This window comes from Gossypium arboreum, chromosome 12, assembly GCF_025698485.1.
Source record: "Gossypium arboreum isolate Shixiya-1 chromosome 12, ASM2569848v2, whole genome shotgun sequence".
NCBI classification, from domain to species: domain Eukaryota; kingdom Viridiplantae; phylum Streptophyta; class Magnoliopsida; order Malvales; family Malvaceae; genus Gossypium; species Gossypium arboreum.
In genome coordinates, this window is record NC_069081.1 from 32983536 (window position 1) to 33055624 (window position 72089).

The 72089-nt window shown below is 35.6% G+C and overlaps 1 long non-coding RNA gene and 1 pseudogene across 1 annotated transcript; one reads left to right on the plus strand and one right to left on the minus strand.

Moving 5' to 3' along the window:
• Nucleotides 1-25069: 25069 nt before the first annotated feature.
• On the plus strand, nt 25070-26258 carry LOC108479106 (uncharacterized). The gene is made up of 2 exons (XR_001870416.2): nt 25070-25173; nt 26095-26258. It is a non-coding gene; the product is annotated as an uncharacterized LOC108479106 (long non-coding RNA).
• A 498-nt stretch (nt 26259-26756) lies between these two features.
• LOC108477734 (isoflavone 3'-hydroxylase-like) lies at nt 26757-49795 on the minus strand (annotated as a pseudogene).
• Between the last annotated feature and the right edge of the window lie 22294 nt (nt 49796-72089).

A 72089-nucleotide genomic window follows, 5' to 3' on the forward strand; every position in this document is an offset into this window, starting at 1 on the left:
AATTTGTTGAAGAAATAACGATCTAGCTCTCAACTTAGCTAGAATTGACCATTATCGGACAAATTCAATCATGTGTTCATCGCTGTCAAAGTAAAAAAAGTTTTTCTACTCAACGCATCAACGACTACATTTGCCTTACCCAGGTGGTAATCAATTACTAGCTCATAATCTTTCAATAACTCGAGCCATCTCTGTTGTCGCAAGTTCAAATCTTTCTGAGTCATAAAATATTTTAAACTCTTATGATCAGAAAAGACATGACATTTCTCATCGTACAAATGATGTCCCTAAATTTTTAAAGCAAACACAATGGCGGCTAATTCCAAATCATGCGACGAATAATTCTTCTTGTGTGATTTTAACTGTCTCAAGGCATAAGCTATCACCTTGCCCTCTTGTATCAACACACATCCCAATCCATTCAGTGACGCATCACTATAAATCAAAAACTCTTTTCCCGGCTTAGGTTGCATTAAAATCAGTGCCTCAGTCAATAATGCTTTCAACTTCTCAAAACTTTGTTGACGTTTTTCAGACCATTCAAACTTAACATCTTTTTGCAACAGCTAGGACATAGGAGTAACAATCATCGAAAATCCTTTGACGAAACATCAATAATATCCTACTAAACCTAAAAATCTTCTAACTTCAGATACATTCCTCGGCGGTTTCCAATCAACAATAGCAGAAGTCTTACTTGGATCAACCCGAATACCATCACCTGAAACAATATGTCCCAAAAATCTGACTTCTCAGAGCCAAAACTCACTTTTACTAAATTTTGCAAACAACTGCTTATCTCTCAAAGTCTGCAATACTATCCTCAAGTGCTCGACATACTCGGGATCATCTCGAGAATAAATCAAGATACCATCGATGAACACAACCACAAACTTAGCTAAACATGGTCGAAAAATTCTATTCATCAAGTCCAATGAAACAACAGGTGCATTAGTTAGTCTAAAAGGCATAACAAGAAATTCATAGTGCCCATACCTTGTCCTGAAAGCGATTTTTGGCACATCCGACTCTTTAACTCTTAACCGATAATAACTAGATCTTAAATTAATCTTCGAGAATACCGTTGCTCCTCTCAACTGATCAAACAAGTCATCAATCTTCGATAAAGGATACTTGTTCTTTATAGTCACATTGTTGAGTTGACGGTAGTCAATACAAAGCCTCATGGATCCTTCTTTCTTCTTTACAAATAATACGGGAGCACCCCAGGGAGAAAAACTCGGTCTTGCAAAACCCTTATTGTCAACTCTTGCAAATGAGCTTTTAATTCTTTCAATTCAGTCAGGGCCATCCTATACGGAGCAATAGATATCGGCGAGGTCCCTGGTACTAAATCAATACTAAACTTGACTTCTCTAACTGGTGGTAACCTGACCAACTCTTCCAGGAACACATCCGGATATTCATAAACTATTGGCACTAACTCAATTTTCAATTTAGACATCTTTGTATTCAACACATAACAAAGGTAAGCTTCACAAGCTTTCCTTACGTACCTTTGGGCAGACATCGAAGAAATCACAACAAGTAACTCACCCGACTCATCTGAATCAATCCGAAGAGTTTCACCATTTTCACATTTCAGTTCAATACTCTTCCTTTTACAGTTCACTACAACATCATGCAGTGTCAACCAATCCATAAGCAAAATAACATCGAATTCATCAAACGGAAACAACATTAAATCAGCCTAAAAACAATGACCTCAAGTCATCAAGGGACAATTCTTACAAACTCTATCACCTAGAACATGTTTGCCTAAAGAGTTTGACACTCTAATAACAAAATCAGTAAACTCAACAAGTAAGCTCTGACTAGTTACCAATTTCACACAAATATAAGAATGGGTCGATCCAGGATCAATCAATGCAACTACATTAGTATTATAGAGAAAAAAAGTACCAGTGATAACACCGGGAGATGTCGCTTCTTCGCAAGCATGGATGGCATAGGCTCTAGCAGGTGCCGAGCTTCAGATCTCACAGCGGTATCTTTTGTCACACCTGTAATATCCCGAATTAGGGCCTAATCGGAATAGTGGTTTTGTGACCATAAATCTGAGATAGAAATAATTATTTTATAATTATTTTGATGTTTATGATATGATTGCATGATTGTGTGAAAATTTCGTGATGAAAGCCTATGCCTAAAGTGCTTAAATTGAAATTAGGGACTAAATCGAATAATTTGCAAAACTTGCATTCTAGGAGTTTTTAGTATGAAATTGCTTTGGAATATTAATGAGGAGGTCTTAAATAGCAATTTGACCAATTTCTAAGTCTATGGACAAAAAATTGGACATGGATGGAATTTTTGGAAAGTTTAGTAGTAAGGGCATTTTGGTCATTTGTATATTAAATGAAATAAAATGGGAAAAATAACACAAAATGATCATCTTCTCCATATTGTTGCTGCCGAATTTTACCTCTCCCCATAGCTAGGGTTTCTTCAACTTTCAAGCTTCATAATCAAGAGAAACGAGATTCAAGCCACGATCGAGGGAAAAAAAAGTTTACGAAGAATAGGCTCGATTGCTAATAATTTTGTATCGAGGTAAGTTCATGTGTAAATGTAGTAACATAATTGTCATGTTGAGCAATTTAATGTTGTTTATATGATATGATGCTTATTATTATCATGAAATGTTATGTTTTGTGGTTATTGTTGAATAATATGTAATTATGTGAATTACTTGGTGAGTATGAACTATCACCGAGTATCAGTTCCGATATTTCGTGGAAGACGGAAAAGATGTGAGATCGAGGAAAAAGCCCGTTTGAACCTTAGGAATAGATTAGAATACAAATGACTTGTCACTAGGATATTTGAGTTCCGAAATCGTTGAGTTGAGTCCGAGTTCGTGAGATGTAACTAGGCATCCGAACTTGTTGAGTTGAGTCCGAGTTCACTTATAGATGCGAACGCCTGAGCTCGTTGAGTTGAGTATGAGTTCACTTATGGACGGGTTACATGGTAGCTTAGCTACATAAGTTTCGAGGTTATTGAGTTTGTCTAGCTGCGGGTATGGCACTTACGTTCATGAAATCCGCTTATTCGAATTATATTCCAATGTGTTCAACGGGTGAATCTTAAGTGAATGAGAAGAATGCCTAAAACGAAGGTGACATATTGGTAAGTGTGGTGAATGAGAAAATTTGACACGTATGTGCTTAAATCTTCGGGTTGAGAACTTGGTACGATGAAATCGTAGAAAGATATTAAATGCAAATGAAACATGAATGTCTTGGTGTTGTTTATACAAATGATGTTTTATGTGGAATTACATGATTATGTTACTTGCTATTTGCATGTGAACTTACTAAGCATTTATGCTTACCCCCTTCTTTTCATTCATTGTAGTTGTTGACAAGCCGGCTTGAGAATCAGGATAGGTCGAAGACTCGTTCACATTATCCAAAGGCCTAAATTGGTAAAATGGCTTGTGTGTTTTGAATGTGGCATGTATGGCAAAATACTCACTTTGTGTAAATGATCTTATGATATGGCTATGGTTTGGCAAGAAAAGGGTTGGTAAATGATTAGCCATTGGAATGGCCAATCTAAGTCATATTTGATGTTATGTATGTTTAAAATGATATTTATTCTATGAAAATCTATAGTAAAGTAAAATTTGCCATAAAATAGAATCTGACAGCAGCAGTGATGTAAATTTGAAGAATCACTAAAAATAGTATAAATGGAATTAAATAATAAGTAAGTTATAAAATTGAACCTTGATGAGTCTATTTTCATATGGATGGAACAAAACAGGTATATGAGTTATATTTTGTGAGATATTTAAGTTTTAGTGGAACAGGGTCTGAGTGATCTCTGTATCCCCTGTTCTAACTTTAAAAATTCACTATATATTGTAAAAAAATAATTAGGAGTTTTATCTTACATTTATGAAATCCTTATTGAGTTTAGTTTTATAAAAAACAAATAGAATAGTCATTGAAACTCTGTACAGGGAGATATTTGATTCGTAATACACAGGTGGCAGAGTTGTCAAAACCTGAAATAGGGGAGACTTCAACTAATAAACTGTACTAATTGGCTTGACAAAAAATTCTATAAAAATATTAGTAAATAGATATATGAGTCTATTTTCAGGAAAAAATTACAGAATTGGATTTCAAGTTTTGGAACTTGAGATATAAATTTTTAAGTGACTGTGATGCAGTTTGCCAGCTTGTCTGGAAATTTTTAAAAATAAATTGTTTGAGCTGTTAAATTGATGAATTAAGTTTTGTAACACCTCAAGCTCGACTCTGGCCACGATCTTGGGCGTGAGGGCGTTACATTTGGTGGTATTAGAGAAGGTTTAGTCAGTTCTCGGACTAATGTGTTGTATGTACGGGTTTGCTATACATGCCATATATATATTGTGATAGTGTGACGACTTCTGACATTTTAAATGATTTTTTTGTAGTAAATGGATCCCGATCCAATTACAGCTGATGATGTATAGAGTAATGCACCAGCTCCGGCTGAAGGGGCGATGCCAACTGAAAATCCACCTCCTACTGTTGGTCAAGGAAGAGGAGAAGGGGCTCGGGAAGCCTTTCTCCAGATGATGAGTGCCTGGTATACTGAGTTCGTTCGTACGAACTCGAATGCACAACCTCCCCCACCTCCCCTGATTCCTCAACCTGTACCCCTGATGCCTCAAGGCGTAGATTTGATGAAATTTCACAGAACTCCGTTGATAGAATTAAGTAAGCAAGGTAGAAAAATTCGAGGCAAATCGATGATGATGATCTTTGAAAGCGAGTTTTGGCTTGAGAATTCTATTCTAGTATTTGATGAATTGTCTTGTACACCTGAGGAATGCTTAAAATGTGCTATATCATTATTAAGGGATTTAGCTTATCATTGGTAGAAGACATTGACTTCAGTAGTACCTAAAGAGAAAATAACTTGGGAGTTCTTTCAAGAAGAATTTTGGAAGAAATATATCAGTGAAAGATTTATTGATCAGAAGCATAAAGAGTTTCTTGAATTAAAGCAGGGGAATATGACAGTTACTGAATACGAAAGGGAGTTCGTCAGGTTGAGTAAGTATGCTAGAGAATATATTCCTACAGAGGCTAAAATGTGCAGACGATTTGAAGACGGACTCAATGAAGACATCAAAGTATTTGTTGGGATTCTTGAATTAAAAGAAATGATAGTACTAGTTGATCGAGCTTGTAAGGCTGAAGAACTACTTAAAGAGAAGAAAAAAGTAGAGGCCGAGACTAGAAATTGGAAGAAAAGACCGACGAGCAGTTCATTCTCACAGCAATCCAGAAAATCTAGAAATATGAATCCTCATTCACAGATTTCGGCTAGACAATCATATGGAAATTTTAAGAAGCAAAATGTGGGTCTTAAATCTCAGACTACTTCTGCGGCTAGTGTGGGAAATACGAGATTTGTTAAGCCCGAGTGCCAGCGGTGTGGCAGAAATCATTTTGGCCCATGTAGAGCAAACAAATGTTTTTATTAGAGATTGCCCAGAGAAAGCTGAGAAAGAAAAATTTCAGAGTGTAAAAGCTAGTGGTGCAGACTCGAGGGGAAGATATTCGAGAAAAGCTGGAAATGAAGCAAGCAGCAAGAATGTAGCCAGAGATTCAGTAGCTAAATCTGAAGCAAGGGCTCCAGCTAAAACATATGCTATAAAGGCACGTGAAGATGCTTCATCACCCGACGTGATTACAGGTATATTTTCTCTTTATGATGTTAATGTTATTGCTTTGATTGATCCCAATTCTACTCATTCATATGTGTGCATGAAATTGGTGTCTAGTATGAATATACCTGTTGAGAACATAGAATTTATGATTAGAGTGTCGAATCTGTTAGACAAATATGTGATAGTTGATAAAGTATGCAAGAAATGCCCTTTAATGATTCAGGGTCATTACTTTTCGGCTGACTTGATGTTGTTGCTGTTTGATGAATTTGATGTTATTTTTGGTATGGATTGGTTGACATTGCATAATGCTATAGTAAATTGCAAAGAAAAGGTTATAGAATTAAAGTGTGAAAGTGGTGAAATTCTGTGGGTTGAACTAGACAAATTAGAGGCATTATATAGTATGATTTCTTCAATGTCGGCTCAGAGATATTTGAGAAAGGGTTATAAAGCTTATTTGGCATATGTAATTAATACAAAAGAAGTTGAAAAGAAAGTTGAATCAGTGCCGGTTTTGTGTAAATTTGAGGACGTATTTTCAGAAGAATTGTCGGGTTTGTCTCTAGTCAGGAAAGTTGAATTTGGTATTGATTTGATATCGGGAACAGCTCTGATCTTGATTGCTCTGTATAGAATGGCACCAGTAGAGTTGAAAGAATTAAAGTCGCAGTTGCAAGAGTTGACTGATAAAGGCTTTGTGAGACCGAGTTTTTCACCTTGGGGTGCTTCGGTGTTATTTGTGAAAAAGAAGGATGGTTCTATGAGATTGTGTGTTGACTATCGACAATTAAATAAGGTGACAATCAAAAATAAGTTTCGTTGCCAAGAATTGATGATTTGTTTGATCAGCTAAAAGGAGCGACATGGTTTTCAAAGATTGACTTGAGATCTGTGTACTATCAGCTGCGAGCAAAAGAGTCGGATGTGCCTAAAACTGCTTTTTAGAACAAGGTACGGTCATTATGAATTTTTAGTTATGCCATTCGGTTGACAAATGCTCCTGCTGTGTTTATGGATTTAATGAATTGCATATTTCGGCCATACTTGGACAAGTTTGTTGTGGTGTTTATAGATGACATCTTAATTTATTCAAAAGATGAGACAGAACATGCTGAGCACTTGAGGATAGTTTTGCAAACTTTGAGAGATAAGCAGTTGTATGCTAAGTTTAGTAAAAGTGAATTTTAGCTTCGGGAAGTTGGATTTTTAGGTCACATTGTTTCAGGTGATGGTATACGGGTTGATCCTAGTAAAATTTCAGCCATTGTTGATTGGAAACCACCGAAAAATGTAACTGAGGTTAGAAGTTTCTTGGGGCTAGCTGGGTATTATCAGCGGTTTGTAAATGGATTTTCTATAATTGCTGCTCCTATGGCTAGACTACTCCGAAAGGATGTTAAATTTGAATGGACGGAAGAATGTCAACAGAGTTTTGAAGAATTGAAAAAGTTATTAACTAAAGCACCAGTGTTGGTACAACCCGAATCAGGTAAAGAATTTGTGGTGTATAGTGATGCTTCTCGAAATGGCTTAGGATGTGTACTTATGCAAGAAGGAAAAGTGGTGACTTATGCTTCGAGGCAGTTAAAATCTCACGAAAGGAATTATCTGACTCATGATTTGGAATTGGCTGCTATAGTGTTTGCTTTGAAGATTTGGCGACATTATTTGTATGGCGAAAAGTGCCGAGTATATACCGACCATAAAAGTCTTAAGTACTTGATGTCACAAAAAGACTTGAATTTGAGACAGCGAAGATGGTTGGAGTTATTGAAAGATTACGAGCTTGTTATTGACTATCATCCGGGAAAAGCGAATGTAGTTGCCGATGCTTTGAGCAGAAAGTTGCTATTTGCTTTAAGAGCTATGAATACTCAGTTAAAGGTATCAGATGATGGTTCGATTCTAGCAGAGTTAAGAGCAAGACCGATGTTTTTACAAGAGATTTGTGAAACTCAGAAAAATGATCAAGATTTGCAAGCCAAGAGAAAACAGTGTGAAGCTGATACGGGATCAGATTTCAGAATCGGTTCTGATGGTTGCTTGATGTTTAAAAATTAGATTTGTGTACCGAAAAATGATGAGTTGATTCAAAAGATTTTGCATGAAGCACATAATGGTTGTTTGGCGATTCATTCGGGCAGTACGAAAATGTATAATGACTTGAAGAAAATGTACTGGTGGAGTGGAATGAAATGAGATATTTCCAAGTTTGTATCAAAGTGCTTAGTTTGTCAACAAGTGAAAGCTGAACACCAAGTACCTTCGGGATTACTCCAGCCTATCATGGTTCCTGAATGGAAATGGGGTCGGATTACTATGGATTTTGTATTAGGGTTGCCATTAACTCCGGGGAAGAAAAATGCCATCTGGGTAATAGTTGACAGACTGACTAAATCGGCTCATTTTATTCCGGTACGTACGGATTATTCTCTTAATAAGTTGGTTGAGTTGTATATCCGTGAGATTGTTAGACTTCATGGAATACCTTTGTCAATCATTTTGGATAGAGATCCTAGATTTACTTCACGGTTTTGGAAAAAGTTACAAGAGGCATTAGGTACGAAGTTAAATTTCAGCACTGCCTTTTATCCACAAACTATGGAGAATCAGAGAGAGTAATTTAGATTCTTGAAGACATGCTCAGATGTTGTGTATTGGAATTTCAAGGTAGTTGGGAAAGGTACTTACCATTGGTAGAATTTGCTTATAATAATAGTTATCAGAAGAGTTTGAAGATGGCACCTTATGAAGCATTGTATGGTCGTAAATGTCAGACGCCATTGTATTGGACTGAACTCAAGGAAAATCAGATTCATGGAGTTGATCTAATAAAAGAAACCAAAGAAAAGGTGAAAGTGATTCGAGATTGTTTGAAAGCTGCTTCAGATAGACAAAAATCTTATGCGGATTTGAAACGAAAGGAAATCGAGTTTGATAAGGTGTTTTTGAAAGTGTCTCCATGGAAGAAAGTCCTTAGATTTGGATGGAAGGGCAAGTTAAGTCCGCGTTTTATTGGACCGTATGAAGTAATTGAAAGAATTGGACCAGTAGCTTATTGGTTAGCATTGCCATCTGGATTACAGAGGATGCATGATGTTTTCCACGTATCTATGCTACGTCGGTATCGTTCGAAACCTTCACATATAATTTCACCGACAGAAGTTGAGCTACAACCAGTTATGACTTACGAAGAAGAACCGATTAACATTTTAACTCGAGAACTAAGAAATAAAAGTGTCGCTCTCGTGAAAGTATTGTGGCAAAAGCACGGGGTAGAAGAGACCACATGGGAACCTGAGGAAACTATGAGAAACCAATACCCACACCTGTTTATCGGTAAGATTTTCGAGGACGAAAATCCTTAAAGGGGGGAGAGTTGTAATATCCCGAAATAGGGCCTAATCGAAATAGTGGTTTGTGACCACAAATCTGAGATAGAAATAATTATTTTATAATTATTTTGATGTTTATGATATGATTGCATGATTGTGTGAAAATTTCGTGATGAAATCCTATGCTTAAAGTGCTTAAATTGAAATTAGGGACTAAATCGAATAATTTGCAAAACTTACGTTCTAGGAGTTTTTAGAATGAAATTTCTTTGAAATATTAGTAAGGAGTTCTTAAATAGCAATTTGACCAATTTCTAAGTCTATGGACAAAAAATTAGACATGGATGGAATTTTTGGAAAGTTTAGTAGTAAGGGCATTTTGGTCATTTGTATATTAAATGAAATAAAATGGGAAAAAAACAAAAAATGATCATCTTCTCCATATTGTTTCTGCCGAATTTTACCTCTCCCCATAGCTAGGGTTTTTTCAACTTTCAAGCTTCATAATCAAGAGAAATGAGATTCAAGTCGCAATCTAGGGAAAAACAAAGTTTACGAGGAATAGGCTCGATTGCTAATAATTTTGTATCGAGGTAAGTTCATGTGTAAATGTAGTAACATAATTGTCATGTTGAGTAATTTAATGTTGTTTATATGATATGATGCTTATTATTATCATGAAATGTTATGTTTTGTGGTTATTGTTGAATAATATGTAATTATGTGAATTACTTGATGAGTATGAACTATCACCGAGTATCGGTTCCGATATTTCGTGGAAGACGGAAAAGATGTGAGATCGAGGAAAAAGCGCGTTTGAACCTTAGGAATAGATTAGAATACAAGTGACATGTCACTAGGATATTTGAGTTTCGAACCCGTTGAGTTGAGTCCGAGTTCGTGAGATGTAACTAGGCATCCGAACTCGTTGAGTTGAGTTCGAGTTCACTTGTGGATGCGAATGCCTGAGCTCGTTGAGTTGAGTCCGAGTTCACTTATGGACGGGTTACATGGTAGCTTGGCTACATAAGTTTCGCAGGCTATTGAGTTTGTCTAGCTGCAGGTATGGCACTTACGTTCATGAAATCCGCGTATTCGAATTATATTCCGATGTGTTCAACGGGTGAATCTTAAGTGAATGAGAAGAATGCCTAAAACGAAGGTGACATATTGGTAAGTGTGGTGAATGATAAAATTTGACAGGCATGTGCTTAAATCCTCGGGTTGAGAACTTGGTATGATGAAATTGTAGAAAGATATTAAATGCAAATGAAACATGAATGTCTTGGTGTTGTTTATACAAATGATGTTTTATGTGGAATTGCATGATTATGTTACTTGCTATTTGCATGTGAACTTACTAAGAATTTATGCTTACCCCTTTCTTTTCATTCATTGTAGTTGTTGACAAGCCGGCTTGAGAATCGGGATAGGTCGAAGACTCGTTCACACTATCCGAAGGCCTAAATTGGTAAAATGGCTTGTGTGTTTTGAATGTGGCATGTATGGCAAAATACTCACTTTGTGTAAATGATCTTATGATATGGCTATGGTTTGGAAAGAAAAGGGTTTGTAAATGATTAGCCATTGGAATGACCAATCTAAGTCATATTTGATGTTATGTATGTTTAAAATGCTATTTAGTCCATGAAAATCTATAGTAAAGTAAAATTTGCCATAAAACAGAATCTGACAGCAGCAGTGATGTAAATTTAAAAAATCACTAAAAATAGTAGAAATGGAACTAAATGATGAGTAAGTTATAAAATTGAAGCATGATGAGTCTATTTTCATATGGATGGAACAAAACAGGTATATGAGTTATATTTTATGAGATATTTAAGTTTTGGTGGAACAGGGTCAGAGTGATCTCTGTATCCCCTGTTCTGACTTTAAAAAAATTCACTATATATTGTACAAAAAGAATTAGGAGTTTTATCTTACATTTATGAAATCCTTATTGAGTCTAGTTTTATAAGAAAGAAACGACATAGTCATTGAAACTCTGTACAGGGAGATATCTGATTCGTAATACACAAGGGTCAGAGTAGTGGAACCCTAAAATAGGGGAGACTTTAACTAATAAACTGTACTAATTGGCTTGAACAAAAATTCTAGAAAAAAATTTTAAATAGATATATGAGTCTAGTTTCAGGAAAAATTTATAGAATTGGATTTTGAGTTTCGAAACGCGAGATATAAATTTTTAAGCGACTGTGATGTAGTTGGTCAGCTTGTCTGGATATTTTTAAAAATAAATTGTTTGAGTTGTTAAATTGATCAATTAAGTTTAGTAACACCTCAAGCTCGACTCTAGCGACGGTCTCAGGCGTGAGGGCATTACATTTAATGGTAGTAATATCCCAAATTAGGGCCTAATCGGAATAGTGGTTTCGTGACCACAAATCCAAGATAGAAATAATTATTTTATAATTATTTTGATGTTTATGATATGATTGCATGATTGTGTGAAAATTTCGTGATGAAATCCTATGCCTAAAGTGCTTAAATTGAAATTACGGACTAAGTCGAATAATTTGCAAAACTTGCATTCTAGGAGTTTTTAGTATGAAATTGCTTTGGAATATTAATGAGGAGGTCTTAAATAGCAATTTGACCAATTTCTATGTCTATGGACAAAAAATTGGACATGGATGGAATTTTTGGAAAGTTTAGTAGTAAGGGCATTTTGGTATTTGTATATTAAATGAAATAAAATGGGAAAAATAACACAAAATGATCATCTTCTCCATATTGTTGCTGCCGAATTTTACCTCTCCCCATAGCTAGGGTTTCTTTAACTTTCAAGCTTCATGATCAAGAGAAACAAGATTCAAGTCGCGATCGAGGGAAAAACAAAGTTTACGAGGAATAGGCTCGATTACTAATAATTTTGTATTGAGGTAAGTTCATGTGTAAATGTAGTAACATAATTGTCATTTTGAGCAATTTAATGTTGTTTATATGATATGATGCTTATTATTATCATGAAATGTTATGTTTTGTGGTTATTATTGAATAATATGTAATTATGTGAATTACTTGGTGAGTATGAACTATCACCGAGTATCGGTTTGATATTTCGTGGAAGACAAAAAAGATGTGAGATTGACGAAAAAGCCCGTTTGAACCTTAGGAATAGATTAGAATACAAGTGACATGTCACTAGGATATTTGAGTTCCGAACTCGTTGAGTTGAGTCCGAGTTCGTGAGATGTAACTAGGCATCCGAACTCGTTGAGTTGAGTCCGAGTTCACTTATGGATGTGAATGCCCGAGCTCGTTGAGTTGAGTCTGAGTTCACTTATGGACAGGTTACATGGTAGCTTGCCTACATAAGTTCCGAGGTTATTGAGTTTGTCTAGTTGCGGGTATGGCACTTATGTTCATGAAATCCGCGTATTCGAATTATATTCCAATGTGTTCAACGGATGAATCTTAAGTGAATGAGAAGAATGCCTAAAATGAAGGTGACATATTGGTAAGTGTGGTGAATGAGAAAATTTGATAGGTATGTGCTTAAATCCTCGGGTTGAGAACTTGGTACGATGAAATCGTAGAAAGATATTAAATGCAAATGAAACATGAATGTCTTGGCGTTGTTTATACAAATGATGTTTTATGTGGAATTACATGATTATGTTACTTGCTATTTGCATGTGAACTTACTAAGTATTTATGCTTACCCCCTTCTTTTCATTCATTGTAGTTGTTGACAAGCCGGCTTGAGAATCGGGATAGGTCGAAGACTCGTTCACACTATCCGAAGGCCTAAATTGGTAAAATGGCTTGTGTGTTTTGAATGTGGCATGTATGGAAAAATACTCACTTTGTGTAAATGATCTTATGATATGGATATGGTTTGGCAAGAAAAGGGTTTGTAAATGATTAGCCATTGGAATGACCAATCTAAGTCATATTTGATGTTATGTATGTTTAAAATGATATTTAGTCCATGAAAATCTATAGTAAAGTAAAATTTGCCATAAAACAGAATCTGACAACAGCAGTGATGTAAATTTGAAAAATCACTAAAAATATTAGAAATGGAATTAAATTATGAGTAAGTTATGAAATTGAATCTTGATGAGTCTATTTTCATATGGATGGAACAAAACAGGTATATGATTATATTTTGTGAGATATTTAAGTTTTGGTGGAACAGGGTCAGAGTGATCTCTATATCCCCTATTCTGACTTTAAAAATTCACTATATATTGTACAAAAACAAATATGAGTTTTATCTTACATTTATGAAATCCTTATTGATTATAGTTTTATAAGAAACAAACGGCATAGTCATTGAAACTCTGTACAGGGAGATATCTGATTCGTAATACATAGGTGTCAGAGTAGTCGAACCCTAAACTCTGTACTAATTGGCTTGACAAAAAATTCTAGAAAAACATTAGTAAATAGATATGTGAGTCTAGTTTCAGGAAAAAATTATATAATTGGATTTCATGTTTCGGAACTCAAGATATAAATTTTTAAGCGACTGTGATGCAGTTGGCCGGCTTGTCTGGAAATTTTTAAAAATAAATTGTTTAAGCTGTTAAATTGATGAATTAAGTTTAGTAACACCTCAAGCTTGACTCTAGCGACGGTATCGGGCGTGAGGGCGTTACAACACCTTTACTACTAGCTCCATTTTCGATATTCCTCGGTGGCCTACCCCTATTATTAGTATTACTAGGCCTCGCACTCTGAAATTTTTCTTTCTCAGCCATTTTAGGGCAATCTCGGATAAAATGCTCTTGGGAGCCACACTTGAAACAAGCTCGGTCATTCATCCCACACTTTCCAGGAAGTCTCCTTTCACAATGCTGGCATTTGGGTTTTTTAGGCCTTACATTACCCGCCCTTGCCATTGAAGTGGCTTGAGATTTAAAACTCAAGTATTGCTTCCCGCTGCCTCTGTGAGAATACCTAGCTGATTCATTCAAACGGGAATACATTTCTTTATATTTCCTTGAATAAGATGGAAACGACTTACTCATCAGTCTTTTCCTTGAATCTCTAGCTTCACAATCAGCTTTCCTCTTCTCTTTATTCAACCCTTCGGCCTTACATGCCCGTTTCACTAACATCACAAATTCTTCCATCTCTAAGATCCCAAGTAACACATGAATATCCTCATTCAGTCTATCGTCAAATCTTTTGCACATGATAGACTCGGTGGAAACACACTCTCGAGCATATTTACTAGGTCTGACAAATTCTCGCTCATATTTTGTCATTGACATTCGACCCTGTTTTAGCTCTAGAAATTCCTTACATTTCTGATCAATGAATCGCTGACTAATATATTTCTTTCGAAACTCCTCTTGAAAGAATTCCAACGTAACCCTCTCTCTCGGTACCACCGATACCAGTGTATTCCACCAGTGATATGCAAAATCTCTCAAAAGTGAGATGTCACACTTTAAACACTCATCTGGTGTGCAAGACAACTCGTCAAATACCCCAATGGAGTTTTCGAGCCAAAACTCAGCTCTCTCGGGATCATCATCCACATTAGCTCTAAAATCTTTAACCCTATGCTTTTGGATCTTATCAACTGGGGGCTTATTCATTCTTAAAAATTTCATACCTTGTGGAGCTACGGGAATCAGTCAAGGAATATGTAACAACTCGATTTAGGGCCTAGTCAGAACAGTGGTTTCGGGACCACAAATCTGACGTAGTAAAACTTGTTTTTATTAAATTTATATGGTTTACAGTTTTATGGAATGATTTCATGAAAATTTTGTTCAAAAATTTTGACATTTGAGCACTTAATTTAACAAAAAGGACTAAATTGTAAAAACTGCAAAGAGTTCTAAATGCTAGAGGTGTCTAATTGTTATGAAATTTTAAATTGAAGGTCCTTAGCTGGTAATTAGACCATTTGTTAAGTTAGTGGACAAATATAGACATGAAGTAAGAGAAATTTTATGTTTTAAGTTAGGGGCATTTTGGTCATTTGGCTAATAAATGAATTAAAAATCAAATTAAAAGCCAATTTTTGTCCATCTTCTTCCCATGGCTGAAATTCTCAAGGGGGAACCATAGCTAGGGTTTTTTTCATCTTCCAAGCTCGATTGTAAGTCTGTTCTAGCCCCGTTTTTAATGATTTTTATGTTTTTGAGATCCTTGTAACCTAATCTAGCTATTTCAAGGACTAATTTAAAAGAAAATCAAAGTCTAAAATTTTTCCAATGAAGAATATTTGTGCATTTTGATGCTAATGGTAAAAAAATGTATGTTAGATGTAAGACAAACAACTTTTGCTACGTGATTTTTTATGAAAATGTCAAAAGGACCAATTTGTAAAAAGGTTATAAAATGTGTATAAAAGTATGATTAATGAAAATATGGGTTGTTGTAAGCATAAAAGAGGTTTGGCTAGGCTTGGGAATCGAAGAAATTGAATCTATTTCAATTTACAATCCTAGGGACCAAAGTGCAAAGATGTCAAAGTTTAGGGGCAAAAATATAATTTTTTCCATAATGTGATTTTTGAACTGAATTAAGTAATGTAAATACCAAATGAATTAAATTTGCTAAGATCAAGAGAAATGAGGTTCGGACCTAGATCGGGGAAAAAATAAAGTGTTTGATGATTAGGTCCCATTTCTACTATTTTTGTACCGAGGTAAGTTCTTATGTAAATAATGCATTGTTTTAATTATGTTTTAAACAATTTATTATTGTATGAACTATGATTGACCATTGAGCGTGTTTGACAAAGTTACGACAAGAGTGAAATCTCGGTTGAACCTTAAGAATAGCTAGGATACAAATGTCATGACATTAAGGTTATTGAGACTATGTGTAAGACCATATATGGGATATGGCATCAATATGAGACTTCGTGTAAGACCATATTTGGGATATGGCATTGGTGTGGTCTCGTGTGTACGGAACTCCCGAGTATCCTTTAGTATTCCAAGTGGTTTAATGGGTAATTTAATGAGTATGTCAAAGATGAATTGTGTGAAAATCCAATTCGAGATGACTCAGGTATGTAGAAAAAACTCATACGTGATGAGCTCGTTATGTAATGAACCCTCGGTAAGGTTATGATTGAGTAAGTTATGATTATAAGATCTCAATAACATTTATGCCAATTATCATCATGTTAATTGTATGTTAAATGTTGGTTTATGATGCCTATTATTTGCATAGGAACTTACTAAGCTATATAGCTTACTCCTATTTTCTTTTCCATTGTCTTATAGTGTCACCAAGCTAGTTCGAGGATCGGAGACTGTCGGAGATCCACTCACACTATCAACTGGTTATTTTGGGTACCAACGAATTTGACATTTTGAGTTATGGCATGTATAGGGACTTGGTTATTTTGTTATGTGTCAAAATTGAATTGGCCTAATGTATTGGCTTTTGTTGGTTGATAGCTCATTTTGTAAATGGCCATTGAAATTGGCTAATATTGGTTTAAAATATATATATACATATGGTGATGTTTTCATGGATGTGGAAAATTTGCATGGTTTAAGTTGAAAAGTATGTGATGTCATATGTGGTAAATGGTAACATGTGAATGATGTGTGGATGTCTTGATTGTAGCTGAATTGGTTGAATGTAATTGCCTAGATTGGTGTTATGTTTTGTTGTGCAGATGTGTGCATAAAAGGGTGACAAAATGGATTGGTAAATAGCCTTGTTTTTGTCCACACGGGTAGACACACTGGCGTGTGTTCTGGCAGTGTGTCCCCTTCACCTTAATTGTTGCAAAACAAAATGCTCAGAATTGAGCACACAGGTAGAGACACGAGCATGTGTCTTAGCCGTGTGGATGACACGGCCTCAGGCACAGGCATGTGCCCTGGGTGTGTGAAGTCTGCACCTATTTTATGAAAAATCAAAAATTTTAAATTGACCACACGGCCTAGCACACGGTCGTGTGACTTGGCCGTGTGACTTCAATTTGTTCTTGGGTGACAAATAGAGAATTACACAGGTTAGGAACATGGGCATGTGTGACCACACGGCCTGCCCACACGGGCGTGTCCCAAGCCACATGGGCATGTGACTCTTAAAACATGAAAAATTTTCTAAGTGTTGTGAAAATTTCTAAAGTTTTTGGTTTATTCTCGAACCACTTCCAATGTATGTTTTGGGCCTCGTAGGCTCGCTTTAGAGACGTTGTGAATGTTTGTGAAAAGTTTTAAATTTGGATGGAAATTTACATCTCGATTTTGTGTGATTGCTAGTGTATAAGTCTGGTAATGCCTCATACCCTATTTTGGCGTTGAATACGTGTAAGGGGTGTTACAAAATAGGTGGGGATGGAGGAGGTTGGGCATTCAGATTTATTCGAAAAAACTTTGTATACCGCTCATTCATTATATGGAGAAAGGCTTCCCTACCCCCTTCTCCCTGACCAACCGTTGGGGGTCTACTATCAAATGGTGCTACCCCTTGAGCAGGAGCCGGCGCATTACTTTCAACATCATCAGCCTCAGCTCGATTGGGATTCATTTACTATACAAAAACCCAATTTAAAATTGTCAAGAGTCATCACACTATCATAGTTCATTTATGGCATGTATAGCTAGACTCTTACACACGCTATGTTAGTCCGAGAACTGACTAAACCGTAGCTTTGATACCATTAAATGTAACACCCCTTACCCATATTTGACGCCGGAACAAGGTACAAGGCATTACCAGACTTATATGTGACAGCCCAAAATTGACCCTAGTCGGGATGTGGTTTCGGGACCACAAAATCGAGGCATAAAAATAATTTAAAATTTATTTTGATGCCTATGATATGTGTTAATTTGTGTGTGGCATTTTTGATGATTCGATTTAGTGTTATAAAGGTGAATTTCACTAGAAAGGACCTAGTAGTAAACTTTGAAAGTATGATGGGGAAATGTGTGATGACTAGTTAATCATGCATGCAAAAATAAAGGATTTGCATGTCAAATTTCCCAAAAGGAAGCTTAGTGGCCGGCCATGACAAGGGTTATGGGCAAAGAAAACATGTTGAAACATGTTTTGTTAATGGATGATGAGGGAAATGATTTAATAATTAAGTTGTGGGAAGAGAAGAAAAAAAATGTGTGTGAGTGTGGCATTTCCCCCATTGCCGTGTATGTGAAAGCAAAACAAGAAAAAATTTGTTCATCCTTGTTCTTTCCTTCTTGGCGAAAATACTAAGGGAGAAGATAGGAGTTTTGCTTCATGCTTGGCTTGGAAGAGAACTAGAAGGAGATTTGGTCATACTTGCATCAAGATTAAGGTATGTTTGAGGTTGTGTCATGAGATTCATGCTTGTTTTGGTTGCTAACTTGATGTGCATGTTAGCCATGGTTCAAATCCTTGTTATGCCATGAAAATGGTGTTTGGCCAAGGTTGATATTGTGTTAAAGCCATTGCATGCTAAATGTGAAGCTTGTTGATGATGCATGTAATGAAGGATTGACTACTCTTGAAATTTCTTTTTAGTATTCTTGAGTAGGACATTGAGTTCTTTGTTTAACCATGACCGAAGTTGAAAGGGTATGAATGTGATGTATTCGGCCATGATGCATTCATGAGCATGATTTATGCTTGTTACTTGATTGGTAAAATTTGTGTTTTAGATGGTTGTGAACACCTTGAGAATTGACCTTGCACCTATATGTGTGTATATGTTTGCACATAATGTTTTGGTTATGAAGAAAGTGATAAATATGTTTGTTTAAAGAAGAAAATGTTGAAGAATGGTTGTGAAATTGCAAGTACATTCGGCCTAGTACTCATATGATGTGAAAATCTTGGAATTTATTGTTGATTGGTGCAAGTATGACTAAGTATAATCGGCCATATGAGTGCTTGATGCTATATTATAAGTATTGAGCTACAATATGTAAAGCATTAGCTAGTAAAATGTGTGCCATTCATGTGTGGTGTTAAACATGTAATTGGCCTCAACATCAACATGCATAATCGGCCATGAATGAGTGCCTAAGAGGTTGTGTTGTTCGCCATGAGTAAGCATGTTGAAGGCTTTGTGTGTTGAGTCGATTCATGAATTCGTACTTATGTGACTTTAATGTCTCTGAATATATGTGGGCTAAGTGCCTTGAGTTCTTCTTTTCGATACTCAAATGATTGAATCAAATTATTTGTTAAATTAAGCTCAAGAGCAAAGGGGGACCAAATCCGATAAAGGGAAGGAAAAAGTAGTCGAATAGCCATCGGAATCGTTCGACAACATCCGAGGTAAGTTTTCGAGTATCGAAACTTAGATTTTGATTCGATTGAATGAAGTAATAAGCAATCGAAATTGTGCCCTTGTATATGGCCATTGAGCCGAAATGATATTTTTGATTATGTAAAATGTGCATAAAAGTTTGTTATGAAATTGAAACAAAGATGTGAATGAATGTGCAAATTGTGATATCCGGGCTAAGCCCGAAGGCAATTGTGCGACCAGATATCCGGCTAAGCCCGAAGGCAATTGTGCGAGCTATGATATCCGGGCTAAGCCCGAAGGCAATTGTGCGAGTTGTGATATCCGGGTTAAGTCCCGAAGGCATTTGTGCGGGTTACCATAACCGGGCTATGTCCCGAAGGTGTTTTGAACGAGTAGCTATATCCGGATAAACTCCGAAGGTATGTGATTTGAAATTTATAAGCTGCTGGAAAATTTTCAGTTAATGCACTTGTGAAATTTCCCAACAACAAGGTATGTTTTGTGTGTGCTTTGCACACTATGAGTAAGTGCGTATGAATATTCGCTCCAATGATAAACGAGCTATCGGCCTTAACTAAGCCGTTGTTTGTGTATGAAAATAAGAGTTGGGATTGTGAAGTAAGCATGTCTTTGAGAAATTGTGCATATGAATTATTGTTTAGCTACTTGAATGCTATGCTTTGGTTGTGTGTAAATTATGGCTCGAAACTTACTAAGCATAAATTGCTTACTCCGTTCCTTTGTTTCTCTGTTTTAGATTTTGCTCGTTAACGATCGGATTCGGGATCATTGAAGTGAAGTCATCCACACTATCAAAGCCCCTTTTTGGTACTCCTTTAGTTGAGTTCGGATATGGCATGTATAGGACTACCCTCGGTTGTCTTTAAGTACTTGTGTTGTATATGTGTACGGCCATGCGAAAATGGTTCGTAATAGTGGAGTATGGAATTAGACCATTTGTGGTTTGTAATTATATATGGTTTCATGATGTGATTATGGATTGGAATGGGAGTGTTGGTCACATGATCAGCCATTGGAATGGCTAAATATGATCATATGTGGACCCATGTATGGCAAGACCATAGTTGGCCCATGGAGACTACAAATTAGGTAAAGCCTACCTTAAAAACAGATGCTACCAGCTGCAGTGACGTGGATGTGGAAAATCACCAAAATTTGTAGGAACGGTGTTAAATAGTAAATAAATTATGTGATCGAACCTTGACGAGTCTATTTTCATATGAAATTAACGAAACGATCATATGAACAGTATACCGAGAGATATTAAAGTTCTCGTGAGACAGGGCCAGAACGGTTTCTGGGTCCCCTGTCTCGACTTTGAAAATTTACCATAAATTATCCAGAATTAATTAGAAGTCATTCCTTATATGTGCAGATTCCTTTTTGAGTCTAGTTTCATTAGAAACAAACAGCATCAGTATTGAAACCCTGTACAGAGAGATATTCAAGTTGTAACGCGCGAAGGTCAGTGTAGTCGACCCCTGTAACATGGGTGACTTTAACTAATAAACTGTACCAATTGGCCCGACCAAAAATTCTATAAATAAATCCATGGATGGATATATGAGTCTAAATTCAGGGAAAAATTACGGAATCAGTTTCCGAGTTGTGAAACTCGAGATATGCTTTTTAAGGCGACAGCGATGCAGTTTTCCAGCTTGCCTGGGAATGTCAAATTGGTCGGTGCCATAAGTGGTTTTGGCTTGTTAACCCCTCGTGTCCGACACCGGCAACGGTCTCGGGTTTGGGGTGTTACATATACACAAGCAATCACACAAAACTGAGATGTAAATTTCCATCCAAATTTCAATTTTTTCACAAACATTCATAACGTCCCTAATGCGAGCCTACAAGGCCCAAAACATACATTGGATGCGGTTTGGGACTAAACTGAGAACTTTAGAAAAATTCACAACACTTAGAAAAATTTTCATGTTTTAAGAGCCACATGCCTATGTGGCTTGAGACATGCCCATGTGGGCAGGCCGTGTCATCCACACGGCTTAGACACATGCCGTGTCTCTACTCGTGTGCTCAATTCTGAGCATTCTATTTTGTAACAATTAAGGTGCAGGGGACGCACAGCCAGAACACACGCCCAGGGGCAAGCCATGTGTCTATCCGTGTGGACAAAAACAAGGCTATTTACCAAGTCATGTTGTCACCCTTTTATGCACACACCTACACAACAAAACATAATACCAATCCAAGCAATTACATTCAACCAATTCAGCCACAATCAAGACATCCACACATCATCCACATGCTACCATTTACCATATACAATCATCACATACTTATCAACTTAAACCATGTAAATTTCCACATCCATGAAAACATCATCATATGCATATCTACTTAAACCAGTATTAGCCAATTTCAATGGCCATTTACAAAATGAATTATCAACCAATATAGGCCAACACATTAGGCCAATTCAATCATGACACATATTAAAATGTCAAATTCATTGGTGCCCAAAATAATCAGTTGATAGTATGAATGGCTCTCCGACAGTCTCCGATCCCCGAGCTAGCTTAGTGACACTATAAGACAAGTGAAAATAAAATAGGAGTAAGCTATATAGTTTAGTAAGTTCCTATGCAAATAATAGGCATCATAATAATACATTTGACATACAACTAACATGATGATAATTGGCATAAATATTATTAAGGTCATATAATCATAACTTACTCAATCATAACCTTACCGAGAGTTCATCACATAATGAGCTCATCAGGTATAAGTTTTTCGTACATACCTGAGTCATCTCGGATTGGATTTACACACAATTCATCTTTGACATACTCATTAAATTACCCGTTGAATCACTTGGAATACTAAAGGATACTCGGGAGTTCTGTACACACGGTACCATACCAATGCCATATCCCAGATATGGTCTTACATGGGATCTCGTATCGATGCCAATAGCCCAGCTATGGCCTTATACGAAGTCTCATATCAATGCCATATCCTAGATATGGTCTTACACGAAGTCTCATACTGATGCCATATCCTAGATATGGTCTTACACGTAGTCTTAGTAACCTTAATGTCATGACATTAAGGTTCAACCGAGATTTCATGCTTGTCGTAACTTTGTTGAATATGTCCATGAGTCAATCACATTTCATATAATAATAAAGCATTTAAAACATAATTAAAACAATGCATTATTTACATAATAACTTACCTCGGTACAAAAATAGTAGAAATGGGACCTAATCGTCAAACACCTTAGTTTTCCCTCAGTCTAGGTCCGAACCTCGTTTCTCTTGATCTATAATAGTAAATTTAACTCATTTATTATTACTCAAATAAGTTCAACAATCATATTATGAAAAAATTACATTTCTGCCCTTAAACTTTGACATTTTTTACTTTGGTCCCTAGGCTCTTAAATTGAAATAGATTCAATTTCTTTGATTCCCAAGCCTAGACGAACCTCTTTTATGCTTATAAAAACCCAAAATTTTCATTTAATCATACTTTTACACACATTTTATAACCTTTTTAGAAATTGATCCTTTTGACATTTTCATAAAAAATCACCTAGCAAAAGTTGTTTATCATACACCAAACACACATTTTCTACCATTAGACATCAAAATACAAACATATCTAACATGGTTAAAACCCTAGAATTTAATCATTTCTCAAATTAATGGTAGAAATAGATAGATCGAGTGATAACAACTTCAAAAATGTAAAGAGTAGTAAAAATGGGACAAGAACGGGTTTACAATCGAGCTTGAAAGATGAACAAACCCTAGCTATGGTTCCCCTTTGAAATTTTCGGCCAAGGGTAAAAATTGGACAATATTTTGGCTTGATTTTTGCTTTTTAATTCATTTAATTACTAAATGACCAAAATGCCCTTTTTTTAAAACACTAAAATTCTCTTACCTCATGTCTATTTTTGTCCAACTTAAAGTAAAATGGTCTAATTACCATCTAAGGACCTTCAATTTGAAATTTCATAGCAAGTTGACTCCTCTAGCATGTAGAACTCAACTTTTGCACTTTTTACAATTTAGTCCTTTTTGCTAAATTGAGTGCCCAAACATCAAAATTTTTGAACGAAAGTTTCACGGAATCATTCCATAAAATTTTAGACCATGAAACTGTAATAAAAATAAGTTTTTCTATGTCGAATTGGTGGTCCTGAAACCACTGTACCGACTAGGCCCAAAATTGGGCTGTTACATTCTTACCCTATGCTTTAAAAAGAACAAAAAATCTATATTTTATTCATATTTCTTCTAAACCTATTTTTGGGATGTGACAGTTCAAGCCTGATCCTCGTCCATAATTTTAAAGGTTCATTTTTTTATCCAAACCCGTTTTTTGGACCTAATATTCTTCTCCAAATCCTCCTAAATTTTGGACAAGCTTTCGAGTTTGAACAATAACTCGACCCAAGTTTAGTAGTAGAATAACTAAGAAATTGGATAAGGATTATAATAGTTTAAATATATATGCTCTACATTTCTATTTGCCCTCAAGTTGTAATGTAAAGATAAAATCATGAAATGCAATAAAAAATTAAGTTTCCAGTAGAAAGCCACAACCATGAAAGACATTTTTCATGAAAAATTATAAAAACAGTAAAGAAAATGTTTACTAATCCCAAACAATTTTAGAAACTAACAACATGTTTGGTTGGGGGTTTATGAATAGCTTCCAACCCAATTCGGCGGGCCCACCACCAAACATTAGATTGGTTTATTGTAATGGTATTATGAGCCTGAATTGATTCAAGGTCTATTACAGGAATTGGCTGAATAGCCATTCCCATCTGTCATCACTGAATCTTCATTCAATGCTTGGCATAAGAATTTTTTTCTCATTTTCAATTTTTGCCCTCACCTCGGCCGAAAGAAGGAAGAAACTGTAACTTTCTTTTCTTCCCATCTCTACATTTCCTTTTTTTGTCCTTTAATTACAGAGGAGACCTAAGTCAATCTATTGAAGCATCATTCCTTTTAAGCCAATAAAACCCTTTGGTTACAGAGTTGCAGCCCTTTTTTCCTTTTTTTTTGTAATTTTTCACTGCATTTTTTATTTCCCCTATTTGATTTCATTGCTTTGATTTTCACAAATGCTAGAAAGATAAGGCGAGTTGTTGTTAAGTGAAGATGGAAGACTGGGGTAAGTTTTAATTTTGGCTTGAATTTGTTGTTAATTCCTAAGGCTTTGACTGATAAGTGATTCTATTTCCTTTTTTATGTTTTATTATGTATGAACTTGAATGTGGGAAATTTTTTTAGAGTTAAATTTTATTGGGTTTATTGAAATTTAGGGCTTTTACTTGTTTTTGGTTTTGGATTTTATGAGGTTTAGTTGAGATGTTTTAAAGGTGTTTTCTTTGAGTTTCTTGGGAAATCGGCTTTGGTGCTACAAGACCAAAAAGAGAAATTTAGGGTTTTTTTTCTTTCGATTAAAAAGAAAAACTACATGTAGTGGAAGATCACTAATTGTGGCAACATCTTGGGAATCTAGTATTGGCTTCAATTGTTGGGATTCACTAGTTCTTTTCTTGAAACATTACCTGATAGTCGCCTCGTAGTTTTGTATAGAAGTTTTAAAGTGTAAAGAGACCTCAAAGCATATTCATTTCTATTATGGATTTCATATGTTTTTAAGTTGTTAATAAGTGCTAAATATTATGGTTTGTTCCCAACCTTAGTTGGAGAACCTATTGAATTATGTCATTCTTTTTATTCTTGGTTTCCTTTTCTTGAAACCTCCCCCCCTTTTTTTGGCTTAAGAAGTTGTATGTTATTGTTGCAGAGGATGAGATTCCACCTTTCCTTGCAAAGGAACAACTTAAAAGCAAATGGGATGATGAAGATATTGATGACTCTGATATCAAGGAATTATGAGAGGATGAAGATGAACTTGCTCCGCCTTCGGTATGATAGGCTTCATTGTAACTTGTATTTGTTACATTTACTAAAATTTTGTTGTTGGGGCTCTTTGGTCTTATGAATCTTTTTATTTCTTCTTAAAATTCTATACTAGAAAAAAAGTCCAAAATTGCAACCTTTTAAACCACCTAAATATAGGCAAGAAAAATCTGGTTACAAGTGTTGAGCATGGTGTATGGATTTGTTTGTGTTATTCTGAAAGTTATTAGTTCTTTCTGGATTGGTCCTGATTTATTTTTGATACATGTATCTCTTAGCATTGTCAGATGGATAAATCGTATCTAATCTTGATTTAGCAACCTAATTTATAACTTAAATTTGGTAATTCAAGCTCAATTAAGATGCGCCTCATTCTTGATGTGATAAGGATATAACTTAAATTTGGTAATTCAAACTCTATTAAGATGCCCCTCATTCCTGATGTGATAAGAATATATCCATGTGATCCATTACCATCCTACTGCATTAGTTAAGAAATTTGATTGATTATTAATAGTGATTCATGTCTTTTATTCTTACTATTTAGATCTAGAACCAAGTAGATAGAGCCTCTCCCTATATCTTTTTTTATGGTGGCATAAGATTTGTTTTGAGGCTAATTATAGTGTCAGTTATAACAATTTTGTGGATACTGATAGAATCATAGTATTTTCGTAGATCTTTTGTTATAAACTCATTGGCATGAATATCTTATTACTGCTAGAACTTAAATTTGTTGACTTCTATTTAGAACTATTTTGTTGTAGTTTGTTTCTAAATTAGTTGAAGTCTTATTGTTATCCTCCACCAAATTTTTTATTTTTGTTTGTGTATATATATGTGTATATGTCTAAAGGTGATTTTATTTTCTTCATTGCTTTTTTGTTAGTAAGGTGCCATGATCTAACATTTTGCTTTCTATTATAGGCTTGTGGAATAAGTCAATTCATGTTTCTGATGCGGGGTTTTAGCATGATGTAGAGACTAATAGGATTGAAGGCCATGGGGGGTACGGAAAGTGATTTAGATTGAAGATACATCAATGGTAGCAATAGGACCCTTTTTCTTTTTTGATATTTTTGGGGGGAATATTTTTGGAATTGATGTTAACAGGTTGGGGAAAAATATAGAGAAGTTAAAATAAGGGTCTGCTTGCTCGGGTTTGTTTAGTGTATAGATGTTTGATATTTTTCATATATATAAAAAAGGGAATAATTATTGTTTTTGGATCAATATTTGTAACATTGGCAACTATGATCCCATGAGATTATGTTAAGATTTTTATTAATTCATATTTTAATAATAATTATATTAAGAATGTTATTAAATTATATATTTTCATTTTTATTAAATTATATTTGGTAATAATTATTTTAAAATATGATTAAATTATTTATTATTATTAAATTTAATAATAATTCTAGTAAAATTTAATAACAAAATTATCTTACTTAAAAAATTCTACTAAGGGTATTTTGATCATTTTAGTTTTTTTCTTATGCTATTACAACATCATTCCATTCAACCAAACACAAGAATACTATTATAGTTCTATTCCATTCCATTCAACCAAACAATTGAATTACTGATTATAGCTCTATTCCATTACAGCGAACAAAACGTGGTGTAAGCAACTTCTTCCCGAGCTGGCTTACTTTGCACATGACTTCTAATGGTTGAACTTTAGGCATAGTAAAGCCCTTGGCCTTTAGTCATGTCAATTTCCTTTTCACTCACCCTTTCTTACTCAAAACATTGAATCAATGCTCCTAATGTCAACCCCAAAACATGTTGAGTTAATACCATTCCAGGGCAAGCTCTTCTTCCTAATCCAAACGACATCGACTTATAAATCTGGTCACTCATCTGTTTGCGTTCCTCAAACCTCTCTAGCTTAAAGCTTAATGCATCATCCCATAACTTAGGGTCTCTTTGAATAGCCCGAGCATTTACCATCACAATTGCATCTTTGGGTATTTCATAGCGTCCAATATTGCAAACTTCAGATGCTGAATGTGGAACTAACAGTGAAGCTGCTGGATATAGCCGAAGTGTTTCTGAAATTATGCTTTGTAAGTAAGGTCATTTTGCGATATTAGCTTCTTCCACCAGTTTTTCTTGACCGACAAGTTTGTCTAATTCAGCTTTAGCTTTTTCTAGCATATGAGGATTGTTCAACAGATTAGACATTGCCCATTCCAATGTTATTGCTATTGTATCAGTTCCTGCATTTAAAATCACCTGCAAAAATGAAATTCAAACCAATAATAAATGTGTGATGTAAGTTTAGTATATCCTCTTAATTTAAAATGAAATCATTTCAATTTAAAGAAAGCAGTATTTATATATAAAATAAGATTTAATGTACCATTATTAAATAATAACATGACATGTCATCATTAAATTAAAAAATATATAAAAAATTTATAAATACATACTAATAATTTTATTCAAACATAATTAAATATCATTGTAACTATTATTAATAAATATAAATAGCTCTCAATATAACATGGATATATATTTAATAATTTTAAATTTAATTATCATTTTATTCTCATATTTAAATATATAATAAATACAAATATCAAACACCAAATACTTAAAAAAATTGCTATGGTAGCTATTAACCTAACTATATAATAAATTTACGGGATAAGTTATAAGAGAATAAATTATATTATGATCATCCTAAAAAATATAGTTTTTAGGCATCAATAAAATAGTGTTACATTGTTAAATTTTAGAGATAGCAAAATATTATTATACACTCATCGATAGCCCTAATACCCAGAGGGTTGTGGGTGGTTTCAATTCCCTGAGGGTCAAGGACAATATTGATGATCATCGTTGTCGGGTAACCCGAGATGACGTTCTATGGAGTATAAGGTTGGATGGGCTTTTCGAGGTCCTACTCAGAGTGTAGGGATGGGTGGGTTGATTAAATCCCCATAGAATGTGCGTTGGTTGGATAGGTGGTTTATTTTATAATTCATTTGCACTCATATGCGTCTGTGTGATTTTGTGACTGCAATATCTATTTGACTGTCTGACTGAATTATTTGACTGTCTGATTGACTGAGGAGTCGGATTATACTATTGGACTGAAAGGCACTCGTGTCTAAAGAAACCTTGTGTGATGGGCTAAGGCCCAACCAATTCTGATTCTGGAAAAAAGGGATTAGGCCAGTTTGTGACTTCTGAGAATTTCAGATATTGTGTTTAACAGAGCCATATGACTGTAAAGTTACATATGGTCTGTTTGTTATAATCGCTCTGTAAGTGTGTTCTACTGCTGAACTATTTTCAGGTTTACTGTATTTATTACTATTTCAGTAGCTAGTTAGTTTGATCTCACACTAAGGTCGTATAGCTTACCCCCTTTTTTGTTCACTTTTCAGGTACACTTTAGGATTTTGGATGCTGGACTCGGTATGTAGACGACTCAGATAGTTTTGAGGCTAATAAGTTATTAGTTTGTGGTTTCAAACTTTTATTGGTTATTCACTTTTGAATATAAGGTTTTTAACCCTGTGGTATAATTCTGTTTTATAGTTTAATCATTTTATTATTCTGCTTTTTTAATACTCGATATTAATTATTTCAGGAATCGAATTAAGAATGACTAGTTTTGTAAGATTTTCTCATGATCACTTCGGTGGTCAATGTAGCATTCTAAATTCGGTTTAGACTTCTAGGTCGGGTTTGGGGTGTTACATGAAATGAATGATTTAAGTGAAATCAATGACCCTATATTGAATTGTGGTAAGTGATGAAATGGAAGTAAACTTCATTATGTATATATGCTTTATATATGTTAGTATCGAAGTGTTTTGTCATGAAGTACTGTGGTGTCAATGATGGCACATTGGTTAAGCATTTGAATTGATTCTATTATATGTTTTGGATGCCACTAGGGGTGTCTAATGACCTATAAAATTATATGTTTGAAAATGTTTTATGTACCTAAGAAAATGGATGAAACTTGTGCATGGAATGGGTCATTTTTGGGCTCATACGGCCAGTGACACTAGCTGTCACATGGTCGTGTGAAATACATGGGCAACCCACGCAGGCGTGTGCCCAGAGCGTGTTTTTAAACAGTATAGGTGCAGATCTTACATGGGCAGACACACGGCTTGCGACACGACCTTATGATCCAAATCAAAGAGTTACGTGATTCATGCACACGGGCGTGTAAAATTGCACACGAACGTGTAGGTTAACCACACGACCATGTTTGAAGCTACAAGGGCTGAACTCTGCCACACGGTCATGTAACCCTTGACTTGAAAATTTTTGAATTTTCCTTTTATTTACCACAAACAAATCATGTGAGTTGTTAAAAATTATCATGTGTAATGATTTTATCACTTATTTATGTACTGAACATATGTAGAAAAAAATAATATCGTCACCAAATTTAGTATAAATATATATTTTTCTAATAAAACTAAGAGTGAAGGAAGAACAAACCAAAATTATTTGCCCCTAAATATATAAATAAAATCATTATCTTTGAATTTTTTTTCCTTCTATATCAAGGAAGAACAAACCAAAATTATTCTTCCTTTATAATATCTTCTCCAACTTAATTTAACTTTAATTAAATTACTTAAAATAATTAATTTTTAAATTATAAACAAACATCTTTTTTTCTTTTACAAATTTTAATCATTTTGTTTTTTCATAAGTTAATATTTTTATTTTTGTGCAACCAATTTTTTAAATAGTAATTTTTGCAATTTTTTTATGTCATTAACACATAATTTTGGTAATTATTTTATCTTGAACCTTAAACCTTGAACCTTGAACCTCGAACCTCGAACCTCGAACCCTAAAATTTAGGGTTTGGGTTTCAGATTTAATGTTTAAGGTTCAAAGTTTAAGGTTTAAGGTTTAGGTTTAGGTTTAGGGTTTAAGGGTTTGGGATTCAAATTCATAGTTTAAGGGCTCGAGTTTGGGGTTTTAAGTTTTAGGTTCAGGGTAAAAAAATTTACCAATATTATGTGTCAATGACATGAAAAAAATTGTTGAAACATTATCAAAGAATTGGGAGGGGATCATGAATAATATGGTGGAAAGGGTGCATAAAATAATTTATCTATGAATGAATGTATAATAATAATTTCATGTCCTTTAAATTTTGATGATGTGACAAAATTTTATTGGTGCCTAAAAACCTTAATTCTTTTATAATAGCCGACATTCATTAAAAATCTTAATTTTTAGGACTATCCTAATGTAAGTTATTCCTAAGTTACAATAATAATACATTTTATAACAAATAAAAAAAACAATAGTGGGAAATAAGAAAAATAAAAGAACAAACAAAATTGGGAAGAAGAAAAAAACGAAAAAATATGGACAAAAAAGAAATGAATTAAAAAATGGGAATGTTGTCATCGACCACCAAAGTCCAATTTGTCAATTTTAAAATATAAAAAATCATGATGGTTATAAATCCTTTTCCCTAGAGATTTCTGAAAAAGCATGTAGGAATCAAATATAAAAGAATATATAAAAATTCCAGCTGACCTGTATGAATCCTTTGATGATTTCATTAGTATAATATTCTGGCTGAGATTCTTGCATAGATAGCAAATGGGTTATCATAGTGTTTTTGATGTACAAATCGCCTTTGTTGCTTCTATGTTCATCGATCATTCCTTGCGTTAATTCATCTGTTATACTACCCAGATCTTATATTCTCTTGATGTATCCATTGTAATCAACCAATTGCAGTATTGGCAGGAAATCTCCAGGATATGAAGACACTGCCAATTCGAAAAGCTCTTTAATCGTCTCCCGGAACTGCCTCCCTTCATCAGAATTCTGGGTAGCTTCGTCATTGAAATACATTTTCCCAACCATCATTTTCATGATTATGTTAAACGTTAGCTCCGAAAACAATGATTTCAGCTCTACCTTGGCGAACCCATCGGCGGAAACCTGGCACAATCAGCGCAACAAGAAGCTAACTTCATCCCTGTTAGAATTAAGTGACCCGAATCCTTATTGAAATAAAATACAGTGGTAAAATAAAATAAAAGAAGAATCCATATAAAATTACACTTCTTTTATTTTATTTTAGAATAAGGTTTTTTAAACCTTATTAAATTCCATCTATTTGATATTGATTAGAATAAGGTGTTTCAATCTTACTAGAATATGACTTTACAAACCTATAAATAGACATAGTTTATTTCTCTTGTAATAATTCGAATTCGACATAGTGAATTTTCTTCTCCTTTTCCTGTGGTTTTTTCCCGAAAAGGTTTCCACATAAAAATCTGTATGTTCTTTATTTTATTTTATTTTATTTTATTTTATTTTTACAAATTGTATCAGAGCTTCTGGGTTGTTCATCTCGATCACAATAATGATGCCTTTGAAGTATGAAATTTTGCTATTGGATCGCAACACCAGATTCGCATTGTGGCAGATTAAGATGCAAGCAGTTCTTGCCCAGATGGATCTAGAGGATGCCCTGCTAGGGATAGATAAGATGCCTTCGAAATTAACAAATGAAGAGAAGAAGTGTAAGGATCGAAAGGCGTTAACACAATTACATCTGCACTTGTCCAACAAAATTTTGAAGGATGTGATGAAAGATAAGACTACCATTGCATTATGGAAGAGGCTAGAACAAATATGCATGTTGAAAACTCTAACAAGCAAGCTACATATGAAGCAGCGTCTTTATGCTCATCGTTTGGAGGAAGGTGCATTTGTAAATGAACACTTAACAGTGTTTAAAGAAATTCTCTCAAACTTGGATACCGTGGAGGTTCAGTATGATAAGGAAGATCTAAGGTTGATTCTACTTTGTTCGTTGCCCCCGTCTTATTCAACCTTTAGAGACACGATTTATATAGCTGCGAGTCTTTCACAGTTGATAAGGTTTATGATTCTTTGACCTCGTATGATAAGATAAAGCATCTTGTGGTTAAACACGTCTCTTAAGGAGAGGGTCTCATTGTTCGTGGGAGACAAAATCAGAATGCTGATGGTGATCATGGAAGGACATAGGAACGGAATCCTCACGGTAAATCTAAGGGTATACCAAAGTCTTCAAACAGAGGTAAAACTTGTAGCTTATGCAAGAAGAAATGGCACATTAAATCTGAGTGCTATAAGCTATAGAACAAGATTAAAAGGCAGGCTGTGAATCAAAAGGGAAAACAACCAGAAAATTCCGGTGAAGCTGATGTTGTAGAAGACTACAGTGATGGTGAACTTCTAGTCACTTAGGTAAAAAATTCTGAAGTGAGTGAGGAGTGGATACTTAACTCAAGCTGCACCTTCCACATGAGTCCCAATCGGGATTGGTTTACAACTTACGAAATAGTGTCTGAAGGTGTTGTTTTTATGGGAGATAATGCTTCGTGTAAAATCACAGGTGTTGGAACAATTAAAGTTAAGATGTTTAATGGAGTTATTAGAACACTTAGTGACGTAGGACATGTTCCAGAATTGAAAAGAAATTTAATTTCGTTGAGTACTCTTGAGTCAAAAGGATCCAGATACACAGCTGAAAGTGGGGTTTTAAAGATTCCAAAGGCTCCCTTATTGTGATGAAAGGGCAGAGAAAGACTGCCAAGTTATATGTTTTGCAGGGTTTTACAGTTATTGGTGATGCAGTTGTCGCTTCCTCTTCCTTGTTAGATGATGATATTACTAAACTTTGCCATATGCACCTAAGGCATATGAGTGACAATGGCATGGTAGAATTGAGCAAAAGTGGACTTCTTGATGGCAAGAAATTTGCAAACTAAGTTTCTTTGATCACTGTGTTTTTGGGAAGAAAAAGAGAGTTCGATTCACCAGAGGAATCCACAACACGAAGGGAACATTGGAGTATATTCATTCTGATCTGTGGGGGCCATCCAGAGTGCCTTCAAGAGGTAGAGCTAATTATATGCTAACCTTTATTGATGATTTTTCTAGAAAAGTTTGGCCGTTCGCATTTAAGTCTTGGAAAATTATGATTGAAAAATATATGGGAAAAAAAGATAAATACCTCTGCACAGACAATGGCTTAGAGTTCTGTTCTGATGAGTTTAGTAGATTGTGCAAGTCAGAAAGGATCGTGAGACACTTGACAGTTCGCCATACTCCATAGCAAAATAGTGTTGCAGAATGAATGAACAGAACGATCATGGAGAAGGTTTGATGTATGTTCTCAAATGCCAACTTACCAAAGTCGTTTTGGGCCGAAGCAGCCTCTACTGCATGTTTTTTGATCAACCGATCCCCATCCATTGCCATTGAGAAAAATACTCTACAAGAGGTATGGTGTGGTAATCCTGCTAATTATTCTGATTTAAAGATCTTTAGGTGTCCTACGTATGCTCATGTTGATAATGGAAAATTGGAACCGAGATTAATTAAATGTGTTTTTCTTGGTTATAAAACTGGTGTAAAAGGGTATAAGTTATGGTATCCTGAAAATAGAAAAGTTGTGATTAGCAGAGATGTTGTTTTTGATGAAACTACTATGCTACCTAATTTATCTCTTACAAACTCTTCCAATAAAGAAAATCAAAAGCAGGTGGAGCATCAGATTAATACAAAGTCGACTCCTCAAGCCTGTACAAAAATTGAGAATAGAGTTGCTTCTTCACCACAATACTCTATCGCCAAAAACAGAACTAGAAGAGAAATTAAACCTCTAAAGAAGTATGACGAGGCTGATCTAGTTTCTTGTGCTTTAAATGTGGCTGAAGATATAGATGCGAATCAAGAGCCATCTAATTATTCTGATGCGGTTAGCTATGAAGACTTAGAAAAGTGGATGCTTGCTATGCAAGAGGAGATGAAATCACTCCACAAAAACAGAACATGGGATCTTGTGAAACTTCCTAAAGGTAAAAAGGTTGTTCGTTGTAAATGAGTGTTTAAAAAGAAAGAAGGGACTCTAGGAGTTGAAGAACCCAAATATAAAGCAAGGCTTGTTGCAAAGGGTTACAGTCAAATTCCAGGAGTGGACTTCACAGATGTGCTCTCCCCAGTTGTTAAGCATAGTTCGATTCGAGTTTTGCTTGGTATTGTGGCCATGCATGATTTGGAGCTTGAGCAGTTAGATGTAAAAAATGCATTTTTGCATGGAGAACTTGAGGAGGATATTTACATGCAACAACCAGAGGGTTTTATAGTCTTAGAAAAAAAGGACTATGTTTGCTTGCTAAAAAAGTCCCTTTACGGTTTGAAACAGTCACGAAGACAGTAGTACAAGAGGTTTGATTCCTTTATGACTTCTCATGATTTCAAAAGAAGTAGTTTTGACAGTTGTGTTTACTTTAAGAAATGTAACACCCTTATCCTGTAACCGTCGCCGGAATAGGTAAAGGGCATTACCAGATGGACAGAACATTACAGATCAATACAGAATCACAGATATCACATAATATTAATGCATAATCAAATCAACAATTTATTCCTTATGGAGGTCCCCAAGACCTAAGACATACTTTTAGATAAGGTCGGGACTAAATCGAACACAATCAAAATTTTTAGAACTTAGAAAAATTTTTCAATTCTGTTAAGGTCACACGCTCGTGTGATTAGGCCGTGTGCCTTACACGAGCAACAGACACGCCCATGATGTCCAGTCGTGCCAAAACAGAGTATACATACTGACTTTTACACACGGCCAATAGGCATGGCTGTATGCCATGGCCGTGTGATACTTAGCTCACAACTCACTTAAGCCCACGGCCATATGACACGCCCATGTGCCTTAACCATGTGATCTTAAGAGGTTACTGCTTTGTATACACGGTCATAAGGCACGCCCGTGTTCCCTAATCGTGTGGCACCATACAGGCTTGGTTTAAGCCAACTTGCCACCCTTTTTGGGTCATTTCTACAAGCAATAATAAATAACATTTATACTAAATTTTTAGCCAATTCCATGCTCGAAACATGCTTCATTATAACTAAATCATCATCATTCAATAAGCTATTCAAACTCATACCAAAACACATTAAAAATCTTGTTACAACAACATGCCAAAATACTCATTTCATAGCTCACTTATGGCATCTTCTAACTCGTGCTTAAACTTACCATTTCCTCAACTTGCCATATTTCAAAATAATCACCATATATAAGGCCATATAACCTTTACAAGCATACACAATTTGGCATCACAAACCATTTACCAAAACTAAGCACAAACATACCATATGCTAGCCAACTCTCATGGCATAACATATATACGTATCAAAGTTTACATATAAACATTCTAGCTTATACATGGCATACTTAAAAATATTTACACTTTCAGAAGTACCAAAATGAGTTCGATAGTATGGTGACAAAGAGTAGGCTACAAAGAGCCTAGTAAGCCAAATACAACTAGTCTAACTATTAAAGCATATAACATAAAAGTCAATAGCAAGAACTCATAGCCATTTCACAGAGTAATTCATGAGCCTAACCATGCTCATTTGCTTGTAATCATGTCATGTTTCATCTTCAATGATTTTGTACATACTTTGCATTCATTATTTCGCAGAAACAGTCTTTCATGTTTAGAAATTTAGTACGATACAAACGTACCTGTATAGATTATGCATTTCATATATTCATTCCCATATCTCGTACTCTATCATCAGACGGTTCAAAAACAACACAGATACTCATAAACGGGTACAATGCCAACGTCCCGGATGTGGTCTTACATGTAATTCAGTATCGATGCCTCTGCCCCAGACAGGGTCTTACACGAACTCAGATACGATGCCAATGTCCCAGACATTGTCTTACACGTAAATCTCAAATTGAGGCCTGTGTCCTAGACACGGTCTTACACGATATCTCAGATCGATGACAATGTTCCTTTAGAAATATATAGAGCTTTTCATATACTAGCATATTATCAGAATTTACTCGGAATTCATTCATCAGGCTCTCACAGCCTTCTAATACAGATTATAACTAGTATATACAACATTCAATCAATTTAACACGTAATTGTATTTTGACTTACCTTGTACGGATTTCGGACGGAAACGAGTCGACTAATCAACTATTTTGGACTTCCCTCGATCTAAGTCCGATTTTCTTTGTTCTTGATCTAATACTATTCAAATTCAACCATTCAATCATTCATTTCATTCAAAATAATCCATGAACACATATTTAGGGCACTTTGCATTTTAGCCCTTACATTTTCACACTTTGACAATTTAGTCCATTTTTCACAATATCACAAATTTGCAAAATTCACCAAGACTATAGCTTGGCCGAATATACATAGCTTCCGTACAAGCCCAAATAACATATTTAATTTACAATTTAGTCCTTCAAAACCTCATTTTCACAAATTAGCCCAAATAGCTCTTTTCCATAAAAAATTCAAGAACAAAGCATGATAATCTCACATATATCTTTCATAATCCATATAAAAACATTACAAAGCTCATATAATCATCAATGGCACATTTCATAATCTTCAACAAAAATAGAAATTCAGGCATGGGTTTTGAAAAACACAAAGCAACGATCACAGAAACGTAGAAATTATCAAAAACGAACCAAAGTACATACCTTAATCAACCAAATCAATGACCGAACTCTAGGATGGTCTTCTTCTTTATATTTTCTTGATATAATCGGCTATATGCATGATAATAATGGCCAATTTCATGTTTTCATTTCATTATAACAACTTTAATAAACATTTCCCCATTTTTCCCTTTACTAATAAACATTTAAACTTACCAACTACATGTCCATATTTGTCCACCATTAAAATAAATGGTAAATTTGACATGCAAGGACATTCACTTAAATAACCCAAATCAAATAGGTACTTTTAACATCTAGCACACAGCTTTCACCTTTTTTGCGATTGGATCCTTTTTCAATATTTAGTACAGAAACAGACAAATTAAATCACAAAAATTTCACAGATGCAAATTCATTCATCATGGACATAGAAAATAATTTTAAAATATTTTTCGAACTCAGATTTGTGGTCCCGAAACCACTATTCTGACTAGGGTCTAAACCGAGCTGTTATAATTCTCCCCCTTAGGGATTTTCGTCCCCGAAAATCTTACTGTTAAACAGATTTGGATATTGTTGTCTCATTGAATCTTCAAGCTCCCACGTGGCCTCTTCAATGCCATGTCAATGCCAAAATACTTTTACTAACGAAATTTTCTTATTTCGCAATTCTTTAACCTCACGAGCTAAGATACGGATCGGCTTTTCTTCGTAAGTCATATCAAATTTGATTTCAATATCAGACGGGGAAATTATGTGTGAAGGATCAGATCTGTATCGTCGAAGCATCAATACGTGAAACATATTATGTATCTTTTTTAACTTAGATGGTAGCTTCAATCTATAAGCAACCGGCCCAACTCGCTCGATGATTTCATGCGGTCCAATGAACCTTGGACTCAACTTGCCCTTTTTACCAAATCGAAACAGTTTCTTCCACGGAGATACTTTTAGAAACACTTTATCACCGATCTCAAATTCGATATCTTTTAGTTTTAAACCCGCATAAGATTTCTGACGATCAGAGGTAGCTTTCAGACTATCTAGGATTACTTTCACTTTCTGTTCTGTTTCTTTTATCATATCGATACCATAAATCTTATTCTCTCTGAGCTCAAACCAGTATAATGGAGTTTTACACTTTCTACCGTATAAGACTTTGTACAGTGCCATTTTAATGCTCGATTGAAAGCTATTAGTATAAGTGAATTCAATCAAAGGTAAGTATTGTTCCCATGTACCTTCAAACTCAAGAATACAACATCTCAACATATCCTCGAGTATCTGAATAATGCGCTCGGATTGACCATCCGTCTGCGGGTGAAAAGCAGTATTGAAGTGCAATTTTGTGCCCAAAGCCTCTTGCAATTTCTTCCAGAAACGCGAAGTGAATCACGGATCTCTATCAGACACAATAGACAATGGCACCCCATGCAATCTCACAATATTAGAATATATAACTCAGCTAATTTATCGAGTGAGTAATCAGATCAAATCGGAATAAAATGAGCTGATTTCGTCAAATGATCAACAACAACCCAAATTGCATCTTTCTTTCTCGGAAACAGGGGCAAACCCGAAACAAAATCCATGGTTACTCGATCCCACTTCCACTTAGGAATCATAATCGGTTGTAACAAACCAGATGGCACCTGATGCTCAGCTTTAACATGCTGACAGATTAAACATCTCAAAACAAAGTCAGAAATATCTTTTTTCATTCCCGGCCACCAGTATAGTTGCTTCAAATCGTTATACATTTTCGTACTTCCTAGATGAACAGAAAATCTACTACTGTGAGCTTCACTCAAAATCATCTAAATTAACTCTAGATTTCTCGGAACACAAAGTCTATTTCTAAATCTCAAGCAATCATCAACATCAACTCGGAATTCAGAATCACACTAAGTTCATTTTGCTATTAATTCATTGTCAGACTTCTGAGCCTCATAGATCTGTTGTATAAACAAAGGTTTTGCTTTCAAATCAGAAAAAACCAAGATATCATCAGACAGTGCTAAAAGAGCGTTCATCGCATGCAACGCAGACAATGATTTCCGACTCAGAGCATCCACTACCACGTTTACTTTGCCCAGATGATAATTAATAACCAGCTCGTAATCTTTTAATAGTTCTAACCATCTTCTCTGTCGCAGATTCAAATCTTTTTGCGTCATTAAATACTTCAGATTTTTATGATTAGAAAACACGTGACATTTCTCACCAAACAGATAGTGATACCAGATCTTCAAGGCAAACACAATAGCAGCTAACTCGAGGTCGTGTGTCGGATAGTTCTTTTCATGCGGCTTCAACTGTCTCAAAGCATAAGCAACAACTTTTCCTTCTTGCATTAGAACACAACCGAGTCCGTTCAACGAAGCATCACTGTAAACAACGAATTCCTTACCTAATTTAGGTTGCATAAGTACAGGAGCTTCAGTTAACAGAGCTTTTAACCGATCAAAACTTTTCTGACACTTCTCAAACCACTCAAATTTCACATCTTTCTGAAGTAATTTTGTCAACGGAGTTGCTAGCACAGAGAAATCTTTTACAAATCGTTTGTAGTAACCGGCAAGTCCCAAAAAACTACGAACTTCAAAAACATTTCTCGGAGACTTCCAATTCAAAATAGCAAAAATTTTGTTCAGATCAACTCGGATACCAGATGCTGATACAATATGACCCAAGAAACCAACTTCTCACAACCAGAACTCACATGTACTGAACTTTGCATACAACTGTTTATTTCGCAGAGTCTGTAGCACTATTCTCAAATGCTCAGCATTGTCAGTTTCATCACGTGAATAAATCAATATATCACTAATGAATACAAAAACAAATTGATCTATATACGGTCTAAAAATTCTATTCATTAAATCCATAAAGATAGTAGGTGCATTCGTTAATCCAAAAGGCATAACTAAAAATTCATAAAGCCCGTACCTTGTTCTGAAAGTAGTTTTTGGAATGTTAGAGTCCTTTACGCGCAATTGATAGTAACCCGATCTCAGATCTATCTTTGAAAACATAGTAGTTGATCGAATAAGTCATCAATTCTGGGGAGAGGATATTTGTTCTTTATAGTCACTTTGTTATGCTGACAGTAATCAATACACATTTTCATTGTGCCATCTTGTTTTTTCACAAACAGAACAGGAGCACCCCATGGTAAAAAGCTCGGTCCGACAAATCCTCGATCGATCAATTCTTGCAACTAAGATTTTAATTCATTTAACTCGGTCAGAGCCATTCTATACGGAGCTATCGAAATTGGAGTAGTATCAGATACTAATTCAATGCCAAACTCGACTTCTCGAATCAGAGGCAAACTCGATAATTCTTTAGGAAACACATCCGAGAATTCACAGACAACAGGCACTGATTCAACTTTCTTATCATTCACTTTCGAGTCTAACACATAAGCTAAGTAGGCTTCACAGCCTTTCTTCACATATTTCTGTGCTTTCATTGCAGATATCACAGTTGATAGTCCATTCAGATTACTAGACTCAATTTGAATTATCTCATCATTCTTACACCTTAAATAAATGACTTTTCGTTTGCAATTTACAATAGCATCGTGCAAAGTTAACCAGTCCATTCCCAGGATTATATCAAAATTGTCGAAAGGAAAAAGCATCAGATCAGCATGAAAACAGATATCTCGAATCAATAACGGAAAATGCTTGCAGACTTTATCAACCAAGACACTTTTGGCTAAGGGGTTCGATACTCTAATTACTAATCCAGTAGACTCTACAGGCAAAGTCTTACTGTGTACTAAATTCACACAGATATAAGAATACGTTGATCCAGGGTCTATCAATGCAATCACAGAAGTATAATAAAGAGTAAAAGTACCAGTAATCATGTTTGGAGATGAGGCTTCCTCACGAGCTCGGATAGCATAGGCTCTAGCAGGTGCTCTGGCCTCAGATCTAACAACAGTATCCCTAGTAGCTCTTTAACCACAACTTGCATTTCCCGTATTTCTGGAAGGTCTACCTCTAGTTGAGGTGTTGCTCAATCTCGGATTCTGTACATTCTCTTGGTCAGCAGATTCAGAATAATCTCTTACAAAATGGTCCAGAGATCCACATAGGAAACAGGCTCGATCATTCAATCTAAAATTTCCTGGATGTCTTTTACCACAGTGTTTACATTTAGGTTTCTTAGATCAGACATTCCCGAAACTTGCAACAGAAATAGCAGGGGCTCTGAAATTCGAATGCGATCTAGCTCGATCTCGATTCGAATGTCCTACATCAGCATTTGAACGACTATGATCATCTCAGAATTTCTTTGACATAGACTGAAATGGTATATTCGAAGATCTCTTTCTAACATCTCTAGCTTCAAAATCAGTTTTTCTTTTCTCTTTACTTAATTCGTAAGCTTTACAAGCTCGTTCAATGAGCACTACCATTTCTTTAATTTCCAAAATCCCAACTACCATTTCTTTAGTCCATCTTCAAACCTTTTGCACATTATTGCTTCATTTGATACACATTCCCAAGCATACTGGCTCAATCTCACAAATTCACATTCGTATTCAGTAACAGACATACGGCCTTGTTTAAGCTCGAGAAACTTTTTACGTTTCTAATCGATGAATCTCTGACTAATGTATTTCTTTTGAAATTTAGCTTGGCAGAAATCATAAGTAACCCATTCACTCGGAACCATAGATATTAAAGTTTTCTACCAGTGGTACACCGTATCTTTCAGAAGTGAAATGACACATTTTACACATTTCTCAGAATTTAGAGACATTTCATCAAACACTCGTATTGTATTCTCTAACCAGAATTCGGCTTTTTCAGCATCATCATTCGTTGTAGCTTAGAACTTTTCAGGTCCATACTTTCTAATTTTATCAATTGGTGGTTTACTTAACTGTACCAAATTCACTCGTGGCATATCAAAAGTTTGAGGAGGATTACCCGGGGGTGGAGATTGTTGTATAGCCAGATTGGTTCTAATATATTGGGTGAACCAATCATTCATTATCTGATAGAAGGCTTGTTTAGCATCATCTTCACGGCTACTCATAGCCAGTCGAGAATCAGCTTGCATCGTCCCTTGCATGGGAGCAGGCGCATTGCTTTCAACATCGTCAGTTACAGCTCTATCTGGATCCATTTGCTAAATTAAAGCACATTTCAATGTTAGGATTCATCACACTATCGCAACTTCAGATATATGGCATGTATAGCTAGACTTACATACGCTATGGTATTTCTAGAATCGACTAAACCATAGCTCTGATACCAATAAAATGTAACACCCCTATTCCGTAACCATCGCCTGTGTTCCCTGACCGTGTGGCACCATGCAGGCTTGGTTTAAGCCAATTTGCCACCCCTTTTTAGGTTATTTCTACAAGCATAATAAATAACATTTATACTAAAATTTGTAGCCAATTCTATGCTCAAAACATGCTTCATTATAACTAAATCATCATCATTCAATAACCTATTCAAACTCATACCAAAACACATTAAAAATCTTATTACAACAACATGCCAAAATGCTCATTTCATAGCTCACTTATGGAATCTTCTAACTCGTGGTTAAACGTACCATTTCCTCAACTTGCCATATTTCAAAATGATCACCATATATAAGGCCATATAACCATTACAAGCTTACACAATTTGGCATCATAAACCATTTACCTAAACTAAACATAAACATACCATTTGCTAGCCAACTCTCATGGCATAACATATATACATATCAAAGTTTAAATACATAGACATTCTAGCCTATACATGCCATACTTAAAAATATTTACACTTTCAGAAGTACCAAAATGATAGTATGGTGACAATCCTTGACAATCCTCGAGCCTTCAGTAGCTACAATAACTGTAAAATAGACAGAAATCACACAGAGTAAGCTACAAAGAGCTTAGTAAGCCAAATACAACTAGTCTAACTATTAAAGCATATAACATAAAAGTCAATAGCAAGAACTCATAGCCATTTCACAGAGTAATTCATGAGCGTAACCATGCTCATTTGCTTGTATACATGTCATGTTTCATCTTCAATGATTTTGTACATACTTCACATTCATTACTTCACACAAACAGAGTCTTTCATGTTTAGAAATTTAGTACGATACAAACGTACCTGTATAGATTATGCATTTTATATATTCATTCCCATATCCCGTACTCTATCATCAAACGATTCAGAAACGACACAGATACTCATAAACGGGTACGATACCGACGTCCCGGACGTGGTCTTACATGTAATTTAGTATCGATGCCTCTGCCCCAGACAGGGTCTTACACGAACTCAGATACGATGTCGATGTCCCAAACATGGTCTTACATGTAAATCTCAAACCGAGGCCTATGTCCCAGACATGGTCTTACACGATATCTCAGATCGATGACAACGTTCCTTTAGAAATATATAGAGCTTTTCATATACTATCATATTATCGGAATTTACTCGTAATTCATTCATTAGGCTCTCATAGCCGTCTTATACAGATTATAACTAGTATACAGCATTTAATCAATTTAACACATAATTATATTTTGACTTACCTCGTACGGATTTCGGACAAAAACGAGTCGACTAATCAACTATTTTGGACTTCCTTCGATCTAAGTCTGATTTTCTTTGTTCTCGATCTAAGTCCGATTTTCTTTGTTCTTGATCTAATACAATTCAAATTCAACCATGCAATCATTCATTTCATTCAAAATAATCCATGAACACATATTTAGAGCACTTTGCATTTTAGCCCTTACATTTTCACACTTTGATAATTTAGTCCAATTTTCACAATATCAAAAATATACAAAATTCACCAAGACTATAGCTTGGACGAATATACATAGCTTCCATACAAGCCCAAATAACATATTTAATTCACAATTTAGTCCTTCAAAACCTCATTTTCATAAATTAGCCCAAATAGCTCTTTTCCATAAAAAATTCAAGAACAAAGCATGATAATCTCACATATGTCTTCCATAATCCATATAAAAACATTAAAAAGCTCATATAATCATCAATGGCACATTTCACAATCTTCAACAGAAACAGAAATTCAGGCATGGTTTTTGAAGAACACGAAGCAACAATCACAAAAACGTAGAAATTATCAAAAACGAACCAAAATACATATCTTAATCAACCAAATCAATGACCGAACTCTAGGATGGTCTTCTTCTTTCTATTTTCTTGATATAATCGGTTATATGCATGATAATAATGGCCAATTTCATGTTTTCGTTTCATTATAACAACTTTCATAAACATTTCCCTATTTTGTCATTGACTAATAAACATTAAAACTTACCAACTACATGTCCATATTTGTCCACCATTAAAATAAATGGTAAATTTGACATGCAAGGACCCTCACTTAAATAAGCCAAATCAAATAGGTACTTTTAACATCTAGCACACAGCTTTCACCTTTTTCGCGATTGGGTCCTTTTTCAATATTCAGTACGGAAATAGACAAATTAAATCACAGAAATTTCACATATGCAAATTCATGCATCATGGACACAGAAAATAATTTTAAAATATTTTTCAGACTCAGATTTGTGGTCCCGATACCACTATTTTGACTAGGGTCTAAACCGGGCTGTTACAAGAAAAACAGTGATGGTTCTTTTGTGTATCTACTTCTTTATGTTGATGACATGTTGATAGTAGCAAAAGATAAAGGAGAGATAAGAAAGGTCAAAGCCCAACTAAGTGAAGAATTTGAGATGAAAGATTTAGGACTAGCAAAGAAGATACTTGGTATGGAGATTGAGAAAGTTCTTTGTAGGTTCAGTATGCAGAGTGCAAAGCCTGTTAGTACTCCTTTGGAAACCCATTTTAGACTTTCATTATCTTTGTCTCTACAATCAGATGATGAAATTGAGTACATGTCACATGTTCCATACTCTAGTGCAGTGGGACTCTCATGTATGCTATGGTTTGTTCACGTCCAGATTTATCATATGCAGTCAGTGCAGTTAGCAGATACATGGTGAATCCCGGTAAAGAACACTAGAAAGCAGTTCAGTGGATTTTAAGATACTTACGAGGTACTACTGATGTTTGCTTACAGTTTGGAAGAACTAGAGATAGAGTCATTGGGTATGTTGATGCTGATTTTGCTAGAGACCTTGATAGAAGAAGATCTCTCACAGGTTATGTCTTTACACTCGGAGGTTGTACAATCAGTTGGAAAGCCATTTTGCAAACTACAGTCGCTTTGTCTACCATTGAAGCTGAGTACATGGCGATTACTGAGGCTTGTAAAGAAGCTATTTGGTTTAAGGGACTCTTTAATGAACTTAATGAAGACCTTCAAATCAGCACCATATTTTATAACAGTCAGAATGCCATCTTTCTTACAAAAGATCAAATGTTTCATGAGAGGACAAAACACATTGATGTTCAGTATCATTTTGTTTGTGATATTATTGCTCGTGGTGATATTGTTGTGAGCAAAATTAGTACTCATAAAAATCCTGCAGATATGATAACTAAGTCACTTCCTATAACCAAGTTTGAGCATTTCTTAGACTTGGTTGGTGTTCATTGTTAAAGTTAAACCCTTAAAGGGTTTTATGGAAGAGGTGGAGAACTTGTTTGTTGGGAGCTCGCGATGAAGAACTTGTTCATTGAGAATTCATGTCAATGTGGAGATTGTTAGAATTAAGTGACCTGAATCCTTATTCAAATAAAATACAATGGTAAAATAAAATAAAAGAAGAATCCATATAGAATTACACTTCTTTTATTTTATTTTAGAATAAGGTTTTTTAAACCTTATTAAATTCCATCTATTTGATATTGATTAGAATAAGGTGTTTCAGTCTTACTAGAATATGGCTTTACAAGCCTATAAATAGACATAGTCTATTCCTCTTGTAATAATTCGAATTCGACATAGTGAATTTTCTTCTCCTCTGCCCGCGGTTTTTTCCCGTAAGGGTTTCCACGTAAAAATATGTGTGTTCTTTATTTTATTTTATTTTCACAATCCTTACGAATGTCTAAAGACATGTTCAAACGAGTGGAGGAGAAGATCTTGATGGTTGAGAGTCGACGTAGGTTGCGCCAATGATCGTCGTAGAGAGCAAAACCAAGAGTGGTGTAGTTATAGCCGGCGTACTTGCCCATGATAAAGCGAGGGTGGTTGGCTAAAACGATGTCATTCTTGGTGAAACATTCTTGGATGGCAGAGGGTGATGAAATGACGACCAGGAAACGAGAGCCAAGCTTGAGGGAGAAGATGGGGCCGTGTTTTTAGGAGAGGGTGAAGAGTGTTCGATGAAGGGGTTCCTTAAGGAGATGGATGTGACACCCCTAATTTGACCCTAGTCAAAAAGTGGTTTCGGGACCACAAAATCGAGTCATAAAAATAATTAACCGTCATAGTTGATGCTTATTATATGTATATATGCATGTGTGAAAATTTCATGTTTGAATTTTGTTAATTGTAAGTGAATTTTATTAAATAGGACTTATGTGAGAAAATTTAGAAATGTGCTAGGCAAATGTAAAGTGGCCTATTAATGCATGTTATGAAAATGATGGGTTTGCATGTCAAATTACCCAAAATTAGAGCTAGTGGCCGGCCATGCTATGGGGTGAAACATGTTGGAAACATGTTGTGTTAGTGTGTTATGTTAGAAAGAATAAAATAGGAGGTTAGTAATAAAGTAATGAAAAGAGAGGGGTGATGAAAACAAAGTTGTCTCATCCATGCCCCCCCTCCATTGCCGTGAATTGAAGGAAGAAAACAAAAGAAAAGAAAAAAAAATGTTCATCTTCTTCTCCTACCTCTCTCAAGACGAAACTAACCAAGAAATGGAAGAAAGCACACCTAAGGCATTCGGCCATCTTGTGTGGGGGGGATTAAGGTATGATATCATGTGATTCTTTTGAAATTTTTGTGAAGTTGAGTTTGTTTTGGTGCTCATAACATGACCCATGTATTAATTTTTGAGTTTGTGTTGCAAGAAACATTTGGTTATGTCCTTATATGTCAAATTGATGATAAGTTTTTGATATTTGGTGAATGAATATGGGTTTCGGTCATGGTAGATAACAAAGAATGTAGTTGTTGTTCTTGTTAATTTGGATGAATTTTTGGTGGATAGGTGCTTGAATCAAACAAATGATCATGTGTGTACACTAGGTGCTAGTTGAGAAGAATCGGTCACTATATTGGAGGCCATTGCCGAATATGAGTTTAGTTATTGAGAGTGATGAATGTGTTTTGAGTTGATAGAATAAAAGAATGCTTAAAGATGTGTCACAACAAATTATATGTTAAGATAAGGTTGTTAAATTATCAATCTTTCTTCCTAGCCGAATATGTGTTTATAAAGTTGAGTTGTTAAATAGATTTTGAAGTTAGCCCATGTATTTATTTTTGAATTTAAGAAGAATGATACATTCGACTATGCTTTGATGTGCATGATACATTCGACTATGCTTTGATGTGCTTGGATTGTTGTTCATTGAGTAAATGATTGAGGAATGGTTAGAAGAATTTGGATGCTAAACTAGTTGATTTGTTTATAATGTCCGATTATGATCATTTATAGAGATGTGAATGAATTGTTGTTATGTGAATAAATATTTGTTTGATGATATATATATATATGTATTCGGCAATGGGATAAAATGTGTATTAAGGTAAGTTTCATGGTGATTATGCTTGTGATGTTGGGTTAATATTCGGCATTGAGTAATGTGGGGTAAGGTGATTAATCGGCTATGAAATTAGCTAAATTGAATAAGTATGTTTAATGATATGCTTAGTATAATGTATGATCTTAAAACTCGGTTTGGTATTGAGATAAAGGTTAGATGTATGATTGGATTTTGGTAAGTGTTAAATTGGTCAATCAAAGATTAAATGATATGTGATTGCCAAATGTGATTGTTAAGTGAATAATATTAGTTAAGTACTTAAGCAAATCTATTGTTTTACTTAAGCTTAAGAGCAAAGAGGATCAAAGTCGGATAGGGGAAAAGAGAAAGTAAACAAATAGCCGTGGACATCTAATCGTCGACCACTTCCGAGGTAAGTTTTAAGTGATTAAACGTTGAGTAAATTCAATCATAATAGGACATAATAAGTTGATTTAATAAGATATGATGTGGCCATGATATGTCTTAAACTCAAATGGTAAGTTCATAAGTGTTTGGACTTGGAAATTTAAGAGCAAATTGTAATAATTTGCTTTGGACAGCAGCAGTAACGTGATTTTAGAAAATCACTATAAATTTTTGGTGTGGAATTATAGGCTTAATATGTGACAGCCCAAAATTGACCCTAGTCGGGATGTGGTTTCGGGACCACAAAATCGAGGCACAAAAATAATTTAAAATTTATTTTGATGCCTATGATATGTGTTAATTTGTGTGTGACATTTTTGATGTTTCGATTTAGTGTTATAAATGTGAATTTCTCTAGAAAGGACCTAGTAGTGAACTTTGAAAGTATGATGGGGAAATGTGTGATGACTAGTTGCTCATGCATGCAAAAATAAGGGATTTGCATGTCAAATTCCCCCAACATGAAGTGGCCGGCCATGGCAAGAGAGGATGGGCAAAACATGTCATGAAACATGTTTTGTTGGTGCATTAGGGAGAAATAATAAACAAAGGTGTATGGGTAAGAAAAGAATGAAAAAAAAATGTGTGTGAGTGTGGTATTCCCCCATTGCCGTGAGTTGTAGAGAAAGAAAGAAAATTTTGTTCATCCTTTCTTTGAGCCAAAACTAAGGAAGAAGGAGGATTTTGCTCCATTTTTTTTTGTTTGGAAGAGATCTAGAAGGAGATTTGGCTAAGTTTGCATCAAGATTAAGGTATGTATGAGGTTGTGTTAGGAGTTTCATGCATGTTTTGGTTGCTAACTTGATGTGCATGTTAGCCATGGCTCAAATCTTTGTTATGCCATGGAAATGGTATTTGGCCAAAGTTGTTATGGTGATAAAGCCATTGCATGCTAAGTGTAAAGCTTGATGATGATGCATGCAATGATGGATTGTCTACTCTTGAGTAAGATTTTGAGTTTTCTTTTTGTTTAATCATGATTGAAGTTGAAAAGGAGAATGATTGTCATATTCGGCCATGATGCATTCATAAGCATGGTTCATGCTTCTTGCATGTTAGTTAAAATTTGTGTTTTGGATGGCTATGGACACCTTGAAATTCGGCCATGCTCATATATGTATATATATGTTTGCACATGATGTTTGGTTGTGAACTAAGTGATGAATATGTTGGTTTAAAGAAGAAGATGTTGAAGAATGAATGTGAAATTGCAAGCACATTCGGCCTAGCACACATATGAGTGCTTGATGCTATATTATAAGTTTTGAGCAACAATATGCAAAGCATTAACTAGTAAAATGCATGCTGTTTTTGTGAGGTATTAAGTGCATAATTGGCCTCAACATGTACATGAATATTCGCCTTGGGTAGCCTATTGAAGGCCTTAGCTTTTCCTTGATGCTCGAATAAATTGTATTGAATTGCTTGATGTAGTATAAAATGTGCATGACCATTGTGTATTCAAGCTAAAGAGTGGCCATATGACCATTTAAACTCCTTGTCATATTCGGCCATAAACTAGCACAATGAGGTTTTAATAGATTGAATTTGTTTGAATTAGCTCAAGAGCTAAGAGGGCCACAATTGGACAAGGGGAAGGAAAAAGTGATCGAATAGCCGTAAAAGCCGTTCGACAACATCCGAGGTAAGTCCTCAAGAAGTGACCTTACTTGAATTATGTGGAATGAAATATGGATGTATTGATTATTGATTTATGTGTGTATGAGTATCCGAATAATACCGGGCTAAGTCCCAAGGCGATTATGCTAATGATTATAATTGTGTTTGAGCCTTAGTAACGAAAATGAAATATGTATGTCCAATGATTATTGATGTATGTGTGCATGAGAAATTGAATGATATCCGGCTAAACCCAAGACAATTATGCTGGAAATTATATCCGGGTTAAGACCAAGGCAATTGTGCTAGTGGCTATATCCGGGCTAAGACCGAAGGCATTCGTATGAAGTCATTCTATCCGGGCTAAGACCGAAGGCATTTGTGTACATGCTTATACCGGTTATATTCCGAAGAATCTTGGGCTGGAGGTGAGTGTTGGTTGCTGTAATAAATTCAATTAGTACACTCGAGAAGCCCAAAGAATAAGGTACGTTTATATGTGCATTGGAAAGTCGACATGCTTGAGCAACATTCGCTCAATCGACTAATGAATTTCAGTTATTGAATTGATTGATACTTTGTGAAAGTATATAATGATGAAGTGTGAAGTAAGAATGTGTATTAATGAAATGATGCATTTGGCTATGTGAATGTATTGCTGTAATTAGAGTTGATTATATTCCTTGAGACTTACTAAGCATAAAAATGCTTACCCCGTTACTTTGGCTCTCTGTTTTATAGATTTCGCTCGATAGCAATTGGATTCGGGATCAATAAAGTCGAAGTCATCCACACTATCAACGCCTCTATTTTGGTATAAATTTTGTTTGAACTTTGAAATGGCATGTATAGGACTACCCCTTGTTGGTTTAAAAATGTGGTGATGTATATGTATACGGCCATGCGAAAATGGCTCGTAAAAGGAGGCATGAACTTGGACTATTTTTGGTTTGTATGTATATATATGGTGTCATGATGTGATTATGGATTGGAAATGGGAGTGTTGGTCACATGATCAGCCATTGGTATGGTTAAAATGATCATATATGAACCTATGTATGGCAAGACTAGTTGGTTCATGGAGACTACAAAATAGGTAAGACCTACCTTAAAACAGATGCTGCCAGCTGCAGTGACGTGAATGTGAAAAATCACCAAAATTTGTAGGAATGGTATTAAATAGTTAATAAGTTATGTAAATGAACCTTGATGAGTCTATTTTCATATGGAAGAAACGAAATGGTCATAGGAGTTACATGTTAAGAGATATTAAAGCTATTGTGAGACAGGGCCAGAACGGTTTCTGGGTCCCCTGTCATAACTTTACAAATTTACTATAAATTATCCAGAAAGAATTAGGAGTCATGCCTTATATGTACAGATTCCATTTTGAGTCTAGTTTCATTAGAAATAAACGGCACCAGTATTAAAGTCCTGTACAGTGAGATATTCAAGTTGTAACGCGAAGGTTAGAGCAATCGATCCCCGCAACATGGGTGACTTTAACTAATAAAGCTGTACCAATTGGCCCGACCAAAATTCTAGAAAAAATCCATGGATGGATACATGAGTCTAAATTCAGGGAACAAAACCAGTTTCGAGTTTTAAAACTCGAGATATGATTTTTAAAGGCGACGGTGACGCAGTTTTCCACTTGATTGGAAATGCCAAATGGGTGGGCAAAATATGTGAACTTGGCTTGTTAACCCCTCGTGTCCGACACGGCGATGGTCTCGGGTTCGGGTGTTACAATTTATTGGTATCGAGCCACGGTTTAGTCGATTCTAGGACTACCGTGATGTGTTTGGGGTCTAGCTATACATGCCATTAAATGATGAATCGATAGTGTGGTGATTTCGACAATTTGACTTTGTGTTTGTTTATAGCAATGGATCCCGATCCCAACCGAAAGTGATAGTGATGATGTGGAGAGTGTGGCGCTGCTCCCACGCAGGGACAGCCGGCGGACTCTCAACCTATGGCCAACAATCCGAATGATGAGGCTAGGCAAGCCTTTTATAGTGTGATGAGCGAATGGTTTAATCAATACATTCGAACTAACACTACTGTTCCACAACCTCCATTCCGACAAATGCAACCCCGCACCTACAATACCTCCGGTGATGACCAAATAAGGTCAAGTAAGCCCCAGTCGATAGGATTCGAAAACATGGGGCCACTTGAATTTAAGGCTACGGATGATGATGATGCCGAAGCGAGCTGAATTTTGGTTGGATAACACTATCCGAGTGCTCGATGAGCTATCCTGTACACCGATGAGTGCTTAAAGTGTACCATCTCCTTGCTACGTGAGTCCGCCTACTATTGGTGGAGTACTCGACTTCGTGGTACCTAGAGAGCAAGTGACTTGGGAATTCTTTCAAACCGAGTTCGAAAAAATATATCGGTCGAGATTCATCAACCAAAAGCGAAGGAATTTCTTGATCTTAACCAAGGTTCTATGTCGCCACCGACTACGAACGAAAATTTGTGAGGCTTAGCGATGCAGCGAGAATGCATTTCGTCAAAGCCATTATGTGTAAACGCTTCGAGGATGGGCTGAATGATGATATAAGGATGTTCGTTGGCATTCTCGAGATACGAGAGTTCGTAGTACTTGTTGAGCGAGCTTGTAAAGCCGAAGAGCTTAGAAAGGAGAATCAAAAAGCTGATGTGGGAACTGGAGAATTCCGAAAGAGGTCCTCGGGAAAGTCTCTTCAACAAGCATCGAAGAGATTTCGAGATGATGCGAGCCGGTCTAGAGGCGTTTCGGGCTTTTCTAGACGAGGACGCGATCGACCCCCTGTGACCACACGAGTCACTTGATCGCTGATGGTGGAAATGATCGCCGAGAGAGGCGAAGTGTCCACATTGTGGCAAATGGCATTCGGGAGCTGTTGGTTTCGTGATCGCTCTGCTATAAGTGTGGGTCGGCCGACCACTTTATGAAGGATTGCCCGAGGATGCATGAGCAGAATGTAAGTCGAGTGGAAACCCGGTGCTACCATCGCTCGAGGTAGGCCACCGGAAATATGGACAATGTCGATTGGCGGTCGAGAGGATCTAGAGATGCTACCATCGATCTCGAGGCTCGTACTCCTGCAAGGACTTATGCCATACGCGCACGTGAGGATCTTGCCTCTCCGGATGTCATTACCGGTACTTTCACTCTTTTCAATACAAATGTGATTGCTTTGATTGACCACGGTTCTACTCATTCATATATATGTGAAACCTTAGCATCCGATAAGACTTTGCCTATTGAGTCTCTTGAGTTTGTAATTCGGTGTCAAACCCTTGGGTCATTACGTGCTTGTCAACAAAGTGTGCAAGAAAAGTCCCTAGTGTTCGAGGTTCTTGTTTTCCGGCGGACTTGATGCTTTTGCCGTTCGATGAGTTCGACGTTATTCTTGGTTTGGATTGGTTGACCATGCACGATGCGGTTGTAAATTGCAAGAGCAAGACTATCGATTTGAGGAGCGAATAACAAGATAATTCGGGTTGAGTCTACGGACTTAAAGGGTTGCCATTGTAATATCGGCGATGTTGGCCCGAAATATGTAAGAAAAGGGTGCGGCGTACCTTCCGTCACGTGCTCGATGACAAGGAATCGAAAAGAAACCCAAATCTGTGCGTGGTTTGTGAATACCGGATGTTTTCCCAAGAATTGCCGGGTTTACCACTGTTCGAGAAATAGAATTTGGCATCGAATTGGTACTGGTACCACTCCAATTCGATAGCCCGTATCGTATGGCACCAACGGAATTAAAGGAGTTGAAAGCTCGGTTGCAAGAATTGGTGGATAGAGGTTTTGCTCGCCCGAGTTGCTCGCCTTAGGGTGCGCCGGATATTGTTCGTGAAAAGAAGGATGGAACCATGCGGTGTGCATCGACTATCGTCGACTTAATAAAGCGGCGATAAAGAACAAATATCCGTTACCACGTATCGATGACTTGTTCGATCAAGCTGAAGGAGCCTCGGTGTTCTCGAAAATAGATTTGAGATCGGGCTATTATCAATTGCGAATCGAGATTGGACGTACCCAAGGCGCCTTGAGCGAGATATGGTCACTATGGGTTCCTAGTGATGCCGTTTGGGCTCACTAATGCCCTGCGGTATTTATGGATTTAATGAATCGGATCTTCGAGACCATATTTGGATCAATTCGTAGTCGTGTTCATTGATGACATCTTGGTCTATTCAAGAAATGAGACCGAACATCTTGAACACTGCGGTTAGTCTTTGCACATTTTACGGGATAAGCAATTATATGCTAAGTTCAGCAAGTGTGAGTTACGGTTAAGAGAGGTTAGCTTCTTGGGTCATGTGGTATTTGCATCGGGTATTCGAGTTGACCGAATAAAATTTCAGCCATACTTAATTGGAAACCTCAGAAATATTCTTGAGGTTCGAGCTTTTTGGGGCTTGCGGTTATTACCGATGATTTGTAAAGGTTTCTCAACGATAGCCACGCCGATGACGAAGCTTACTCCAAAAGGATGTTAAGTTGAATGGATGGAGAAATGTCAAAAAGTTTCGATCAATGAAAACTTATTTGGTGAAGCCCCAATTCTAGTGCAACCCGAGTCCGGCAAAGAGTTTGTCATCTATAGCGACGCCTCCCTACTTGGGTTAGGTTGTGTATTGATGCAAGAAGGTCGAGTTGTGGCCTATGCGCGTCGAGGCAATTAAAGCCACATGAGAAAAATTATCCGACTCATGATCTCGAATTGGCGCCATCGTGTTCGCCTTAAAGATTTGGCGACATTACTTATTTGGTGAAAGGTGCCATGTGTACTCGGATCACAAAAGTCTCAAATATTTGATGACCCAAAGAGACTTAAATCTGCGACAAAGACGTTGGCTCGAGTGTTAAAGGATTATGAGCTGGTCATTGACTATCACCGGGAAAGGCGAATGTGGTTGCGGATGCCTTGAGTCGTAAATCATTATTCGCTTCTGGCGATGAGCGTGCACTTATGCATTCGATCCGATAGTGTGTTAGTAGCTGAATTGAAAGCCAAACCACTATTGATACATCAAATTCGAGAAGCTCGAGAAAGTCGACGACGAGTTGGTGCAAAGCGGGTGAGTGTGTTCGAACAAGGACTCGGAATTTCAAATCGATGATGACGATTGTTTGAGGTTCAAAAGTCGTCTGTGTGTTCCAAAGAATTCGAAACTCATTTCGATAATTCTGAATGAAGCCCATTGTAGCCAAATGGCAATCCACCCGGGAGTACGAAGATGTACAATGATTTGAAACGTCGGTTTTGGTGGCATGGTATGAAGCGAGACATCTCCGACTTTGTTTGAGATGTTTAATATGTCAACAAGTGAAAGCGGAACATCGGATGCCTTGAGATTACTTGACCAATCACGATACCCAGTGGAAATGGGATCGAGTCACAATGGACTTTGTATCCGGACTGCCATTGTCAGCAAGTAAGAAAGATGCGGTTTGGGTCGTGGTAGATAGATTGACTAAGTCGGCCCACTTTGTCCCCGTACGTACGGATTTTTCAATGGACAAACTAGCCGAATTGTACGTTTCTCGATTGTGAGATTACACGGGTGCCTATTTCCATCGTGTCGGATAGAGATCCGAGATTTACCTTGCGATTTTGGAAAAAGTTGCAAGAAGCTTTGGGTACCAAGTTGCATTTCAGACCGCCTTTCACCCCCAAACCGATGGTCAATCCGGCGGATAATTCAGATACTTGAGGATATGTTAAGATGTTGCGTCCTCGAGTTTAGTGGTTCATGGGAGCGGTATTTGCCGTTGATTGAATTCGCTTACAACAACGACTTTCAATCAAGTATTAAGATGGCACCCTACGAGGCCTTGTACGGTCGTAAATGCCGTACACCATTGTTTTGAATCGAGCTCGGTGAAAGCAAGATTTTCGGGTGGATTTGATTAGAGATCTTTGAGCGAAAGTGAAAGTAATCCGTGAAAGTCGAAGATAGCCTCCGATCGTCAAAAGTCGTGACGCGGATCTGAAGCGTAAGGATATCGAGTATCGTGGGTGATAAAGTGTTTCTCAAGGTATCGCCTTGGAAAAAGATACTCGATTCGGCCGTAAGGGCAATTTGAGCCCGAGGTTCATTGGGCCATATGAGATATCCGAGCGAGTCGGTCCGATGGCATATCGTTTGATTTTGCCCCGAACTCAAAAAGGTTCACGATGTCTTTCATGTTTCGATGCTTGACGCTATAGATTCGATCCATCACACGTGATTAGTCCATCAGAAATTGAAATTCAAGCTAATATGAGTTATGAGGAAGAACCGATCCGTATCCTATCACGGGAAGTGAAAGAATTGCGAAACAAACGGGTTCCGCTAGTGAAAGTGTTATGGCTCAAGCACGGGATAGAAGAAGCTACTTGGGAGACCGAGAACTCTATGAAAGAGCGATATCCAAACCTATTTACCGGTAAGCTTTTCGGGGACGAAAATTTCTTAAGTGGGGGAGAGTTGTGACAGCCCAAAATTGACCCTAGTCGGGATGTGGTTTCGGGACCACAAAACCGAGGCACAAAAATAATTTAAAATTTATTTTGATGCCTATGATATGTGTTAATTTGTGTGTGACATTTTTGATGTTTCGATTTAGTGTTATAAATGTGAATTTCTCTAGAAAGGACCTAGTAGTGAACTTTGAAAGTATGATGGGAAATGTGTGATGACTAGTTGCTCATGCATGCAAAAATAAGGGATTTGCATGTCAAATTCCCCCAACATGAAGTGGCCGGCCATGGCAAGAGAGGATGGGCAAAACATGTCATGAAACATGTTTTGTTGGTGCATTAGGGAGAAATAATAAACAAAGGTGTATGGGTAAGAAAAGAATGAAAAAAAATGTGTGTGAGTGTGGTATTCCCCCCATTGCCGTGAGTGTAGAGAAAGAAAGAAAAATTTTGTTCATCCTTTCTTTGAGCCAAAACTAAGGAAGAAGGAGGGATTTTTGCTCCATTTTTTTGTTTGGAAGAGATCTAGAAGGAGATTTGGCTAAGTTTGCATCAAGATTAAGGTATGTATGAGGTTGTGTTAGGAGTTTCATGCATGTTTTGGTTGCTAACTTGATGTGCATGTTAGCCATGGCTCAAATCTTTGTTATGCCATGGAAATGGTATTTGGCCAAAGTTGTTATGGTGATAAAGCCATTGCATGCTAAGTGTAAAGCTTGATGATGATGCATGCAATGATGGATTGTCTACTCTTGAGTAAGATTTTGAGTTTTCTTTTTGTTTAATCATGATTGAAGTTGAAAAGGAGCATGATTGTCATATTCGGCCATGATGCATTCATAAGCATGGTTCATGCTTCTTGCATGTTAGTTAAAATTTGTGTTTTGGATGGCTATGGACACCTTGAAATTCGGCCATGCTCATATATGTATATATATGTTTGCACATGATGTTTGGTTGTGAACTAAGTGATGAATATGTTGGTTTAAAGAAGAAGATGTTGAAGAATGAATGTGAAATTGCAAGCACATTATTGCCTAGCACACATATGAGTGCTTGATGCTATATTATAAGTTTTGAGCAACAATATGCAAAGCATTAACTAGTAAAATGCATGCTGTTTTTGTGAGGTATTAAGTGCATAATTGGCCTCAACATGTACATGAATGTTCGGCCTTGGGTAGCCTATTGAAGGCCTTAGCTTTTCCTTGATGCTCGAATAAATTGTATTGAATTGCTTGATGTAGTATAAAATGTGCATGACCATTGTGTATTCAAGCTAAAGAGTGGCCATATGACCATTTAAACTCCTTGTCATATTCGCCATAAACTAGCACAATGAGGTTTTAATAGATTGAATTTGTTTGAATTAGCTCAAGAGCTAAGAGGGCCACAATTGGACAAGGGAAGGAAAAAGTGATCGAATAGCCGTAAAAGCCGTTCGACAACATCCGAGGTAAGTCCTCAAGAAGTGACCTTACTTGAATTATGTGGAATGAAATATGGATGTATTGATTATTGATTTATGTGTGTATGAGTATCCGAATAATACCCGGCTAAGTCCCAAGGCGATTATGCTAATGATTATAATTGTGTTTGAGCCTTAGTAACGAAAATGAAATATGTATGTCCAATGATTATTGATGTATGTGTGCATGAGAAATTGAATGATATCCGGCTAAACCGAAGACAATTATGCTGGATATTATATCCGGGTTAAAACCCGAAGGCAATTGTGCTAGTGGCTATATACGGGCTAAGACCGAAGGCATTCGTATGAAGTCATTCTATCCGGGCTAAGACCGAAGGCATTTGTGCACATGCTTATACCGGTTATATTCGAAGAATCTTGGGCTGGAGGTGAGTGTTGGTTGCTGTAATAAATTCAATTAGTACACTCGAGAAGCCCAAAGAATAAGGTGCGTTTATATGTGCATTGGAAAGTCGACATGCTTGAGCAACATTCGCTCAATCGACTAATGAATTTCAGTTATTGAATTGATTGATACTTTGTGAAAGTATATAATGATGAAGTGTGAAGTAAGAATGTGTATTAATGAAATGATGCATTTGGCTATGTGAATGTATTGCTGTAATTAGAGTTGATTATATTCCTTGAGACTTACTAAGCATAAAAATGCTTACCCCGTTACTTTGGCTCTCTGTTTTATAGATTTCGCTCGATAGCAATCGGATTCGGGATCAATAAAGTCGAAGTCATCCACACTATCAACGCCTCTATTTTGGTATAAATTTTGTTTGAACTTTGAAATGGCATGTATAGGACTACCCTTGTTGGTTTAAAAATGTGATGATGTATATGTATCGGCCATGCGAAAATGGCTCGTAAAAGGAGGCATGAACTTGGACTATTTTTGGTTTGTATGTATATATATGGTGTCATGATGTGATTATGGATTGGAAATGGGAGTGTTGGTCACATGATCAGCCATTGGTATGGTTAAAATGATCATATATGAACCTATGTATGGCAAGACTAGTTGGTTCATGGAGACTACAAAATAGGTAAGACCTACCTTAAAACAGATGCTGCCAGCTGCAGTGACGTGAATGTGAAAAATCACCAAAATTTGTAGGAATGGTATTAAATAGTGAATAAGTTATGTAAATGAACCTTGATGAGTCTATTTTCATATGGAAGAAACGAAATGGTCATAGGAGTTACATGTTAAGAGATATTAAAGCTATTGTGAGACAGGGCCAGAACGGTTTCTGGGTCCCCTGTCGTAACTTTAAAAATTTACTATAAATTATCCAGAAAGAATTAGGAGTCATGCCTTATATGTACAGATTCCATTTTGAGTCTAGTTTCATTAGAAACAAACAGAACCAGTATTAAAGTCCTGTACAGTGAGATATTCAAGTTGTAAGGCGCAAAGGTCAGAGCAGTCGATCCCTGCAACATGGGTGACTTTAACTAATAAACTGTACCAATTGGCCCGACCAAAAATTCTAGAAAAAAATCCATGGATGGATACATGAGTCTAAATTCAGGGAAAATTTACGAAACCAGTTTCTGAGTTTTAAAACTGGAGATATGATTTTTAAGGCGACGGTGACGCAGTTTTCCAGCCTGACTGGAAATGCCAAATGGGTGGGCAAAATATGTGAACTTGGCTTGTTAACCCCTCGTGTCCGACACCGGCGATGGTCTCGGGTTCGGGGTGTTACATAATAAAATATGTAATCAAAGCTTAGTTAGTCTAGTTTCTTATAAAAGAGACCATGGAAGCAAAGAAATTTCCTATAAAGAGATATTTAAAGTTGTGTGGGACGGTGTTAGAATGACTCAAAATCCCCTGCTCGCTTTTTGGAAAATCATTATAATTTGTACAAAAATGGTTATAAGATAAGATTTATATTCTTAGACTCCTTAATGAGTCTAGTTTCAAATGAAATCAAATAGAACACATTATGAATTTTGTACAATGAAAAATTTGATTCGTAGTATTTTTCATTGGTAGTGAAGAATGGTCAGATTAGTCAAACAGTGAAACAGGGGAAACTTTAAGAAAAATCTGGTATTGATTGGCCAAACCTAAAATTCTAGAAATTTTATGGATGGAAGATATACGAGTCTATATTCAGGGAAAATTAACGGAAAGTGATTTGGAGTTTTGTAGCTCCAGTTATAAATAATTTAGTGACTATTGCTCAAGAAAACAGCTCGTAGTGAATATGTGATTTTGTTGTAAACATGGATAAAACTTGTTTTAGTTGCTCATAAGCTATTGATTAAACCCATACGTGAATTCTAAATCATGATATTGTAAAACGATATATGAGTGTTAGACGGATCTTTGATATTAAAATTTGTGAAATTGTAAGTTTATGAGTATTCGAATATGAAATGATAGTATGGCGTGAAACTGAATTATTCATTGGAAAATGATTGATGTAGATTCGGCCAAGACAAAGTGTATACATGATAGTATATGTGGTATGTGAAGTATATTTGGATAATTGTGATGTGAATACATGAAAATTTATATTTTGATTTAGGATTTTATGTGATGAATGTGAACATGCATATATGTGATAAGGCCGAATGGCCAATGTGGTGAATATGAACATGCATATGTGGTAAAGCCGAATGGTCAATGTGAAATATATATATGAGATATGCATATGTGGTAAAGCCGAATGGTCAATGTGAAATATATATATGAGATATGTATATGGGTAAAGCCGAATGGCTAGTGTGAAATATGTAGGCGATGTGCGTATATTGTGGCCGAACGACCAAATGTGAAAGGTGTGTATTATTAGATATTTGATGAGGCAAATGAATTACAAATATGACAATCGATGTGAATGTTGTAACATGTGATTAAATGTACATGAAACTTGAAATATATTCCGGTAAGACCCGATGACTACGTGTGGAGATTATGTCGGGTAAGACCCGATGACTACGATGTGGAGATTTTGTCCGGGTAAGACCCGATAACTTCATGTGGAGATTTAAATGCGAGCTAAAGGTCTCGCCGATAATCCAAGTAGAGGTTAAAGCTATAAGACTTCGTAATAAGAATTGCTTATAAATATATTCAATTCGAAAGGTTAAGCAGTATGTACTCCAAGTTTATATGTGAGCTTGATTTGAACTAAATCATAAGGTAGTTATGTGATGCATACGAGAGCAATCTATGAGACTATTCCTATGATTATGTGACATCGGATCGGTGTGAGAGGTTATCGAAATCATACAATATATCTATGTCACATGAGCTCACTTTTATGTGAAAGTTTATCGCCTATTGTATATGATGAGATGTGCATATTCGGTAAAGGGATGGTTTGCCCGAAGGAAGAGTGAAATAAAATATCTGAACAACTATGTTATAATTTGATTGTTATCTGTTGACTTGCTTAAAACTTACTAAGCATTGTAATGCTCACTCCGTTTACTCTATTTCCTCTGTTTTATAGATCTCATTGCAAAGCTACAGGCTCGGGGATCGTCAGCAACTAGTCACACTATCACTATCCACCGCTTGTTACTGTTATGTTTAGAATTATTTTATGGCATGTATAGAATAGACTAGTGGCAAAAGAATATTTTTGGTTAATGTATATAAGCCATGCGAAAATGGCATCTTTTGAATGTTTACTTAGTGAAGTTTAAATTTTACCTCTGGCTGTGCTTAGTACTTATTTAAATGAACGATCTTTATTTCAAGAAAAAGTTCAAAATTTTACTGTTCTGACATGAGTTACAAGTCCGGTAATGCCCCTTACCTATTCTGGCGACGGTTACGGGATAGGGGTGTTACAATGGAGATGACCCAGAATCGGAAGAGCCAGAGGACTTGGTGGGTGATTTTTGTGAGTTGAGGTGATTAACTTGGGGCACCCATAGTATAAGAGCCAAAAGCAAAGAATAGATTAAGATTTCTTCCATTTTCATTGCTCAAACTAAGATTAGTTATAGGGTTTCAGGTGATATTTTAGTACACATTGGATATTGTTTCTCCAATATAAATACACCCACGATGTCAAAAACTTTGACCGTTGGAAAGGAGAGAAGAAACAAGGAAAAAACTTTAAGAGGAAAACTTAAAAGAAGAAAAAACACTATAAGGACAAGATTTTATTTCTTGCTTGAACGTCTTAGTCCAACATTTTACACATATTTATAGTACAAAACTTCATCTTAACTATATCCTAAGCACCATTGATTTGTGACTATGTCATAAGAAAAAAAATAAAATAATATTTTAAACATTAAAAATAATATTATCTTCAACACTCCTTTTTATTTTAACGAAACATCTAGATTTATTTTTATACTCCAAAGTTTCCTTAGTAAGGTTTTAGTCAAAATATCTACAAGTTAGTCTTGTGAGCTACAATGGACCAACTTTACTTCATTTTTTTCATCTTCTTCTCGAATAAAATTATATTTGATTTGTATGTAATTATTTTTGTAACAACTCATTTTTCAATTGTATAAATGGCGGTGGTTTCAAAACCTCATTTATAATAATATTTATGAGATTAGCATAAAGATTAATTGAAATTTTATTAAATGGATAGTTAATTAAGGTACAATGACTAAATTATAAAAGTGGTAAAATTAATTGCTATAAATTTTTAATTAATTTGGCCATTTCTAAATAGACAGACAGTGGTGGATGTTAGTTGGAATCCACCAACTTGGCTAAATATGTATATAGTTTAATTAATTAAAGGTTAAGTAAGTTAATAATGGTTTGTTAATTAATAATCTAGGTATAAATAATAAAATGAAATGAAAGCAAATCAATTTTCTATTTATCTTCTTCTTCCCCGAATTTGAAAAGAAAAATAGGGTTTCAAAAGCTTCAATCTTTCAGCCTAAAATTGTTGTGTTTAATTAAGTCATTTTCTTGTAAATTTTTTGTTTGTAAGTTCATGAGAGTTTAATTTAGCTAGCTCATGTACCAATTTGCAAAATTGTTAAATTTTCAAAAGTGTAGCAACCCATTTTTCAGTGAAATTGGAATAGTGGTTTCAGGACCACAAATCTGACCCAAAACTAAGGTTAATTTTTATTTCATTATATGGTTTGTATTATAATAGGCATGTCATGTGAAAATGTTGATACGAAAATTTTATCAATTAAGTACTTAATTACGAGAAGGACTAAATCGCATAAAATGTGAAAGTTGAATTCTGGTAGCTATAATGATTAAATAGCTATGGAATTCAAATCTAGAGGTCCTTATATGATAATTAGACCATTAAGAAAAGTATGTAGATTTTTCTTGGTGACTCATCCATGGAATTAGAGAAAAACGGCAAGGACTAAATTGGAAATAGTAAAATACCTAATTAATTAAAAGATGAAAAGAAATTATATCATCTTATTTTCATCATCTTCAACCTAAAAACACATGGAAACCCAAGGTGAGAGAAAAGAAACTTTCAAGGCCTAATTGGATCCAAACAACACTAATTCGAGGTTAGATCAGGGAAAAGAAAAGGTTTCGGATTAGTAGATTTCTAACGTGAACAAGTGTTGAGGTAAGTTTGTGTAACTTAATTCGGCATGTAAATATGTTTCATTGAATGTTTTGTTGTGTGGAATATGACTTATATTTATGTATATTACTTGAACGCTATAATAAGAAATTTAATACATGCTTGATATGGTGAAAAAGTGTTAAGTCTCGATTGAATACTGAATTCCAATGATTATATGCGCTTTCCCGAAACTAAAAGGTCATGCATTTGTTGCAAACGGGATTTAGCTCAGACAGGTAATCTCGATATAATACCTCTTGAGCATACGTTATGATTAGGGTTTAGCTTGGACTGGTAATCGAGCTCCTCTAAGCTTACATTATATAAAAGATTTAGCTTGGACTGGTAATCCTATTATACGATAGGTGGGTCGAGAGAGTGTTTCTTGGTTAAGTGCCCTAATGGGTACCCTTGAATAAGAAATTGATAGATTATTGAATCATACACTTCGAGTGTACTACTTAAGCATTCATCGGAATTTAATGATTCAATGGACATATAACTCTAGACATGGCATGAGAATTATAAGATGAAATGATAATGTATTGAAAGTGATTGCATGATGAGCTCATCTATTCTTACTTGATGTATATGTAAACTTTGTGACTAACATGTTTGATTGAATGCATGTGTTTAGGCAATTTGGCCAGATGGATGGGAAACTTGTTATTGTATGCTTAGATTTAATAAACAGGATTGGTACGTTTAGTTTCCGTTATACAAACTTACTAAGCATGTAATGCTTACTTTGTTTATTTTTTCCCTGTTTTATAGTGCTTAGAAGCTCTCAAGGTTGGAGATCACTGGAGCATCGTCACACTATCAACTAGTCATTTTGGGTATATTTAGTAAAACTCATTTTGGTAGAATGGCATGTATAGGACAATTTGACCAATAGTGGCTTGGAATGTTATTTTGTAACCTAGCCATTGGAATGGTCAGTAATGGTTTATTTTGGTATTACTAAGTAGATTATTACGATATATATTTACACATGAGTTATGTTAAGAATATGTGATCAATGTTGTGTATGCCTTCTTTTAACTAAGGCAAGGTTGTGACAGCCCTAAAGTGACCCTAGTCGGAAAGCGGTTTCAGGACCGCTAAACCGAGTCACCAAATTATTTGGATGTGATATTTATGGTCTAAAATATGTGAATATGAATGTGCGAAAATCTTAAGCTTCGATTTAGTAAATTTCATGTGAATTTAGTCAAAAGGACTTGTGTGACACTTTTGAAATGTGATAGGCTAATCTACAAGGATCTAATAGTGCATGTAGTCAAAGGAGGACTTGCATGTCAATTTTCCCCCTAATATGTAGTGGCGGCCATGAGCATGAGGATGGACAAAATGTTATGGGGTGAAACATGTTGGAAACATGTTGTGTTAGTGTGTTATGGGAGAAAGAATGGAATAAAGGGTTAGTAATAAAGAAATGAAAAGGGAGGGTGATGAGAACAAAGTTGTCTCATCCATGTTTCCCCATTGCCGTGACTAGAGAAAGGGAGGAGAAACAAAATTTTTCTTGGTTGTTCAACATGGCGAATAGAAGAAACAAAGGAGGGAAGAATTTTTGGTCACTTGAGTCATTAAGAAGGTTAGTATATTATGTCAAATGGTGAAATTTTAACTTGTTTTAGGTAAATAATCATGGTTCTTACTTAGCCCATGCTAAAATTTGTAATTTTGATGGATGATTGGAGCATTCGGCTAGGGTATAAAGGAAGGATTTTGATTGTTTCATCTATGTATTGATGATGAATGTGTTATAGAAAGAAATCAGTCTTCCTAAGAATATGATTTGTGAATGTTTATATTAGTAATAGCCGAAATTAAAGAGGTTTGATGTCTTGAACAAATGTTGATTATATGATTGAAAATGAGATATGTTAATGATGAAGTATAATCGGCCATGGAGGTAGCTCATTTTGGAAGTGTGATTTGTGGTATATTTTTCTTTGTGGTTGATTATAAAAATTTGGCTTAAGTGAGGTAATTGGTAAAAGATGTGTTTATGATGTAATACATATGTTCTCATAAGCTAAGTTATATATATGTGATATCTTGCATATTGGTTGTTATGGTAAGGTTTGAGATATTGACGTATGAATATGTTTTGTTTGTGGTTCGGCAACTAATGGTTAAGTTGTTAAGTTACATGCTTGAGTAGTAAATATGTTAAGAATGGTTCTAAAATGTATATGGATGCCGTGTGATTGTGTTTGATTGGGAAGTAAATTGTTTGATTTAGCTCAAGAGCCTAGAGGATCAAAGTCGGATAAGGAAAAGAGGAAGTAAGCGAATAGCCATGGATATCTAGTCGTCGACCACTTTCGAGGTAAGTTTTAAGTGATTAAACGTTGAGTAAATTCAATCATAATAGGACATAATGAGTTGATTTAATAAGATATGATGTGGCCATGATATGTCTTAAACCCAAATGGTAAGTTCATAAGTGTTTAGACTTGGAAATTTAAGAGCAAATTGTAATAATTTGCTTGGACAGTAGCAGTAATGTGATTTTAGAAAATCACTATAAATTGTTGGTGTGGAATTATAGGCTGAATAAAATATGTAATCAAAGCTTAGTTGGTCTAGTTTCTTATAAAAGAGACCGTGGAAGCAAAGAAATTTCCTATAAAGAGATATTTAAAGTTGTGCGGGACAATGTCAGAATGACTCCGAAATCCCCTGTTCTGTTTTTGGAAAATCATTATAATTTGTAAAAAAATGGTTATAAGATAAGATTTATATGCTTAGACTCATTAATGAGTCTAGTTTCAAATGGAATCAAATAGAACACATTATGAATTCTGTACAATGAAAAATTTGATTCATAGCGAAGAGTGGTCAGATTAGTCAAACAGTGAAACAGGGGAAACTTTAAGAAAAATCTGGTATTGATTGGCCAAACCAAAAATTCTAAAAATTTCATGGATGGAAGATATATGAGTCTATATTCTGATAAAATTAACGGCAAGTGATTTGGAGTCTTGTAGCTCCGGGTATAAATAATTTAGTGACCATTGCTCAGGAAAACAGCTCGTAGCGAATATGTGATTTTGTTGTAAACATGGATAAAAACTTGTTTTAGTTGCTCATAAGCTATTGATTGATCCCATACTTGAATTCTAAATTGTGATATTGTAAAATGATACATGAGTGTTAGATGGATCTTTGATATCAAAATTTGTGAAATTGTAAGTTTATGAGTATTCGAATATGAAATGATAGTATGGCGTGAAATTGAATTATTCGTTGGAAAATGATTGATGTAGATTCGGCCAAGACCAAGTCTGTACATAATAATATATGTGATAAGGCCTAATTACCGATGTGATGAATGTGAAAATGTATATATATGTGATAAGGCCTAATGGCCGACGTGATGAATGTGAAAATGTATACATATGTGATAAGACCTAATGGCCGACGTGATGAATGTGAAAGTGTATACATATGTGATAAGGCCTAATGGCCGACGTGATGAATGTGAAAGTGTATACATATGTGATAAGGCCTAATGGCCGACGTGATGAATGTGAAAGTGTATACATATGTGATAAGGCCTAATGGCCGACGTGATGAATGTGAAAGTGTATACATATGTGATAAGGCCTAATGGCTGACGTGATGAATGTGAAAGTGTATACATATGTGATAAGGCCTAATGGCCGACGTGATGAATGTGAAACTGTATACATATGTATGTGATAAGGCCTAATGGCCGACGTGATGAATGTGAAACTGTATACATATGTGATAGGGCCTAATGGCCAACGTGATGAATGTGAAAGTGTATATATATGTGATAGGGCCTAATGGCCGATGTGATGAATGTGAAAATGTATATATATGTGATAAGGCCTAATGGCCGACGTGATGAATGTGAAAGTGTATATATATATGTGGTAAAGCCGAATGGCTAATGTGAATGTTTTAACATGTGATTAAGTGTACATGAAACTTGGAAATATGTTCCGGGTGAGACCCAATGACTACGTGTGGAGATTATGTCCGGGTACGACCCGATGACTACGTGTGGAGATTATGTCTGGGTAAGACTTCGTAATAAGAATTGCTTATAAATATACGCAATGCGAAAGGTTAAACAGGTATGTACTCCAAGTTATATATGATGCATACGAGAGCAATCTATGGGACTATTCCTATGATTATGTGACATCGGATTAGTGTGAGAGGTTATGTGAAATCATACGATATATCTATGTCACATGAGCTCACTTTTATGTGAGAGTTTATTTGCCTATTGTATATGATAAGATGTGCACATTCGGTAAAGGGATGGTATGCCCGAAGGAAGAGTGAAATAAAATACGAACAACTATGTTATAATTGATTGTTATCTGTTGACCTGCTTAAAACTTACTAAGCATTGTAATGCTTACTCCGTTTACTCTGTTTCCTCTGCCTTATAGGTCTCATTGCGAAGCTACAGGCTCGGGGATCGTCAGCAACTAGTCACACTATCACTATCCATTGTTTGGTACTGCTATGTTTTGGAATATCTTATGGCATGTATAGAATAGACTAGTAGTGAGAGGATATTTTGGTTAATGTATAGGACTACTCTTTCGTTTGTTGGTCATAGACCCTTTGATTTTGTATAAATTTGGATAGCCATGCGAAAATGGCTTGTATACACTTTGGCATGGTATCATAATCATTTTGTATGTTGTCCATTAAGAGATGTGGAAATGTTTGGAATCGATTAGCCCTTGGAATGGTTAATCGTGATCATCTTTTGTGCCATGTATGCTAAAAGGGCTAGTTGAATCAAGGAAATTATGAAGTAGGTAAAATCTACCTTAAGGACAGAGGTTGACAGCTGCAGTGATGTGGATGTGAAAAATAACTAAAAATAGTAGGAACGGAATTAAATAGTGAATAAATTATGTAAATGAACCTTGATGAATCTACTTTCATATGGAAGAAACGAAACGGTCATATGAGTTGTATGTTAAGAGATATTTAGGTTTTCGTGAAACAGGGCCAGAACGGTTTCTGGATTCCCTGTTCTGACTTTGGAAATTCATTGTAAATTAACCAGAGACATTTAGAAGTCATGCCATAAATGTATAGATTCCTTTTTGAGTCTAGTTTCTATAGAAACAAACAGCATCAGTATTGAATCCTTGTACAGGGAGATATCAAATTCGTAATGCATGAAGGTCAGTGTAGTCGAACCCTGGAACAGGGGAGACTTTAACTAATAAACTCTACTAATTGGCCCAACCAAAAATTCTAGAAAAAAATTTGTAGATGCATATATGAGTCTAGTTTCAGGGAAAAATTACAAAACTGGTTTTCGAGTTTTGGAACTCAAGATATGATTTTTAAAGTGACAGTGACACATTTAGCCAACTGCCTGGAAAATTTTTAAAATGGACTGCGAAAGTGAATGGTTTAAGCTATTAACCCCTCGTGTCCGACTCCGGCAGTGGACTCGGGTACGGGGTGTTACAAAGGTTGTGATCATGTATGCTTGTAGTGATATGCCTTGTGAATGATGAAATTTGCTCAAGTTGAATGCTTGGATTGGTTGGTATTGGTTGTGTGTTTCAAGTGCAGGACTTGGGTGAAATTTTGGGTGAGAAATGAAGCTAGAAATGGCTTCATTTTGTTCACATGGGCAGACACACGGGCATGTGTCTAGACTGTGTGTGACGCATAGCCTGGTAATATGGGCATGTGGTTAGGCCGTGTGTTCCCTGCACCTTAATTTTGAGAAATAGAATGCTCAAAATTGGGCACATGGGCAAAGACACAGGCGTGTGTCTCAGCCGTGTGTGCCACACGGCCTAGAACACAAGATGTGTCTTGGCTGTATGAAACCTACACCTAATTTAGAATTGAATTAATTAACCACACGGCCTAGCATACAGGCGTGTGGCATGGCCATGTCTGCAAGTTAGAGAGCTACATGGGGTTGAACATGGCCTCCAACACGGGCGTGTCCCAGGGTCACACGGGTGTGTGAGCCCTGCACCTTGGAAAAATTTTGTAATTTCGAGAAAAATTCTTAGAGGTCCTGATTAAGCCCCGATTCGATTCTAATGCTCGTATTGGGACTCGAGGGCCCAATTAAGGGACGTTATGTATGATCTCAGTAAATGAATAGTAATTTATATAAGTTATTTGTAAGTGTTTCTAAATGTTTCGATAATGCTTCGAAACCCTATTTCGGTGACAGATACAGGTTTGGGGCGTTACAAAAAGTTTTCATTGATGAATGCTTAATGAAATTGATATTAAATTGTTAATTTTTAAGTTTAGAAGTGAAAAAAAGATTAGTCTGTAAAGTATAATTGTTAGTTTTTGAACATAGAGACTAAAGTGCATGAATTTCAAAATTGGTATAATATTTCTATAATTTTTTTTGTAATAAAGGGTCATAGAATGATGAAATTGAGATTGGTTTCAAAATTGAAGCTCAAATTTGAAAGTTATAACAATTTCGGTTTTAGGGACTAAATTGATTAAAATGCAAAAAAATTTGGGGACATTCGAAAGATGAAATTGAATTTAATCATGCATAATAGGGGATATTATAAAATGATTTATATTGATAAATTGAATTGAATTATTGTATAGATCGAGAATTAAACCAAATCGAGGATAATCAGGAAAAGACAATTTTTAATCAGTCCCTACAATTCAACTTATTTGCTGATTTAGTTGGAAAAAGTTCATATGGTATGTTTGCATTTAAATTGTTATTTATTTGAAATATTAATTTGTGAACGATTGGTTGTAATTTGCATTGTTTGCGACTTAGCACAAAAGGTGAGTTATGGACTAAATTGTAAAGAAGTGATTATATGAACTTTATATGCCCAAGTGAATGTAATAAATGATAGGATGTGATTGGCATGCCAATAGGGTTAATTGTGCATTGGTACAGGATATATGTGATGTTACTGAGTATATGATTATACAAAGTTTATTACTGATTGTATTGGAATCCAACATTTGTTGCGGATCACCAAGTTTTTTATATATTTATGGAGACCCCAATGTAGTAGAGGGACATACTGTTATACGATTATATATATTTGCCTATGGCCTTTGCACTTCGGTGCGCTGGTGTGGTGTAGTTACTGCTCTGATGAGCAATCTGGTGTGGTGTAGTTACTCGTGTATCTGAATCTGTACACTAAAGTTCATTGGGCTAAATGATTAGTGAGAAACGACAATGGATTGATATGAGTTTGGATTTCAAATGTTTAAATGTGAATTTAATTATGCAAATGATATTGAATTTTGATTCCATGGGAATGGTAATGAACCGAATTAAAATGTTAGTTGTTCGAATTTCTATATGGATTGATTATATGATGAACTCATCTTATTAATATGTGGCTGCCATGTTAGGCAATTGTCAAGTTGAATAGCTTGTTGTATTAAGTTGTAAATTATTATTTAATGCCTATGGACTTACTAGGCATTTACTATGCTTACCCAGTTTTTTTTTCTTTTCCTTGTCGATTTCTAACTCTCAGATCGTTTAGAAGCTCACACTATCCTCCTAGTGAATCGATAGCATTTTGATCGTTTTAATTCTGGTTTTGTGGCATGTACATGGGCGTTAATATATGTGTTAACTTTAGTTTGATAGTTTGCTTTAAATTTGGCTAATGTTTGAATTATGAAAAGTTAATGTTGTAACGCCCCAAACCCAATCCGATGAACCGTATTCAACTCTTGGGTGATATCTTACTAATACATATGTAACACCCCCTTACATGTGTTCGATGCCGGGACAGGGTACGAGGCATTATCGAACTTAAACACAACCAATCATACAAAACCGAGTCATAAAATTTCATCCAAATTAAAAATTTTCATGTTTCATCATAAAGTCCCTAATATGGGCTTACGAGGCCCAATACATACTTTGAAAGTGGTTTGGGCTCAAACTGAAAACTTTTGAAAACTTTGAAAAATTTCTTAAAAAACAGGGGCATATGCCCTGAGCACATGGCTGTGTGGCCAGCCAAGTGTATGAAAGTTAGGCTATTTACCAAGCCTTTTTCCATCCAAAACATTTACACACTTATTACAAATTTATCAACACACAACATGGCATTATCATAAACATACAACTTAACCAATCATAGCCAACATCAATGGCCTTATATAAAATGAACTATCAAATAACATAGGCCAAAATATTTTAGGCCAAATCAATTATGACACATAACAAAATAACCAAGTCCTCTATGCATGCCATAATTCAAAATATTGCTTTCAAAATACCAAATTCAAAATATTGATTTCAAAATACCAAAAGAGTGTTGATAGTGTGGATGGATCTCCGATGATCACCGTACCCTGAGCTAGCTTGGTGACACTATAAAACAAGGGAAAAGAGAGGGGAGTAAGCATATAGCTTAGTGAGTAGGTATGTAAATAAAAAAAAATTATTAACATGCTTTTATAGATCCTCAAAATATGTTTTCAAAGTAACACAACCATAACCACACATAGATCCACTATTTACTCAAGTTCAAAACAAGCTATCTCTTCTAGTCATAGTACTAAATTATTTATATCTAGAGCTATGGAATTCCAAATTAAGATCCACTAATTTTTTTTTAGAAACTAGACTCGCATATATTCTTACCATAAAATTTTAAGAATTTTTGGTTTAGCCAATAAGTACAGTTTATTCTTTAAATTCACCTTTGTTTTGCTGTCTGATAGTTCCAACCCCTCTTCACTAAAAATTAATTATCTCCTCATACAATATTCAGATGATGTTCCCGTTTATTTCTTTTGAAACTAAACTCATTAAGGATTTTAAGCATATAAATTATAACCCATAATTATTTTTTTACAATTTTTAATGATTTTCCCAAATTAGAACAGGGGATTCTGAAATCATTCTGACTCTGTCTCAAAAAAATTCAAATATCTCATAATATGAAATTCTTTTTCTTACATCATTTCCTTTATATGAAAGTAGACTCAATAATATTTAATTGCATATCTTATTGTAGACTCAATAATATTTAATTGCATATCTTATTGAACCTCTAATTCGATTTTCACAATTTTTGGTGATTTTTCAAATTCACATAACTACTGTTGTCCAAAACTGTTTTATTACTAAATTTCACTCTTTCATGTTTTCTTTGTAGTAAC